This window comes from Barbatula barbatula (genome assembly GCF_947034865.1).
Source record: "Barbatula barbatula genome assembly, chromosome: 6".
In the NCBI taxonomy this organism is placed as follows: domain Eukaryota; kingdom Metazoa; phylum Chordata; class Actinopteri; order Cypriniformes; family Nemacheilidae; genus Barbatula; species Barbatula barbatula.
In genome coordinates this window covers 25,979,070-26,051,158 of record NC_136765.1, presented here as the reverse complement: position 1 = coordinate 26,051,158, position 72,089 = coordinate 25,979,070, and the positions used below count along the sequence as shown (strand labels likewise).

Sequence of the window (72,089 nt, the reverse complement as noted above, 5' to 3'; positions counted from 1 at the left end):
TTCATTATCATTACCTGTGAGACTTGATTTCTACATGGCAGTTCAATTAATATTGTCTTTTTAGACCATTGGTATTGACTGGTTTGAGTTCTTTTATTGGTATAGGCAAGGGACATGGACTAAAATGCACCAGAATGCAGGAAATCACATCTATGAAATTAAAAAATTTCTGGGGGAGGATCCCCCCAGATGCCCACACACACACACAAACAGCCCCACCTAAAATATTTTTCACCAGCCGCCACTGGTGACAGGTGTGCACGCGCAGCTCACTGCATCACAAGCCTTGCTGTCTTTGATCTCATGCGCCTATTTGACACTTAAGCATTCTTGTTGTATTGCCAACACTGCAAGTTTTTACTGCAACATTGCATGTAAACACGTTCGTGCAGAACACCTGTTTTGGCAGATATCCATAAATCAGGACAGGGAAACACCACTCCCACAATCCGACAATGTGTCTATTATTCTATTCTCTTGAGGCGTATTCTCCTCCCCTCGCAGTGACAAAGATTGTTGCATTATACACCAGGGAATGTTATTCTAACTGTCAACGTCTGTGACACCCAGACAGAAAGTAAGAGTCCCCGGCATGGAGGAGAGAGCGTGGCGGAGGTCCTGAAATTACAGGGTTTTATCTCCACCCAGCCAGCAATGACATGTGGGGCCCAGATGAGGGCTTCATGGGCGGCAAATGTGGGCCCCATTATGGGCTTGCACCCGGGATCCACATTGGGGCAAGCCGTGGAAGCCCAGATGTACTAAAAGTGGGACCTGTAAGGGTACTGCATGGGTCTTAATTGGGCAATTCATGTCAGACCCATTTGGGCCCCACCTGCCCAAAGGGGTTTGCACCAAGGATCCAGCCGTGGATGCCCAGATGGGCTTTAAAAGGGATCTATAAGGGTGTTATGTGGGGTCTTAACTGGGCAATTCATGACAGACCCATTTGGGCCCCACCTGCTCATAGGGCGTTTAAAATGGTCTTGCACCCAGGATCCAGCCGTGGATGCCCAGATGGGTTTTAAGTGGGACCTGTAATTTGGGGCCCACCTGCCTAAAGGGGTTTAAAGTGGGCTTGCACCAGGATTCAACCGTGAATGCCCCTATGGGCTTAAAGTGGGCTCTGTAAGGATCTTATGTGGGTCCTAACTGGGCAATTGATGCAAGGCCTATTTACATTTACCCTTATTCATTTATTCAAAGCGACTTACAAGTAGTTGTTTACAGTGACAGATTACTGCAGAGCAATCAGGGGTAAGGTGTCTTGCTCAAGGGCCCTTCAGTCATGACCTGCTGGCACTGAGATTTGAACCAGGAACCTTCTGATCACAAGCCCAACGCTCTAACCCCCAGGCCACAACTCACCCATGCATCCAAGAATGAATATAAGAACTGCAAGAAATTTAGTGTCAAATTGAACAACAAAAATGATCTTTAAAAAATAATTTAAATGTCACATGTAAACAAATCAAAACTATATTTTAAAAAAAATCTCTGAAAAAAAAACATCTCTCCAAAAAATACATTAATACAATAATACAAAATTGTTACATTAAACAACAAACATAATCTTTAAAAGTCATAAATGTACCATGCAGGACCGATATATGTGTTCCCAGTTCAAACCCATGGGCACTTGGCCTATAATAATTCTATGCAGGACCCATATATGTGTTCCCAGTTCAAACCCATGCCCACTCGGCCCAGAAATGTGCCATTCAAGACCCATATATGTGTTCCCAGGTCAAACCCATGCCCACTCGGCACATAAATATGTCATGCAAGACCCATATATGTGTTCCCAGTTCAAACCCATGCCCAATTGGCCCATGCCTGTCCCTTATGGGGCCCATGTAATTAGCTCATATGGGCTTCCTATGTGGGACTCATACTACAAAACCTACATGTGACCCGCTGATTTCACCCAGCCAAAGCCCATGCCCACACGGTAACCATGGAACCCGTACTTAACTCATCTGGGCCCCACATGTCATTGCTGGCTGGGTATGAGGAAAGTTGGTACCCTGGTAGGAAAATGACGGCCTACATTTTTGGAAATTGCTCAGTAAACTACTTGTTGCTAGGCAACAGTGCTCGCCGGCTGTCCTCCCCCGTCATGCGTGTATTTTGGCTACGAGAGTGTCATGGTGTTGTGTGGATGGATTGGTTTACTCTGAAAGTCTTCCTAACCGCTAGTTAAGATGTGGAACCCTCATTCTTTTAAATTGTCGAATAAACAAACTATATACTTACATTGGTGTGAACGTACACGGCTGGTTTGTGGCATGCACACAAAAAGCTTTTTTTTCATGTCATTCAATGAAATTTCAAACACGTCACTACATTTTTACCATGAAAGTTGTTTTAGTTTCATCAAGCATCAGATCCTATATTTCACAATCAAATAGATAAAAAATTGATTTTTAGTTTAAAGATTCATGTGATGTTTATCATTCTGTCCAGAAACATAAAAATAAATGTAAAACCTGAATGAAAGACAACCAGATCAAAGTCAATATTATGATTTACATGATTCCCACGAGCAGTTTAACTGAATCTATTCGACAGAAAGACATGAAACTTATTCAAATACATTCTCATCTCGTGATGTTCAGGAATCAACAGAGAAACAACAACAAAAACAGTTTGATTATATGTACCGTAAGATTATTTAGTGGAAAACAGGCACTTTATGAAGTTAAATCTGTTGAAATGATGTACATTCATTTCTTCTGCAAACATTCCTGCAGCTCTTGTGCTTTTATCAACATTAGTACAAATGACTTTAGGAAAATAACAAAAGTACAAATCGTTGAAACTCTTTGCGTTGTTTTGTGGTCTTTCAATGTAGCAAAATGTATTTGACGTCTCTTAAGGCAATGCATGCTAAACTTCAACCGTGTCAGTGTGTTTTCTAAGAGCTCTAAGTGAAAACATTGAGAAGTAGCTGTATATTACACCTAGAACTTTGAAGGCTAGGAAAAACCCTCATCCTACATTTTCAGATGCACAATCAATAAACGCTAAAATACTAAACAAATGTCATAGATCGAAGGTTAATATATTGCACAAATAAACACTTGGAATTTATTCTAAATCTCACATCTACTCAGTTTCACGACATAACACAGAATGGTATACAAACAATATAAATGATGAATGTACTTCTCAAAGATGTATTAGACTCTCAGATTTATGTAACTATTCCTTGTGGCACTATTAAAGGGACAGTTCACTCTAAAATTAAAGTATTTAATCTTTTACTCATCCTCATGTCATTTCCAAATCTGTACGAGTCATTCAGAACACAGGAACGTTCAAACGACCGGAAATTAGTCTGCCGACTCTGGTCGCAAAAGCTCACCGGCGCCATCTTGTGCAACTAGCCCATTAGACAACATTGAACCTCGTTCACTTGCATTGTACGAACACAAAACCACTGAGACATTTCTCAAAATAGCTTCTTTTGTGTTCCACCGAAGAAAGACTCACATATGGGGCTTTTCCACAGCACGGTACGGTACGGTACGGTACACTTTTGGGAGGTTTTCACTGGGTGCAGTATCTCGTACCTGATGCTCTTTTTAGTACCACCTCGGTTGAGGTTCCAAGCGTAATGTACCGATACCAAAATGTGACGTGTTTACACACCGATCACTGATTGGGCAGAGAGAATCATTACCAGCGTCACATGAATAATCATTTTAATACGTTATATTGGCATTTATGTTTATGCTATGTAAAACATGCTACTTTAGCTTACCCTCATGCGCCGTCGAGTAAACCAAATGATCCTTGTCTGCTCTTTTCTTTAAAATTTAGCTTTTAGCTGTATTATGTTTTGCTGCCATCCGCCATCGATATGCTGCATTACTCCTGTGTTGTGCGTGTGTTTGTCGCGTTCACTACAGCAGTAGAGGCGGCGCTACAATGACGATACGTTTATAATCCCCACCCACTTTGAAGCACTATTTAACTGATGTGGAAAAGCAAAGTGAGCCGAAGTGAAAAGAACTGAACTGAGCCCAGTCGTACTAAACCTGACGGTACCATGCAGTGGAAAAAGGCGCCAATACAGATTTTTGGGAATAAATGATGACAGAATTTGAGGTCTTAGGTTTTTGGGTCTCTTTAATAAGAAATGTCTATCAAGGTCTGAATCGATGCTCAGGTCTGAGGTGTGTACTGTGAACGCAAACATTTGAAATTCTCAAGGGTGCAAAACTAGTTGGCGGAAGATCTCTTGTCTCGTCTGTAAGAAGCGTCACCTCTTCAACCCCATTTAAATTATTGAATGAGATCTGCATCATGCGTAGAGAAACCGTGCTGATCTTGTGTGTGTTGGGGAATGAAGACGGACGTATGTTCAGTTGATCATGCATATGTACAGTTTATGAACATGCTCTGTGTTTCCGGTAGTGTCCGGATCGTTGAGTGAATGCACAGACGTCTCTGTGCCCTCCCGCGCATGGACCGGCTCGGTTTACCCATCCTGAAATCTCTCTGCCAGTCATGGTGAAGTTCAGAGTGTTTGTGTTGTGAATGTTACAGGGTTGTGTAGATGTACACAAAGATGATGACGATTAGATTGAGGATGGTGCCGATAATCCCCAGCATGGCTAGAATGGATTCCTCTTTACTTTCCCTGTCCTGATTTCTCTTTTCCTCCTCACTCACAGCAGTGTTTACCATTTTCCTTGAAGAAGTCTGCAGTTTTCCTTTCACACCAGTCTGGAAAAAGAGACACAAGCTGACCATCAGGGGCCGGTTGTTCGAACAGTTGAATCTGGATCAGGATGATCTGGATTTGTAAATCCCATGATGTGCTATGCAGGATCAGATAATCCATTTTACTTTTCTGCCAGTTTTTCAAAGCAAAACTGGATTGGATCACCCTGATCCAGAAACACACCAGATACAGACATTTTCAGATGAGCAGATCTGGATTACTAGTGATGTACAGAAGCCCTGAAGAGACATGGTGATGGGAAATATATATTGCATTGTGTTCACCCAAGAGACTTTGCGCTCACACACAAATAATGACTTGTGACTGGTTCATCACTAATGTTTACAAACATTGATAAATAACATTTTACATTCAAATTAGGATTATTTTATGCCATAATAGGAGGAAGCTAAAGCTAAAAGCTAAATAGGAGGAAACATTGTTTATTTAAAATTTTTACTTAACAGTCAAATTTATCAAGAGAAAAAATATAATGTCTGTGTATGTTACATGTTATAAATGTTTTATTTTTGTCCAGTTTATACGTTTTATTACATTTCTGTTCCTGAAATCTACCCTTCTGTTGGGATCTGTATGATCCTGTTTTTTAGATCAAAGGTTCTCGATCTTTCTGAAAAGTTTTGAACAACACAAACTGACAATTTGATCCAGATCAAAACCTAGATTGGATTTTGTGATCTAATCAAATTCTCAATCATTTTTTTTCTTTTGAACAAAATTTGTTTTGATTTGAGCCAATCTGATAGCCGAAATCCAATCAGATTACATTTAAAAAACCGGCCCCCGGCGATAGTTAAGACACATTGGGTTTGAATCAACATTTCTGTACGTTTTGCGTGTTTAAAATACCACGAATTAAGAAATACAAACAGCAACATCCCTTCCCACATAAGTGATCCAAACATGTTTTTCTAAGGGGGTATTTTCCTCTTTTGTGTATGATTCTATTTAATATATATGTATGGATATATATAATATATATCCATACACTCTTATAAATGTATTATTACCAGTGTACTGTGAGAAAAGAAGAAAATCGAGATCAGCAGTCGCGTACCCTTTAAACAAATGCCTCGTCTGTATCTTATTGCTCGCTCAGTTTTTCCTTCAGCTTTTACAGAGTTATGATTTATTAAGGGCCGTGAAAGAGATTTGTCATCGAAAAAACTAATCGTTCCTATAGATCCCTGAATAAAATATAGTAACCGCTAGAAAAACTTGAGAACTATTGAGTATATCATGTGTTTCAGGAGCAACAGAAGAAGAGATTTAGAGAAGTGTTTTCTCTAAATAAAATAGACAGCGCTGCCAGTACAAGCATCATGATAGTTTGGATCACAGTGATTTAACCACATGACAAGAGATTCACATGAGGGAGAGATTGAATATATTTCTTGATTATTTGCTATCAATCTTACTGTCATATTTTTTATTGTACATTTTTTATTCACAAAAAATTAAAACCCGCAAGGGACCACCCCAACCCCCCCCCTCATATTGAACCCAGGTTATAGGCCCTGGTCAAGAAATCTTGCTTTACAAATAAAGAAAAACCTTTAGTTTAAAATGTCTAAATGAATCCAGCATATCACCAGAAACAGTCATCCATGTTTCGAGGTCATGCAGAATAAATGACTGCATGAGGGAAAGTTCACGATAAATGAAGATCTCTCCATGCAAACATGTTCAGGTCATGACATTCAAGATGTGTCTCGTTCATGTGAGAATCCATTAATTCTCCATATTTAACTGGACTGTAGTACTTATAGCTGAAAGTTGTTATTTTAGAAACGGTAGATGTGGATTTAGTTTCAGGGTATGTTTACACTTGACAGGTTTGATTCGATTAAAACCTCTGATGCAATTGCTCTGTTTGTGCTGATGATTCTCATCTCACTTACAAATAAACTCTGATGCAGTTCAGCTCAAATATGACTGTAACACAGACCATATAACAAAGACATCAAAATCAACCAAGTGATGTCACAAGATGCAACCCGAAAATCACACCAATTTCTGCTTCAAACATGTTGGTGTCTTGGCGTTTATAAGGTCCTATCTGCGTTTTGAGAGAACAAGCATTCTATTTGACTGAGGAAACACTTTACTGTATGCATAATGCATTATAAGGGTTATTCAAGGGTATACTTGTTCATAATGTGAATTTTTAAACATTACATTTTGTTGAAAAATGCAAAGTATAACGACAAATTGATAGTTTCAATTACTCGTAAGAGATAACAATGACTTGTAATGTTTGTTTGGTTAAAAAAAGTCCCAAAATGTGCACAACGCAAAGAAAAACATCACGTAATGTAAATAAGTTGTCATAACTCAGTTTTGACAACAATCGCAGACAGAACCTTACAATTCCATGAAATGTTATGAGCTCTTCATCAGTTCGAAGTGAACCAAACCACAAGTGTGAAACTCTAAAATCATCTTTAGTTTTCTGCAGAATTGGGCTCCTTTTAAACTGCTGTCGAGTGTTGATTTATTCTGCAGGATCTTGTTCAATTCGTCGTTGTTTTAAGGTAAGAATACGACGTTATTTAAACAGATTGTGGTTATGATAAATGTTCTGTTCCGTTGTATGTAATGCATAATAACAGGGTCTATAAAATATGGATTGAAGTTATCGTAGCGCCATATCTGAGTTGTGGTATAAAAGATAGCTAGTTTTTGTCATCAACCCTTTTGAATAAACACAAATTCTCTCTCTCTCTCTCTCTCTCTCTCTCTCTCTCTCTCTCTCTCTCCATGAACACAGCTGTAGACGTTGGCATGACATTTTAAAACGAATGAAAATGGTTAATTTCTGTTTAAAAAAAGACATTGCATCGTTTTTGCATAAAACCTTGTTGTGTGTTCTGTGTCTGATGGTCCCGTGGAAGGTCATCTGTGTGAGTGTTATAAACAGGGCTTTACTCGAACTGAACCCTCTGTCATCCACTAGATGTGCACTCATGCGTGTGGACTACTGCTGGGCTCTGATAGAACACACGCTTTTCAGTGTCACACACCCCAGAACGAGATGTTGGAAGCGGCTTCACTGGAAACAGCAGCTGCTCTCAGATCAGACGGTGACTGGAGGATTTCCAGAAGCACTTTACCAGCAGGCCTGTTGGGACGAGTCCACCGTGAGCCGGCCAATCTCTGGGACATCCGTCTGTTCAACAACACTGAGCCGTGAGGAAGTCGAGCAAATCCCTCAAACAAGACTTCAGAATGAACAGTGTGGATATTAAAGGTGATGTGTGTTTTATTTAGTAGTTCAGATATCTGCCGCGGGTCTCAAAAGACTCAAATATGTGAGTAAAAAACAACCTGAAGCATGGGCACGTCTACTATTATTCTAAAAAATGAATAAAAATCGAGCAGTATGTACTGTATGTTAGTGACCTTAATCTTTTGAATGGTAGTGCAATGTAAAAAACTCTTTGTTTTTTGTCTGTACAAATTAAAAATGGAGTGCCTTATCATTTCAATTTCAAAACTAAATGAACTATGACTTGACTTTCTAAGTTGAATTAACTCAACCAGGTAACTTATTTTTTTAAGTTGAACCCACATTTTTACAGTGTAAATAAATAATAAAGTGAAAGTGAATAATTGCGTTAAATGTACAACACATTTTCTGAGTGTCGACCAATCAGAGTTATTTTTTCTAAAGGCGTCACCGTGGAAACGTCACACCTGACTTGAGCAATGGGCACAGGGAACATTGGTGAATGGTAAATCCTTGAATTATTCCAGGCACAGAACGTGTCTACAGATGTTAATGGACTCTGACAGCCGGTGTTGTTTTAAAATGGAGTTCAAATACACAAACAAACAGATCATTCTTGAGTAAACACATGTGAAATAAAACTAAATAAACCCACAGGTCCAGCGTCTCTGTGTTTGTTCATCCATATCAAACCATCATGACCATCTGTACTCTACATTTCTGACACAAATACTTTCTTCTCAGTCATTTTCTCTTTCTTTCCAATACAAATATATATTCTTCAATTCAGATGCAACATATATAACGGCATATGTTTATATTGTGAAGCGCATTGGCAGATCATTTTTCCTGTTTTAAGTGTAAACTTTTCACTTGATTTTGAGTCATGATTAGAAAACAACACTTAAAGTGACAGTTCCCCCAAAATACAAATTCTGTCATCATTTTCTCTCCCTCAACTTGTTCCAAATCTGTATAAATGTCTTTGCTTGATAAACACAGAGAAAGATGCTCGTAACCAAACAGTTCTTGGACCCCGTTGACTCCCATAGTAGGAAAAATGACAATGGTACACAGTAAAATCGCCAGTGTTAAAAGAGGTCACACTCTCAAAATGTGGATTATTTACACTGTGAGAGTTAATTTTACTGTCTGAACACTGGCGATTTGACTGTATAGTCAAAAGTGCCCCAAAACTGTTTGCTTTCCTTCATTCTCCAAAATATCTTCTTTTGTGTTTAACAGAAAAATGACGTTTATAAAGCGACTCAATGCTCAATGTTGCCCCAGAACTATTATATCCAAATAACTTTCTTTGTGTTTGTCAGAACAGAGACATTTATGCAGATTTGGAAGGACTTAAGGGTGAGTAAATGATGACCAATTTTTCATTTTGGGGTGAACTATCCCTTTAACATCTTAATGTCATTTTGCGTCTGAAATAATTGTATCTTGGTTTAAGAATGTTGAGATGCTTGTACTAGAGAACAAGACAAAAGACTGAGTAAGAATTCTTTTTTTTGCAGTGTAATGAAGAAATAATTTCTGCTGTTAATTTGATTAAAGTACAAACACAAATAGAGAGTGTTTAACGCTTTACAGAATAAAACATCTTCTATATTAAACTGAATCAGATTGAATAGATTTTTGTATTATACAGCAGCTATATGTTTTATCAATATTAACACGACTGAATAGACACAGAATATCTTGTGTGAATCTGTCAGAAGTTTTCTCTCCATGAAGTAGAAACGTAACTCATCACTTTTCAATGTTAATTTCTTGATTTTTCCATCTATTTGTCTATTTCTGTGCACTATATACAGTATTCTTCCGTGATTTAGTTTCTTCTGCAGACTGAAGTCCGGGTTCATCTGGTTCGGGGTTGTCAGATGGGATTCGTCTTACCTTGCACAGCATCAGGATGAGCCTAACATCGGACATGCTGAAGATGATGGTTTTTCTGAAGCAAGCAGACATCCCTGACAACTGAGAGAGAAGTCGTATCCCCACATCACAGCTTCAGCTCAGAGGGAATTCCAGAATCACGTTTTCCTCCCGCGTTCATCTCACTAGTGTGTGAGTTCAGCTGTCATAAGTTCCTTGTGCGAAACGCTCCGTCTCTCTTCTGCTCGCAAAAATGAACAGAACACGAGAGTAAAGGCAAGAGGGCGGGCGCGATCACGTGCCAAGTTTTATCTCCGTCTTTTTTTCTTTTAATTAGACTGATCTTTTTTCTTCAGGCTTTGTGTAGGTTCTCAAAGAGTTGCTGATCTTCTCTGTAGTTAAAAACCATGAAAACTAGCACATGATGTGCCCGAGAGTAAGACGAGGAGAAAAGTGAGAGATAATTCCTCTGTTGTTGATGTCGTGATGGCGTTTGTATTCTCTGGGTGGTTGTAAGGGGGAGTCATACCACCCGACGTGATGCTCCTGAGGCAGGCGGCATCCCCTGATTCCCTCTCTCTTGCATTTCAATGCAGACCAGGTTGCCTGGCAACCGTCTCAGGACCGCTACAGAACGCCTCGTGACAAAAAGCGTTTATGACAGCGGCACTTATGAGGGGGAGGGTCTCAGGCGGTCGCCAATCTCTCCACTTTTAATAATTCTACAGCGTTCAGAGAGATATAAGAATCTCTGGAGGGCACATGAGAACCTTAAACCCGGTCGTCACCCCAGAACGTCATCTAAAGTTGGACATCAATGAGATTAAATAGAAAGAAAATGGAAACTTTTGCTGAAGTCTCGTGTGAGTCTCAGATGTTTCTCTTGAGAAAAACAGTCAAGTCAAGTCAAGTCAAGTCAGCTTTATTTATATAGCGCTTTTTACAATTTTCATTGTTACAAAGCAGCTGTACAAGAAAAAATGACTATAAGTAAAACATAAAAGGTTATGGAATTCAAAACACAGGTCAAATATCAGACACACAATAAATTACTATATGCAGAGTTAATTAAATAAGACTATCAAATTCTAGCAGCCCCCCCGGCCAGGCAAAACAGTGCAAAACAGTATGCAAACGGTGGCGAGGAACCCAAAACTCCATTGGAGGAGAAAAAAAACCTCGGAGGGAAACCAGGCCTAACCAGGGGATTCCAGTTCCCCTCTGGCAAAAACTGCAGCCTCTGCACAAGCTCAACAGTGCTTGCACAACAAGGCGAAAATAAAAAAAAAATTAGATTTAAAATTATCATTAATAATCTAATAGTGGCTGAAGTTTTGTAGGGACGTCACTTCCTTCGTCCAGCATTTGTCAGGTCTGGGAATGGACTGCGTCCGCTCCGCTCTTGAAACCTTGGAACAATGAGACAAGACTGGCTGAGAGTAGAGTACTGTTCTGCACTCTTTGATGCAACAAATGCATCAGTTGTTATTGGAAGTGTCCCTGGTTCCGGTTGATCTAACTAGTGCAGCCTAGATCTTTGAAATACATATATTATGATAATCTAGTGTATGCAAGATTAAAAAGATGCGTCTTTAGTCTAGATTTAAACTGACAGAGTGTGTCCGCCTCCCGGACATTGCAGGGAAGACTGTTCCAAAGTTTAGGCGCTAGATAGGAAAAGGATCTGCCGCCTGCACTTGATTTTGAAATTCTAGGTATTACCAACTGACCTGACGCCTGAGAGCGTAGTGGACGTGATGGACTATAATACGTAAGAAGTTCTCTCAAGTAGTGAGGAGCTAAACCATGCAAGGCTTTATAGGTAATAAGCAAGATTTTAAAATTTATGCGATGCTTTATAGGTAACCAGTGCAAGGTTGACAGAACCGGGCTAATATGCTCATACTTTTTTGTACGTGTAAGAACTCGAGCTGCCGCATTTTGGACCAGTTGGAGTTTTTGTAATAGGCCTGCAGGGCAACCACCTAATAGTGCATTACAGTAATCTAGTCTTGATGTCATAAAGGCATGTATAAGCTTCTCCGCATCTGATGATGACAGCATATGACGTAATTTAGATATATTTTTAAGATGGAAAAACGCAATCTTACAGGTTTTGGCGACCTGGTTCTCAAATGACAGAGTACTATCGAATATAAAGCCAAGATTCTTAGCTGAAGATGAGGGTTTTATGGAACATCCGTCAATAGTTAAGCAGTATTCTTGGTTGTTACGTAGGGCGGTTTTCGGTCCGATAAGTAACACTTCAGTTTTGTCCGAGTTCAGTAATAAAAAATTGCTACTCATCCACTTTTTTATATCGACAATGCATTCCACTATTCGATGGAATTGCTGTGTTTCGTGAGGCTTCGAGGAAATATAAAGTTGCGTATCATCAGCATAGCAGTGAAAGCTTATTCCGTGTCGCTTTATTATATCTCCTAGGGGTAACATGTATAATGCGAAGAGCATAGGCCCTAGTACTGAGCCCTGTGGTACACCGTACTGGACTTGCGATTTGCGTGATACCTCATTGTTTATTTTTACATATTGGAAACGGTCGCATAAATAAGATCTAAGCCATTTCAAAGCTATTTCCTTAATACCGACATCATTTTCAAGTCTATGTAGGAGCATGCTGTGGTCAATGGTGTCGAATGCAGCACTAAGATCTAGCAGCACCAATAAGGAGATACAACCTCGGTCGGACGCCATAAACAGATCATTTGTAACTCTAATCAGAGCAGTCTCTGTACTGTAATGTGCTCTAAATCCAGACTGGAAATCTTCATTAATCTCATTCCTTTGGAGGAAGGAACATATTTGAGTTGAGACTACTTTTTCCAGAACAAAAACAGTCAGAAATCTAACAAATGAGCTTGAGAAGAGACGTCGACAGTGTGTCAAACTGAGCTCAGATTTGTCTCGTCTGCCATCAAAAGTCAATATAAGTGAAGATCTCAATATCAACTCAAACATTTCTCATCACATTTACACAAATCCAGATGATTTCACCTCTACGGTCTACAATCATTTATACCTCCAGACTCTTCATGTCTTTCAACTATTTCAATCTTATTTTAATTCTCATTTGCAGTTGTTGATACTCCAATGGAACACAACTGAGTACTCATCAGATCTTCTGAGGTACAGTATGATTTGAGCTCTCTGGAATCATATGGGTTTGGAAGGACCTTGTGCTGAATAAATGAAGACAGATTGCATGTACAGTTTCTTTAAGAGAACAGGATTGGATACAATGAACACAATGAATGACAGTCAGGTTTCTGCTTCATAAAGTTAATACAAATGAAGTAACTTCATAGGTCAAACTCGGTGATCCCTGATAGCATTAGATTTATGTACCTTCAGCGTTTTAAACGGACGTCATTTAATATGTAGGATGTTAATAGAAAGTTTAACATAAAAAATGAAACAAATGGGTTTTCCGTCCTGTCGCGTGTGCAATGGTGTGGAATAGACATCAATAAAAATGGAAATGCAAAGGAAACATTCGGCCGTCCAAAATCACGAGCACGCATCATTTTATTGCTTACTCCGTCTCATGTGAACTTACTTTCACATTTATAACGATTAATCAGACGGAACGTCAAGCCTCAAATGAACCTCACAGTGTTTTGCTTTTCTGATCACACCAACCATTGATCTTAAAAACGCAGGTCAGCTAGATTTCATGCCGTAATTTAAATCCCATGATTCTCAGCCGTGGGACTCACCTGCCCGAGCGCGCGTCGACCCACGCAGCAGAAAGAAGTTTGCATGTGTTTGCAGAATAAAGACAACAGGACCTTGAAGCGGCCCGGAGCGATGCGATTACACCTTTCATCCCGAGTGTTTCTGACCCACTTGAAAAGGGCATCGCCGACATTAAACATTAGCTCAGGGTCGGGCGGGGGGACGGGGGGCTACGGTTCTACCACATGCAGCAGAATTTTCACTTGGCCAAAGATTAAAACACTGACCTTGCTGTAACAGTGAAAAGCAACTAGAGACGGCTGTTTCTTTACAGCTGTCGTTCTGTAGGTTTAACATCAAAACACACATTTCGGTTCTGTTTATTAACACTGTTATATTAATAATGATGATTATTGTTATCGGGTTTACACGACATGTCACCTTTGGATAGTAGATGGTTGTTTTACACCCAATTATCATTTGTCTTAAGAGTCACAAATGTTCAAAATGGTCTCCCTACACTTGTGATTTATTGACCAACAATGACAAATATTAAAAAAAAGTATCATCATCATTTGATTTCTTTATTTGACATGTGAACTTGCACAAAAGAAAAAAACACAAAGTTTGCCTGTAGGATGTTTCCTTCTCCCTTAAAGTCGAAATGAAATTGAAGCAGTGATTGTCTTTTTATCCGTATCGTGACGTTAACCCGAGTGAAACGACTTTTAAAATGATACAAAAATGTAGGGCGGGACTTGATTTCATCCACCGACAACTGATTGGATCTTTGAAAGGTGAAAGATTCGAATGCCAGTTTGCAATCTGTCCTCATTCCACATGACCAGAAGTGAAGCGAGGTCGTTTCCAGAGGGGAGGAGCTTAACGATTTTAATCAAAGATTACAAGTGCAAATTTATTTACAAATATTAATGATGTGCACGATTAAATAATGTATTATAAATATTTCACCGCTGTGTAAAACAATTAGAATGATCATTTTTCATTTCATGCCGACTTTAACAAAAAGTTGATAAGCCTGTTTAACTACAGAATTGTTATGAACATAATAATTCACAAAACAATATCATCTCAGTATTTATTATATATTGAAGTCATATAAATAATTCTTTAAGTTAAATTCATCTTTCATTTAGTTTATTTTGTGTTTTCTCTTTTTGTGGCCATTCTCTGCTGTGTTTATTGGCAAACATGTTTAAAGTTGTAACGCTGGATCTGCGTCTTTTCTTGTTCTGTAATGAACGTGTCATGTAGGAACATCTTCATCTCAGCGCATCTGTTCTGGAGAATAACATGAGGTGAAGAGCAACAGATGTGATGTCATCACTTGAGTGATTTATCTGAAATGAAGACTTGTTTATGGATTTATAGATGTGTTATGGTGAAGTCGTCTGTCATTTGGTGTCATTCATACTCTAGTTACATGATGGGCATCAGTCGGGATGTCAGGAGCGAGAGAGTGATTTGCACTGCCATGTTTTCACATCAATCACTCAAATGAGAAAATGATGATTTAATGAGGAACACAGTGATTTTAGACATATGGCTTTTAACTTTGATTTTCGATTCCCTTTCATTTTCAGTCAAACTGTTCACTTGATTAAACGTGTAAAGGAATATAAAAAAACAAATAATACACTTTAAATATATTTCTACACATTTTTCAAAGCTGGATATTGTTTTTAAAGTGAATTGGCTGATGTTGAATGTGTGTGGTCTGAAGAGCAGATATATAACATATAAAACATGTATCTGTCAGCCGGCTTAGTGAATCACAAACCCACATACAGCTGAAGATTCTGGGTATTAAAAGACAAAAAATAAGAAATGTCATGCCCGTCGAGAGGATTTTATCCACGCAAGATCAGGCACAGTCTCTCTCGCTCAGAGATGAGAGGATCTGGCAACGCTTCACTCTTATCCTCTGAGTCTTCAGCGCGTCAATATCTCTGTATGTGAAGTATTGACAACCGTCTGTGTTTATCCACAGCATCCTCGACAGTGATAAAGATTTTTCTAAATCCCAAACACTGCCAGAAATACACTTTACAAAGGTTCACGCTTACTGTATATGTGTATACATACGTGTTATTTATTTTCTTTTAATTCTGATATTTCAGCACAGAGTCGAACCACATTTAACCCAAAGATGATCAGAGGCTCGGACAACACATCAGCTTTGTTCTAAAACCTGGTCAATTTTGAGCTCCGTGTTTTCATTTAATCTTTGATAGAGTAAAATATTTTGGAGTGACGCAAATCTGACACGGAACTGAAATAAGAATGACAGACGACTCGATTCAAAGACGATTCCTTTTTTCACAAACCAATGACTTTGTTATTCGTTCAATTTCTGCATTTTAATATTTGCTCTTTAAGAGAAATTAATCACACAATGAAACTAGTGCATACTTACAGAAATAAATAGAAAGTACATTTTGTTGATAATAGTCAGTATGCTAATATGAACTTAAATTAGACCACTTTTAAGTATTCTTTTGAAGTATTTTGAAGTAAGTATAAGAGATGAGAAGTTTACAACTATATGTTTCATTTGTACTGCAACTATAATACAAGTGAACTTTCTATACTAATAAATAATTGAATAACATGTTTAGGTTTAGTTGAAGAAAGTACACTTCTTAGTATAGAGATGCACGGATATATATATATATATATATATATATATATATATATATATATCAGTCAATTAAAGCAAGATTATGATCAGAGTTAGTTAGCTGCGCACCTTGAGCACAGATCAGTTGTTTTTAATGTTATATACATATACTCTTATTGTGCTCCAAACTTGAATTACTTTCTCCCAGTCCAACATAAAAGGAGATGTTTTCAAGATTTTCACTTTTCAAGTTTTAGTTGGAATTAATTAGTTATTAAATGTTTTTGATCATTTAACCTTCTTGGTCATTTCACGAAATCCTCTGAGGTTGTTCAAGTATACAAACGTTGCGGGCAGGTCTAACATCCTCAGGGGTCACGATCAATGGGAAAGAAATTTGAAAGGCTGATGGTTTTTATTTTTTATTTAACTAATATTTATAAAATATGCTATTTCTAAACATTTAAACAAATCCATTTCTGGAAATCATCTCCCCGGGGGGGTCGGGACCCTTACTTTGGATCCCCCTAAATTATCAAAGTATTGTTTATAACACAAGATGAGATGTTAAACTATGTGAAAACTTATTTTGGCTAATATCGCTCTTTATTTATGTTCGGGTTGAGTGATATTACTGTAATATTACTGTGAGATTACTGTGATATTACTATGAGTTTACTGTAATATTACTGTGGGATTACTGTGAGATTATGGTGATATTACTGTGATATTACGGTGATGTTACGGTGTGATTTTAATAATGCATCTCACTCATATACAGTGAAATTAAAACATCTTTATCATCTTTAAAACAGTTGTGAGGATATATCTATAGTGTCATTTCTCTTTCAGTGTGGACAGAGCTCAGGCACAGGTTTATGTCTTCAGAATGAGTGCTGGGACTTTTATTCTGTTCAACAGCTGTAATGAAACAGCTCGTGCTGACACAGATGTGTGATCAGCACCCGATTCTTCACAATGTAATTACAGGAGCGTTTCAAGTAAAAGTGTGGATTTACATTTAATGTGCTCAGCAGAGCCATAAACCTTCAGACAGACGGACTTCTGCGTCTCTATAAAACTTCCGCATGAGACCAGGATAAAGCCTCCTGTGTGAAAGACTAATCACTTTCCTGACAAAAAGATTTGAACAATGTCTGAAACTGTGCTGAGACATGTGAATGAAATGAAATGACCACACACTTCTGCTCTGTTTTTCCTTCAGACCTGGATTTTTCACTTGGGTTGTGCATTTCTCAGCATGCGTGCGTGTGTGATGATGTCATATGACAGCAGATTCTCATGAGTTGCAGTTTTGAATATATCTGGCTGTAACTGCAGGTCTGTATTTAATCTTATTTATAATTTGAGTTTTTATTCATAATTTATCAAGAGTTTGCATCAGCAATAACCGCTCACATCCTTCATTAATATTCATCTGAGATTTTAACACCACATTATTTGTCCGCCATAAATCATTCAAAACATTTGGTGTCTGTCTTCAAATGAACAACAATGTTACGTGTAAGCCAATAAGAACTCATTGAGTTATATGACGAAAGTCTTAAGTGAATTAAACACGCTGGTGGTAAAGAGATCAATGTTCATGAAACATCTCATCCAGGATGGAGACTCTGAATATTCTTTATTAACTGTACGTGTGATTAGAAGCTTGAGTTTACATTCTCGGCACGTCTCGCCTCTTTTCCATAACGATGAAGCTTTTGAAACTCGGGAATCTATGAATCTGCTTTCATCGGCACATTTTTAAGAATTCATTAACTGTTCGTGGGTCACATTGACTGTCATTTTCCTCCTTTTTACAATTTTCAGGAATCTCATTAAAGAGTTTATCTGTTTATCTGAGATTCTGTGTCCCTGTATAAAACAGATTTGAGATTTATTTTAGTATTTTATTATAAAATAACTTTTAATTGTTTTATTTTATAACAATTGTAGTATTTTATTATTATATTTTATTAGATAACTATCCTTTATGCTATAATAATTTTATTTATTTTATTTTTATTCTATTATTTGACTAAATATTTTCTAAAATAAATCGATATTTACAGGTCAGCACAGACTAACAGCAAGGCTCTTCAACCCATCCTGGATAAATTGAAGTGTGACAGACATTATCTTGGACGTTCCTCATTGAATCTCTCGTCTGTCTAATGAAGAGACTCAGATGGGAAGTTCATGTAGAGTCGGAGTCAAATCGACGGCAGACGGGCACACCAGTCAATAAGACTAAGCCAATTAAAATCCCTCTTCATTTAGGCTATGATCTCTATCGATCTGTCTCTCAATTCTCATCCATCAGATAAAACTCACTCCAGAGCTTCTGCCATTCCACCTGAAAGAGTTCACCGGCCCGTTTGGATTCTGTGTTTGGGTGAAAAAGGTACGTGATGCTTTCCTGTAGCTCAGTGGTTGGAGCGTGCACGCTAGCAACGCCAAGGTCATGGGTTCCATCGCAGGGATTGCACATACTTAGAAAAAATAATGTATAGTACAATGTAACATAGACCGTGGAACTGGGGGGGGCCAGGGGGTCCACGGCCCGGGCAACTTTTGTACTCTGACAAACTATCTTATATGAATAAAAGCCTAAGTTGTATCTGTGTTTTTAACCACTGGCAGCATTAACAGGCTGCGACAATGAAGAGACAGAAGTCAATATCAGATTTTTCACAAATAAACTGGCAAAACAAAATGAGCAAACTATTCCAGCTTCCACTGTGGCCTCAACAACAGACCCGGAGCGTCCATCTCCATCACGGACTCTGACGAGCTCTAAATAGCTCAGAATAAAATAAAGTGCTCCGCAACGTTATTTAATATATCAGTAATATTGTCTGTTTCAATGCATATGCGCCCCCACACCCCGCGTGACTTGAAATTATGGCCCCCCTTTGTTCAGATGCGTTCCGCGGTCCATGCAATGTAATGTAAGCCGCTTTGGATAAAAGCATCTGCCAAATGCATAAATGTCTACGATCCATTTAGCTTCATTTAATTTGCCTGGTTGAGTTTGTTTTGTTGTCACCCTTCAGAACTGCCTGCGTCCAGAGTGTGTAGAAGTCACATGACTTGTTCGGCTTGAGTGATTGGTCAACATGATCTCACGGGAAAACTTAAACACTTTCAAGGAGCGTGTTGATATTAGAAAAGGTGAAATTATAAACCGATTGTCACTATTGGGCAAAAACACGATATAAGCATGAAAAATCAACGTATAGTATGCTATTGTTTTTACTATGGTAAACTCTCATGCATTGTAGAGTACTCTACTATATTTACATTTAGTCATTTAGCAGACACTTTTATCTAAAGCCACTTACAAATGAGATGTACAATAGAAGCAATTGGAACGACATAAGGACAAGTGCAATCGATCTGGTCTCATACAGCCCACCACAGTCATAACTGAGTAATAGTATAAATGAATCACTATATATAATAGTATCCTGTATTAAAACTAAACTGTTGTAAGTACACTAGCTATAGCAAATACTGTAGTATGTTTTATCATGTGCGTCTGAATGTGTCACTATGTTAAACACTTCGGAAACACATCGTCACGTGCCGATCAAGAATGTTGTATTAATTCAGTTAGTTTGGATATAAACACACCTGCAGTTGAAATAACTCTTTAAACCCATAATGCACCTGTAGAGTTTGTAAGGCAGTGAAACATTCACAGGTATTAACATTCAGAACCGCTGTCTCTGATATTAAAGATTATCAGCGAGTGTCCTGGGAAATTATTCAGACTGTGTCTTCAGAGAGTTTAAATCTGGTTAACGCATCCGTCCTTTTCTTTCTGCTTACAGTTTGTAAAACTTCACACCTTAATGTTAAGAATCTTGTTTTGCCAGCTGAAGGTCTCAGACTGTCTGTGTCTTTCCCTTTAGGCTCAGAAGTAAAGTTCTGCTTCAGCAGGTCTGATAATAATCTGATCTCATCTGCTTGGGTTAGCTGAAGCCGCGGAGGACATCTAATGAATTCTGTGCTGTTTTAAAAAAGATTTCACATGAACTGTGTGAACCGCTTCCATCTGCTTACGTTCACATATCAGAATTCATTTTGATCCTTATTTCATGCAAACTAGAAAATGTGTCCAGATGTTTGAAGTCACATGACTTGTTTGGCTCGAGTGATTGGTCAACCTGATCTCACGGGAAAACCTAAACACTTTCAAGGTATTTGAATTTGTGTCAAAAGAAAGCGTGTTGTTATTAGAAGAAATCTATTCGATTTATCGTCTGCATTAACCACTGAATCGGTCTTGTCATCATTCTCCTACACATCTGGTAACAAATGAACAAGTCATAAACGACATTTGTTGGAATGGGATAGCTATGAAGGAACAATGCTGTGAATACGCAGATTTGACATTTAGATTTTTTATTTTGCTTTTAGATTTGTTATTAATTTGTTGTTTTGTTTGGCTCTTCCTGGCCACCGTAACAGCTTTTCAAGCAGCTTTTTATCATCTTAGGAAATGTATAATTGTTGTTTGGCATTTGCAGACAGATGTTGTAAACGCATCAGTAATGTTTTTCTCATCTCCTGTGCGTTATTATTCTGTGATGGAGAGAACTCGGGAAACATTAAAACAATAGACTGAAAGGTCAAAGCGACGTGCTTAACAGAGAACAGGCCACATTTAGTGTGTCAGTCTTCATTTGTGAAAGGTTTTTGAAATGCCCACAGACATGGTGACATTACATCACTCATTTACTGAAGTCATTGTCCATTTGCTGCAAAGATCCTCATCATGTGGAAATCTGACCTTTTGTAAAAAGTTCACCCAAGAATAATTTCATCATCCTCATGTCATGTCCTGTATGAGTTTCTTTCTTCAGCAGAACACAAAAGAAGATATTTTGAAGAATGTTGATTATCAAACAACACTGAACTCCATTGACTTCCATTGTAGAACCGCTGAGACATTTCTTGAAATATCTTTGTTTGTGTTCCACTAAAGAAACACTCACATACAGGTTTACAACCACAGATGACAGAAGTTTTATTTTGAAATGAACTATCCCTCGAACATAGTTTCTGTAAGTCAACATGTTCTTAAAACTTAACAAAAATTTAACACAAAATCTTGTTTATAAATAGATCAATATTATAAAATATAATTATAAAAGTTACCAATTTGGGTTTTTGGACGCAGATTTCGGACTCAAAGTGCAATAACCTTTAATAATCACACATCATTATAGACACTGTTTCGAAGCTAAAAATACAGCGCCCTGTGAAATAATCTGTGTGATGACTTCTGTACTGTAATGTATAAAAATGAAGCGGTGATGGCGGTTATAGGTGAGAGAGCGGTGGCCGTGCCAGATCTGTGCGTTTATTCCGGCGCTGCTGGAAGTCTGCGGATGAATCTCAGCCGGGCCGTTGTCTTAGACGGATGATTAATTATATTCCTGATGAATTGTGATGTGTGCCTAGGTGTCAGTGAGGTGACAGTGTTCTTCAGATCAACATTCCTCTCAGCCTCCGCACCCGTCTGCACAAAGCTCTCCACATCACGCCAGCATCCTATTTCTGGATCTCCTGCAGGAGCAGCTGGTCACCCATCAACATGACCGATGTAAAACTGCTTAACTTACTCAATTAACTCAATATTGAGATTTGTTAGGCATGCCACTCTTACACGATATGCTAGACAGCTGTCATGTTTAGTAAGGATTCACAATGAATTTCAAGTCATTAAACAAACACATGATTATTAACAGATGTGAATATATATGTGAAGCATTATGAATGTTGTTTTCTGATAACTATCATTTAATTGTGTTTCCATGTTTTTGCCGAAAGCGATTAGCTAGTTGCAAAATGTCTGTAAACCCTTTAACCCAAACATGAGGAAGTAATTGAATATTTCGCGTGATGTTAAACACAGACAGCGCCGGGGATTTCCCAGCTGAATTGTTGTGTTTACAGAAAGAGGTTGTGAGGAAACACAGAGAAAGTCCAGCTGTGAGTCACAGGATTCATCCAACAGAGAGATTTCACACAGACGGGTCTGAGCCGCAGGTGATCATCTCTACTCTTTGGGAAAAAAACATCTTTAAACAGCAAATAAACTCAAGTAAGACGTGACACTGTGAATCCTCACAAATCACCAAACATCTAAAGAAAATGAAGAATATATTCTTAGTGCAGAATGCTAATTTTGACATCTCACTGCAATACAATTCATATAACACTATTATTTATTATAGAATATCACTGTAATATAATTAATACAACACTATAATATCTTATCTGTTTTACGTTGTGTTTTCTGTACAGCTGCTTTAGCAGAATTGTGAAAAGGTCTATAGAAATGAAGTTGAATTCATACAAAATAGAATATTACAGTTTAACATACAGTTAAACACATATGTTAATATAAATACACACTTTTCATTGTGGAATTGGTTGGACTCAATTTATTTTACATTTAAAGAGAATAAGAAGAAAAAGAAAAATTTGGATCATTGTCATGAACCTGAAGTCATAATGCAGAAGCATCTCATGCCTATACAATTATTTCTCTTTGTTTTGCGTTTTTAGTTCCTTCCGTGTTTGTGCTGATGTTTGTGAGAGTTCATTAATAATCACTGATTGTGTTTGTGATGGTTGTAAGCTGAACAGCAGGAGACCAATATGGAGATGTTTGTGTGTGTGTGTGTGTGTGTGTGTGTTTGTGTGCGTGTGTGTGTGTGTGTGTGTGTGTGTGTGTGTGTGTGTGTGCGTGTGTGTGTGTGTGTGTGTGTGTGTGTGTGTGTGTGTGTGTGTGTGTGTGTGTGTGTGTGTGTGTGCGTGCGTGCGCGTGTGTCCAGCGAGTGATAAATGAAGAAGTTTATTTGTCGTCAGATCTGGAGACCTTTTTGTTTTATGCACACAGATGCATTATTTCTGCTGCGGTTGTATATGATTGTGTGCTTGTGTATTTCATCTGAAGTGAAGACGGTCATTGTGAACTGTGGTTTTGTTTTGTTTATGTTTGCAGTGTACCATTGATTTCCTCTTTTTGGACTCTGCAATATTGATGCAGAAATAGTGTCTGGAGAAAGAAGGCGGCTGCCCACAGGCCCATCCTCTGATCTGAGATCAGACTCAGGCTCAATAGCAGTTTATCGAGCCGTTATGTATGAAATCTGGGACACATGTGGACGTTCTCAACATTCTCGGGGATTCGCATCATATTCATCACCACTTCAACGTTCAAAGTGATGCATTTGATCAGATAATGTTAGACCTGTATATGGAACCAATGATTTCTTTCTAATGTTAAACATGGTGAAGAAGGCAGCGCAGACCTTCATTGGCACAGCTGAATGTGCTACAGAAGTTTAGTGACAGCACCACCTGCTGCTCAATAATGACATGACATCTCAATTAAACTTGATTCTCTCTAAACTTATCTGTGTGTGCGTGTGCACGCGTGAGTGTTTGTAGGTATTTGACGGGATGTTGTTTAATTCATTTGTAAGTCTCTTTGGATAAAAGTGTCTGCTAAATGACTAAATTTAAATGCAAATGTAATGTGTTTGTTTGCAGGTTTATCAGGTCAGGACTGTTAAACTCAGGCTGATGAGACGTAGCTGCTGGTTCGTGCTTTAGCTTGAGATCAATTTTCATTAATCTTGTGTGAAATCTGCAGGATCGCTGACATCTGACCCAGCACAACATCTGCACAACACACTACAGCACATTACACACACACACACACACACACACACACACACACACGTCTGGCTTTTTATCTCTCTGGGGACCGTCCATAGGCGTAATGTTTCTTTATACTGTACAAACTCTATATTTTATCTCCTCTGATATCACACACAGGTTATCTTCTTATACGCTGATAGACAAAAAAACACACTACCAATATTGCACGCCAGCCGTTATAAAGGTGTTGTAATAAATCAATAAGGGAGAAAAAATCTAACGTTTTTGCTCCTTCAAATTACGGCCTAGATTTTGAAAGCGTCTGCTGAGAGGAGATACAAACCTCTCTGTGTTTATTTTGACACAAAACAGAAGAAATCAGATTTTTTTTGGAAAAGTCACAGTCTCTTTCAGAACAGCAGCTGAAATACAAAACAGGAATCTGATGTTTATAATGTATATAAAGCATCATGCAATGTTTTCTTTCTATATTGTTCTTTATAGTGCACCTATTGTTGTGAAGGATGTTTGTTTATCTCAACAAGACTCATCAAGGTTTCAACCAGAAGTCAAAATGATTGAAGATCTCAATATGAACACTTCATATATGTAAACAATTGTTTTTATTTATGTCTGTTTTTGTTTCTCTTTCATCTCCAGCAATCTTCAGATATAAATGTTCTGAAGAAGAGAGAAAGTCGTACAGGTTTGAATTTGAAATGACATGAAGGTGAGTAAACAACACAATATAACAAGTTGTGTTTCTTTATGAATTTTATCATGCTGAATACTAAAATACATTTTTTAACCATCGACGGAACTCAACAGACTGAAAAATCTAACATTTCTACATTTGGGTCCCTGATAGCGCACGTACATCTGGCAGACATGGATTTGATATCTGCACGACATGTGGCAGATGTCATATAGACCTCTATAAGATGTGTATGATTTAGAATGGATGTACAACAGCTCTTTCTAAGATGTTTAGATGATGTTTTTACACAGCTGATGTTCTCCAGATCTCCAGTGCTATCTGGGGTATTAATACTAGTACGCAGAAATGACAAGGTACTGATCTCAAAACAGTTTAACACCACAGTTACTAAAAATGAGTCTTTAGAAGTATACATTTCATTGTTTTTGTGTTTTATGGCTAATGCCCTCATGAACCAATTTCCAGACGTAGTCACCCGTCTTTGCTTCATCTCACCTTCCCTGTGCTTCAGACATTTCTAGAATTTTCTTACAGTGGAAAATATAAACCAAAAAAGATGTTTATTTGCAATATACCCATATATCGTAATGAATTGATACAAGCTCAAAATTGACTTGAGCTAAAAATACACTAACATATTGATGCTACATGAAAATGAATATCACCACAATAATTATCACAACAGAATTGTACAAGAACTATAAAAAGGTCGGGCGAAACAACAATGAATAGTTCTGTGTAATGAGTATACTGTCACTTTAAAGAGTTTGATGGATCGACTCTCTCTAGTGGCGTCTTGCTGCTTCCATCAAATACAACCTGAAGATAATGAGGTCACAATCACCTTTAACCAATTAAATCCAGTGTTATTATCTTTCATCTCATTTCATCATTATGGGATGTCTAACAGTGTGATTTTGGTGTGTGGAGGACTCTGGAGGTGAGCGGATTCTGATGAACTGGTGAAATTCCACGGGAAACAGTATTATACAGTTTCACTAAAGGACTCCTGGAGGAGAATAACGATGACGAAATTACCATGTCATATGTAAACAAGCTCTGGTTGTTACTGGGGCAACTTCCGTCTCCATGGCAACAGCAGCATCTTGATGTTTGTTGCATCAATTTGTGGAAAGCTTTTGACAAGGTTTAACAAGCATACAGATACTGCGTAGGTTCATTTTCCCTTTCATCCGTCTACATGGGGAAATATTGTAGAATACTTTACTGTAGTGAACCTTACTATAGTAAATAATGAAGTAGTCGTTTCTACAGCTTATCAACCCGCTGGTTAATAGGCCTACTACAGAATTGACAGTTTAATATGGTAAATACTATAGTGCACTGCAGTACATTTTCATGCGAGTAAAGGAATAAAGTCATTAACATGCTGGACAGTAAACAAGATGTGTTTAAAATCAACTTTTAAAGAAAACAATCAAATCTACGAGTGTCTTCCTGTTAAGACTTTAAGAACAAACACACAAAATCTGTTTTGAATTGGGAGCATTGACATTCGCCTGCACATTATTTTGCTCTATTTTAATCAATTTTCGTGAAGTGAAAAAAAATTATGTGACAAAATAATGTAAATGTTAAATAAATGTAGGAATTAGTTCATACCTCATGCTGTTTAAAACTGTTTTACAAACCCATTTCATATTTGATGTCACGCAGGATACCAAAGATCGAATTCTAACAACAGCATTTCACATATTCATAACACACATACATCAGTGGTGTGCGGTGGACGTAAAAAATGAGGAGGCAGATTTCTATCCATGTCATTTTTGTTCATCTCTGCACTATTAACAAGTGCGTTTGTCAGAAAACCAGTGTCATTTCAGTGTTTATGTGTGAAAAATTCCTTTTAATTACTACAAGTTCATTACAGTATGTACTAGTTTTTTATTTTCTCTGCTTTGGGAAAAGGTACATCAACACCACCTTCATCTTCTTCTGGAACATTTGGGATTTCCTATGTAAGAATAACATCATTACCAATACCATCAATTTAATAATTAGCAGTCCCAGAAATACTCAAAGCATTTTAGAGATCAAATCAAATAGATGTGACTTACTTTAGCCTTGCTGCTATCCTGAGCAAACCTGATCACAAGCAAACGTTTTTGAACAAATCTGAACCACGTAATATTCTGTCAACAATCGATAACTCCTCTGCCTCCGCCATCTCCGACACGAATCCTAAACTCTGATTAATACAACTAATACAACAATTTAATAACGTTCAATCTAATTTAGCGCCCGCAGTTTAAAATGAATGACGAAGACGAGCAGGAAGGCGGGATCTCGCTGATGAGTTAATCCAATCATAGCCCGTTGGAGGCATTGCCTCCTCTCACGTGACTTTTCTCCATTCTTTTCAATTACCTGTATCACACTGTTGTATACGCTGATTTATCTCATATTTAGCTAAATACGTTATATCCGCTGTCCTATTTTATTTCTGAACTGTTAATAATATTCTCATTCGATTATTTTCGAGGGGGAGGGGAGGCACTGTCTCCCTTGTCTCCTCGGAGGAAACGCCCCTGACATACATGATATAAAACATATGAACATCATGTGTCCAAATTCTAGAGAGAAATGGTCGCTCCAGTTTGTCTCTACTACTAATAATAAAAAGAGATAAGTGACCTACATACTCCAGAGAACAGAGAACACGTAAAGCTGAAATAATTAAAGAGGTCAAGCTGTAATTCTGTCACAATGTTCATTATAAATGATGAATAATTCTCAAAAAAACTGAAATCACACACGAGGTCTATACTGTATGTGCACATGTGTGTTTGTGGATCAGAATAATGGTCCTCCTAAAGCGTATAAATCCATTTTTAGATTTTTGAATTGTGTGTGTTATTGTCATGGTTCTGTCCTCTTTTGTCTTGATTTTCTAGTCTAGTGGCCGAATCGTGACAGAGCCATGTGTTTTGTGTTGAGTGAAACATATTATTGTCGTTCAGGTTCTCTCTAGTCTCGTCATTGGCCCACCCCTCTTGTTCCTAGTATTGCTTTCCTCCTGTGTCTCATTCCCCACACCTGCTCATTGTTATCTCCTTTGTTAGTTGTTAGTCTCCCTATTTAATGCTCTTGTCTATTGTCTTGGGCTTGTTTGCCTTGTTGCTCAATCGTGTCTTGTTTCGCTGTGGATTACCTTGCCCCTTGTTTCGATGTTTTTGTAGTGATTCGTGTCCTGTATTTATAGCTTTATAGCTTGTCTTTTGTCCCCTTGTGGGACTTCTTTGTTTTTGTACCTTGCCTTAGTTCAGTTTTCCCCCCATTGTGGGTGCATTTGTCTTTTTATTAAAGTCTGTTTTTGTTCCCTGTACCGCTGCCTGCGCTTGGGTTCTTCCTCATTGACCTCTCCTGACAGTTATAGCCTTTATCCCAACAGTAGTCATGTAGCCACAATGCTGATGTTTTGCTTGTTGTTGTCAGTGTTGTGTGATGATGAATATCAGATTCGGTCTGTCTTCTTGTATGTGTTTGCGCACAGCGCCACCTGCTGACCACCTGCTGCTGATCCTGTTTCTAATCATTTGTTCTCCATGTAAACTCTTTTTCAGTAAAGGACAGCTTTCTGAATACAACACTTTCTCAACACCCCCAACATGAACATTTAAGTAACACTTTACATTAAGGTTCCCTTTATAAAGCATTTATAAATGTGTTCATTGATGATTAATAAGTAGTTTACAAATGCATTATGAAGCAGTTATAACTGCATGAATAAAAAGATTCTAACGAAATACCTGCCAAATAGGGAGCCATGTTTAACTCACATGTTATAAATGCTTAATAAATGTATTTATTCATTATTTATTTGACTGTAAAGCAGATTAATTATTATCTTGATGTTGTTTGCTATATAGTCTGTCAGACTGGACACTGTAGGGTGTTGTGTTGTTTTTAAACCTGCTCACTATTTGGCAGGTATTTCATTAGAATCCCTCTTTTTAGTTATAACTGCTTTATAATGCATTTGTAAATGACTTATAAATCATTAATGAAGAAATGTATAAATGCTTCATAAAGGGTACCTTCATTTAAAGTGTTATCTTCATTTATCCTACCGTGTGTGTGTATTCGTGTTTGTGGTGAAATTTGCGTTCTGTTTCAGTTCATTCTCATCTGTTGTCACATACAGACAGTGAAATTGTTCATTGTTGAACTTTGTGTCGTTTTTATCTGAGTGTGACTTTTCATATCTATCATCGCTTTTGCTCTTGTTTTATTTTTATAAGGTAAAGGCACATCCTGTGACGTCAAAAGTCTTTGGTCATTCTTTGACTTACATTGTGTTCCATGCAAATATTGACCAAACAAACCTGAGGCTTCGTCTCCCCTGAATGAGACCGATGGGTGGAGCTTTAAACCTTCAGCTCTGTCCTGTCACGTCGTCTTCTGTGATTCTGTGGTCTGCTTTACTGTAGGACACAAGACTCCACAGACACTCAGACAACAGGTACAGTAACTCTTACTCAGCTCTTTTGTCTCACACGCAAATAGACATGCTATTTATTTCTCAAATTTCCTAAATGACAAATACAGCACACTGTAAAGAATGTCTGTATTCAGCAGTTTGCCATTTACTTACTGTAGATTTACAATTATGTCATTTACTGGCGACAGTTTGTTTAAAGATCATTAAACACTAAGAGGTTCTGTAAAGATAAAAACCTGTTAATGTTTATTTATCTTTGAACAAACTGTCGCCAGTAAATGACATAAATGTAAATCTACAGTAAGTTACTGGCAACGAGCTGCATAACTACAGCAAACATGTTTACAGCTTTACTTTACCATAGTAAATATACTACAGAATTGTGAGCAGTTTATAATTTCACTCATACTACAGTATACTGTGGTTAACATTAACATGTGTGTAAAATGACTACAGTATGCAGCTTACTAAAGTGATAGATTTCCTCTAGGGGGTTCGACTAACATAAACCAGAAGAACAAGTTAATGCATGATGCTCAGAATATTATATATCACCATAATATATGTGTTGTACTGTGTTAACTCCTCATTGAATTCCACAGATCTCAGGTCAGAATGCCTCCTCCTGGTGTGTGCTTAAACATCGAGTATGAGAGGAATCTCAGGGATGGACAGGGGTCTCCCACAAGTCCAGACAGGTTCCTGGGTCAAGATTTCAGTGAGCTGAAGCGTAACTGTCTGAGAGAGAGACTGAGGTTTGTGGATAACTCCTTCCCTCCGGACATCCGATCCATCGGTGTGGGACTCCTGAAGCCTGAGGAAGAGAGCAGAGTCGTGTGGAGGAGACCTGCGGTACGAGACCTTCTTTCATTTATTTATTAGTCACTCAACTATATGTGAAAATACATTGTGAGGACAGAAATGCATTACATTGTGATGCTCTGTTCGTGTGAGTATACCTTTTACATTTTGTAAAAGCCCTTGGTTCATTTATGAATTATATCTAGTAATATATAATAACATCAAAAGGGAATTTTCTGGCAGATATAAAATAACAGTGTCCCTGTAAAATTTTCTGACCGTATTTAAAAAACTACATGAAAAATATGTATTGTAGAGTTATGTTAAATTATAGTTTTTTATATTACACATGGAAAAATATTTTTTCCTAAAAATAAGTCATTACAGTGTATAATTTATGTAGTAAGTGCTTGTAAGTGTACCATTTCAACATTTTGTGGGATAAACTGCCACACGTGCCGCTAACCAGGTGTAGTTCGGTTTGAGTACACAAAGTTTACAACATCAGGTGAAAACAAGTTAATCACCTAAAAGAGATTTCACTAATACATACTAAAAAATGAGTTTTAGATAAACTTAAGAAGAAGTGTACTCTATTTTGAGACACCATGAATAGAAGTAAAAAAACTATAATTTTAGTCCATAAAGTAATAAATCAATGTGTAACAATACTCCACTTTAAGTACATTCTGGAAGTATTATTTAGTATTTGCACAGCAACTAAACTTCAAGTGATCTCATAGAGTAGGTATACTAATGGTGTACTACTGCTTAATTCTTCTTGCACATTTATGGTTGATGAAAGTAGTTCTTTCTTATATTACATCTTATATTATATACAAGCAGGTTGATGATTTATGTTTAATCGACAGTGAAGTGTACACTACTAGATGTTTGATGTTGTATTCATTTGTTTTAGTGTTTGCTTTCTTCAGGAACTGGTGCACTGTAAAAAAAAAACGTTATTTTACAGGTAATATTCTGTATTTTTTTACAGAATTTCCCCATTTTTTCATTAAACAGTAAAATGCTGTTGTTTAACAGATATTTGCTGTAATTAAAAGTTTTACCATTAAAATGACAGTGTTTCATTGTAAATAACAATTACATAAAAATTATGTTTTTTAAAGGCATTTCATACTATTTTTACAGATTAAAAATTTATTTTTACAGAAAATTACAGTTAATTTTTACAGATTTAAAAGATGTATTTTTACAGACAATTATTGTAAATGTTTTATTGATTATTTTCCTGTTCCGGACAAAAATGTATGTAAAATTACATAAATCAGTGAATTGAAAGTGTTTTAAATGTATCCCCCTTGAGAATGTTCCCCAGGAATAACTTTCTCCAGGGTGCAATGTCTGTTAATATAATAATAGCACATTATAGCAAACTCCAAATGAACTATATTATTTTTATAAATTATCAACAATGTAAAATGTGGTTTATTTAGGGTTTCACCATGCCCTGGCAAGCAATGCCTATGTCTCCTGGATCAAAGTTCAGAGCTTAACTTTTTGTTGTCCATGGTTCCTTCAATGATTTATTATAAAATTTACAATTTCAAATTTCAGAACTTAGACAACTCCATATTTCTGAAGCATTTTATTCATACAAAACATTGTATTACGCCAGCATCAATCATAATTTGACAGATCATCTCTTGTTTACTGTGCCATCTACCAGGGCTGAGTTCATGCAAGACAGTAATGCATGGGGCAAAGCATCCCTAACACACTTAATTATCCTACCCACAGTTCTCAGAGATTTTAATTTATCCAGTGCAGCAAGTGATAACAAAGTTCGTAATCATAATCATAAACACACGATAATCATAAAGCACAAGTAATTTTTTACTACACTCTTGTTTTTTTCAGGCTGTTAACCTAGTGACTAATGAAACCGAAGTCTCATACATTAAATTATCTCGTATGAAATTGCTTTGTCCATGTTGAAAATAGGGTGGATGTAGTGAAGTATGGGGCCAACAGTCATACGGGAGCACCAACAGAATCTTTCCCTGTGGAATTTTCCAGATAGCCTATGTTTTACACGTGCACAGAAAAACACCAACAAATCCTAATGGTTAAACTATATATAACTATATAACTATATATATAAAACATATTGCTACTACGTATTTGCACATATATATAAAAATTGTTATTGTAACTTTTGTTGAAAAATATTTCCACAGAATAATGAAAATAATATTATTCTACTTTCAACTCCATACAACTATTTAACATTCACACGTTTATTCAGATGCATCTTGTTGTTTGTGTGCGACACAGATTCAAATTTGCCGCCAATTCCCGCCCACAACGTCGAATGTGTCATAGGTCATAACAGCCGAAAGAGCAATGATTTGGTCACATGTTTTAGACATTTGAATTGACAAACGGTTGTCAGAGACGTCTTCTCAACGGGTTTGCGCGGGTGTTTTCAATTCAATGCTTTTAGGTGAGCCATCCTCGGATATCATCGAGCTGCATTGGCATTTTGGAATAAGGAATGTAATGTTTTCTCCTGCGTTTCGAACGAAGGTAAGAGTGTTTTCAGCGCGATATAAAAAGTATACATTTGTAACTGGTGTGAAATATTTGAATAGTTTTCCCCCTATATTGTATAATTTTCTTGAATTTACTTGTTATACTACTTTTGTTTTCTGTTTTATAATTCAAATGGATTAATGAATCTCACACAATTTTGTTCATATTACTGTTCACAAGTAAGAGAATATAACGTTAAATTAAAGGAACTTTTCTTCGAGTCTTCGTTTAGAGTGGGAGCGTCATCGGTGAAACATCGCGGGGTTTCTCCATACGACGTGCGATCGCATGCACGTTGTTTTTCTCGAGGACGTTTCTCTGGTAAGATGAGTTTTATTGTCCAAATGCAAGTTTTTGCTCCAGTGTGATTTAAGTGATAACAGCATTTGATCGTGTGGATTGTGATGAAGTGTTTAATTGTAATAAGATTATGAAATTCATAATGTGCTTATAATTATACTATTACGCCCAGTGTCTACAGGAGAGCGTGAGAGAGAAGCCATTGCCCCGTTGATCCACTGATGATGTGGTCTGTTAACAGGTATGTTGTTTGATTAGTTAAATTTTATGAAAGAAAATAGATCTGGTTGACTGTTAATAAACATGTATTGTACATAGTGTTTTAAGAATCCATTTGAATGATTCGTGCTGTGCATGACGCACGTGGTGAGGCCTGCACATGGTGTAGGTTCTAAATGTAGTGAATGTTTCATTTGGATGATAGGTATGGCATTGTAATTGTTTCATTAGCATAATAAATCATTTGCATATTCTAGTCTTAAAGCGATAGTTCACCCTGAAATTAAAATTAGCCCATGATTTACTCACATTCTAAGTGTATATAACCTTTCAGACGAATACATTCATATTAACAAATGCCCTGGCTCTTCCCAGCTTTATAATGGAAGTGAATGGGTGTAAAAGTGCATCTATCCGTGATAAAAGTGAAACTCTGGATGTTTTCGTTCACTTAGATCTGTTACACACGAAAGCTATGAAAGGTAATTTTCAAAATTCTATAATGGGGCACTTTAATATAACTCAGATTGTATTTGTCTGAAAGATGAATGTCATATACACCTAGGATTGCTTGAGGGTGAGTAAATCACAGGCTAAATGTCATTTTTGGGTGAACTACCAATGCCATACAAAATATCCATGTCTTTCGTTTCTCAGTGGAAGAAAAATAACGTTTTTTTTTTAGGAAAACATTTCTGGACTTTTCTTCACAGAATGTAGTTTAATGGCACCCAATGTTTCTCAGTTCATATCCATGCAGTTTCAAAGGTCTTTGAAGTGCTTCAACGGGCTCAGCACGATACCAGCTGAGGACGAGGGGGTTTTCTAGCGAAACGATCGATTATTTTTATTATAAAAAAATTATATACTTTATATACAATAGTTTAAATTGAGCTCAAGACTGAAGAAGCCGGGAACTACATCCTCATGCTTGGATGGCACCGGCATTGTACCCATATATATAAGTTCAGTTTGTAAACAGTGGTGCGGTACTTCCGCACGTGCATGCGCCGTTGAGCATGATGTCGTAGTTCCCGGCTTATTCAGTCTTGAGCTCAATCCGAACTATTGTATATAAAGTATATAATTGTTTTATAATAAAAATAATTGATCGTTTCGCTAGAAAACCCCCTCGTCCTCAGCTGGTATCGTGCTGAGCCCGTTGAAGCACTTCAAAGACCTTTGAAACTGCATGGATATGAACTGAGAAACATTGGGTCCCATTAAACTACATTCTGTGAAGAAAAGTCCAGAAATGTTTTCCTAAAAAAAACGTTATTTCTCTTCCACTGAGGACAGAAAGACATGGATATCTTGGATGGCATTGGGGTGAGTAAACTTAAGAAATTCATTTTGAGGTGAACTAATCCTTTAATATCAATCATAACAGGTTGTTTCATACCCCTTTTCCACCAACAAGAACCGGGTGCTGGTTCAGACCAGCTCTGCCTTGGTGGAAAAGGGGTATCAGTGTTTACTCCATAATGAGTTTGTACATTTAAAAGAAGCTTAAACTAATCCATTACACCTTAAAGGTGCACTATGTAAGAGTCATTCATGGATAGGGGAAGTCCTAACCCTAAATTTAAATAGTATTTTAAAATATGTCCTCCTTTTGTGATTTCAGGTTATAGATAAACCTGTGCTTGTGGATCTACATCAGATGACCATGACAACCCAGGTGTGGAAATAGGGGACTGTTTTTAATCTGAAATCTGTGTAATCTATGATGAACGATTCTTCTGACACCATATGAATGCATACAGTCGTCTGGCAGAAGCTAGATAATTTTGATTATAAAGTTATAAATATGGATGCTTTTCTTACACAAACGCATCTCTTTGCTTCAGAAGGCCTTTATTAAAGGATTAGTCTACCTCAAAATGAATTTCTTGAGTTTACTCACCCCAATGCCATCCAAGATGTCCATGTCTTTCTTTCTTCAGTGGAAGAGAAATTAAGTTTGAGGAAAACATTTCAGCATTTTTATCAACACAATGGACATCAATCGCAATGCAGTTTCAAATGGCTGTGGACGTCAGGAATAGGGTCTTATTTAGCGAAACGATTGGTAATTTAAAAAAAAAACAGACACACAACATGTATATACTTTTTAACCACAATTATTCGACTTGTGCTTGTGTTGCACCTCGCTGGGCATTACGTCATCACGTTGGAATCGTCACCCGTCATGTCATTTATCGGTGTACTCCGGTTTAAAAAGGCAGGGAAGTGCGACAAATACCATCTCATTTTGTCCTCCAATTTCAAAATTCGTCCGACATCTTTTTTTATTTATTTAAAAGAAATTGCGACGTTTCCAACATGATGACATAATGCCTGGCGCGTTGCAGACCAGCACAAGACAAACATTTATATACTTTTTAACCACAATTGTTCATTTAAAAATGAAAAAAACTGTTTCGCTAGATACTTTATGACCCTATTTCTCAGGTGCGATCGTGCACATCCCTTGAAACTGCATTGATTTGGATTTCAACATTTTGGTTGCGTTTGAAGTCCGTTGAGTGGAGAAAAGTCCTGAAATGTTTTCCTCAAACTTAATTTCTTTTACACTTAAGAAAGGCATGGATATCTTGGATGGCATTGGGGTGAGTAAATTATCAGGAAATTAATTTTGAGGTGAACTAAATCTTTAACCCCCCCAGAGCCCTGTGATTGTTTTTATGATGGATAGATGCACTTTTATGGACTTCAAAACAGAAGCACCTGTTCACTTTAGCTAACCCTTTAAAAAGTATTTTTAACTCTGGACCAAGAAAATGTTTCAGTAATTGCTTTAAAAAAACAGAAGTTCACTAATATCTGTCTGGAAATACAGGAAGGCCTTTCCTACTCTATGGGTATGCTTTTCTTTGAGAACCATGATAAAAGTAGCTTTGGTATGATTTAACTGTGAGCATCACCTTACAGTGTCAGTAAATTTGTAAAATAAATTTAGCAGATATTCATTCATTGATTCTTCTGGCTGAAATGTTAGTGTCTTAAAAAAAGTTACCATCAAAATAGCAAAAAACACTCACTCACTCTCACTCACTCATACGGATAGTGAAAACACGTTATTTAGACCCATGCATAGTTCAAAATATTGTGTATTTTAATTCCTTTAAATGTTTTTATTTATCCATTAAAACATTTTATTTGACAATCACTTAATTATCATAATGTAGCTATTTTTTCATGCTCTGCTTGTATTTCTACTGTCCAATTAACATTAAACGTTTGTTTGCAATTCACTAAAATGACTGTTCTGTTTTATTGGAGGTACCCATTACATTTTTATAGATTTTGTTTTACTGGTAGAAACAACATTTCTTAGTTACTATACATTAGATTGGCTATATTTTAACACAAAATATTGTTTCATATAACGACAACTAAATACCTTAATTTACAGATTATGTATGTAGCTAATTTTAAGGTATTTTTAACGTACTATGATTATTTTTGCAATGGCCAATAATTTTAAATATATTTATGTAATATTTTTGTCTTTGATTTTATGTACTTATTGGGGTTTTATCGATTGTTCTTAGTTCTTTTACAAAGATAAACTGTATTTTGAAATTAACAAATAAAAGCCATATATTCACAGAGATTAACCTAAAAGGTAGTTGTTTTTTAATGTATTTTCACATAATAATTACGTTTTCTTACATGTCTTTTTACTTATTTTACAAAGATAAACTGTATTTTGAAAGAATATTACTGTATAAATACAGAGAAACTTGATAAAGTAACAAATAAAAGCCATATATTTACAGAGATTAACCTGAAAGGTAGTTGTTTTTAATGTATTTTCACATAATTATTACGTTTTCTTACATGTCTTTTTACTTATTTTACAAAGATAAACATTATTTTGAAAGAAAATTCCTGTATAAATACAGAGAAACTTGATAAAGTAACAAATAAAAGCCATATATTTACAGAGATTAACCTGAAAGTTAGTTGTTTTTATTGTATTTTCACATAATTATTACGTTTTCTTACATGTCTTTTTACTTATTTTACAAAGATAAACTGTATTTTGAAAGAATATTACTGTATAAATACAGAGAAACTTGATAAAGTAACAAATAAAAGCCATATATTTACAGAGATTAACCTGAAAGGTAGTTGTTTTTAATGTATTTTCACATAATTTATCTGTTTTTCTACAGTTAAATAACAATTATTTACAGTAATACACTGTAATTAAATGAATTATGACTGTAAAATATTCTCTGTATTTTTACGGTTTTTGCATGTAATTTTGAAAAACATTCTTTTACTGTAATTTGACGGAATACGTCTGGCAACTTTGCTGCCAGAGATTTACCGTTTTTTTACGGGTTTTTTTTTTACAGTGTGTCAAAGCCTCTGTACATAGTTGATGAGACGTCAAGGTTTGATTTTCTTCAGGGTGAAGTAGGTGTGTAATTCAGTTTTTCATGTGTACACAGTAAACACTCATGTATGTCTCGAGTCATGCTGCACGTGACTGACCTCATCATTTCAACCGAAAGTGCAACACGGAAATCATGAGTCCGGGTTTGTTTTTATCACCTCTGGGTGAAGCAGTAAAGATAAGATTCAGAAGAACAGACGGCAAACTTCTTTACATGAGATGCTTTTTAAACAGTTTACACGCTTATTCTGAACTCTGATTCACTTCTTTTATTCAGTCAAAAACATTTTTACATTTCAGTTTGTAGTATTTTAGCACAACATTTAAGACTTTTTCAATCATAAGATACATGAACCTCATTCATGAGAATGTTTTATTCACACCTCAGTTCATTACATTTAACTTTACACTGTTCTACCTGTGTGTGTGTGTGCGTGCGTGCGTGCGTGTGTGCGTGTGCGTGCGTGTGGTGTGTGTGTGTGGTGTGTGTGCGTGTGTGTGTGCGTGCGTGTGTGCGTGCGTGTGGTGTGTGCGTGTGTGTGTGCGTGTGTGTGTGCGCGTGTGTGCGCGTGTGTGTGCTTGTGTGTGTGCGTGCGTGTGTGCGTGTGCGTGTGGTGTGTGTGTGCGTGTGTGTGTGCGTGCGTGTGGTGTGTGTGTGCGTGTGTGTGTGCGCGTGTGTGCGTGTGTGTGTGCTTGTGTGTGTGCGTGCGTGTGTGCGTGTGCGTGCGTGTGGTGTGTGTGTGTGTGTGCGTGCGTGCGTGCGTGTGCGTGTGGTGTGTGTGTGTGGTGTGTGTGTTTGCGCGTGTGTGTGCGTTGTGTCAGGTAACTGCTGGTTTCTGGCGTCTGTTGGAGCTCTGACATTTCAGAAAAAAATCATGATGCAGATCATACAGTCTGATCAACGCTTCTCTGTGGATTACGCAGGAATATTTCACTTCAGAGTAAAAACACTTCACTACTTTTATTTCAAACCAATATGAGTCCTTTACGAGTTCATGTCTGAACACATCACTCCATCTTTTGTCCAGTTCTGGAGATTTGGTAAATGGGTTGATGTTGTGATTGATGACAAACTACCAACTATTAATGGAGAGCTCATCTTTGTTCGGTCCAAAACACCGGATGAATTCTGGCCTGCTCTGCTAGAGAAAGCCTATGCCAAGTATGTTTCATTGCTCGTGACATGAAGTTTCTAGAAAGAAAGAAATTGTGTTAATTCTCTTAGTCTGTGTCTGTGATATAGAGTCTGTGGCTCTTACATGGATATGAACTCGGGAAACATCTCAGAGGCTTTGAAGGACTTCACCGGTGGACCACACGTCACCTTCAATCTGAGCGAAGCGCCGGAAAAACTCTGGGAAGTCATGAGACGAGCCGGCCAATCAGAATCTTTGATGGGGTGCAGCACTCCTGGAGGGGTGAACAGTCAAATATTATACACGAATGTCATGTTTGATCGACAGTAAATACAAAACAACAGAAGTAATCACAGTGGTTTCAAACACCTAGAGACACAGAGTGTATGACATTTTTACCAAACAACAAAAGATATGATATGAGATGTAAGGGATAATCTACAACTAGCTGTGCATTAAATTATTTTAATGCACGATGTGGAGGCAAAGAACCACCCGACGTCTCTGTGAAGTGCAATAAAATCCTTGAATGTACGGCTAGCCGTGGAGTATCCTGCGTATACCGCGGTCATTTGCCAAGTTTAAGCTGTATAAAGTGTCATTTTTGATCAGACGAGTAAAAATGACCGTCAGTTAATTTCAAACATTGATCAAACTGACTGGAACTACCCGTGCATTTTAATGCACACCTTCCAGCCAATCAGAATCCAGGATTCAAACAGACCATGGTTTACTATATGATATGAACTGATATGACATGTGTGTTTACATCCATATGATGTTTTCAATTTACGTTCTTTTCAGAAAGTGATAAACAATATTGTGTTGCCTAACGGTCTGGTGAACATGCACGCTTACACGGTCACAGGCATCACAGAGGTGAGAACATATACAGTATATTAAACAATGATGTCGTACATACAAGGGTTTAACATGTCGTTTAAACTGTACTGATACTGTAAATATCTTTTTATTAAACAACACGCAGGTGACTGACCGGATCTAATGTTTTATGTAAACATGTAACTTTGTTTCAAAACATCAAAGCCTTTAACAAAGGAAAATAATAATTGCAATTCCTAAAAACGAACATCATTATTGCTCAACCGTTCATAAAAAGTGTTAAACTGTGATCTCTTTTCTGAATAAGTGATAAAACATTTAGAGAAGATTATTGGTCAGAATCGATTTTCACTTTACGAATAAAGTCAGTCGGGAATGTTGAATGACTCAAAAACTGAAAGCTTTTTATGCGTTTTGGCTGTTTAATAAAACGCTGTTTTGGGGGACTGAAAACACAAACTTTTGAAAACGGGTCTCAAAGTGCAGGTTTTTGAAAACGACAGCATTATCTGTTCCGTTCGCATGTGTAGTACACGTTTAGTTTAAAGGCATGCATGCTGCGTGACATACTTATTATCATTTCTCCAACAAAAAGTATATTTACTGAATTTTCTCACTCCTACACTATTCCCTATATAGCCAATGCTAAACTATATGGGGAAGAAGTGAATGAAAATGAGTGAACGACTTCAGACACTGACGTAATATATTCTGCGTCTGACAGTACTGTCGCGGACATTCGTCATAACGCTTTTATTACACCTTAACACTTAAATTAAAGACATCGGATGCATTGTGGGTAAAACGTAGTGGAACAATTTAGGGAATGAGTTGTTTACTCAGAATTCAGACAACAGTACAAAACACGTGATATAGTGTACTGTGTATAGATAGGGAGCAAATTCAGCCACAGCTATAGTGTTTATATGCACACTACTATAAACACACATAAACGCTGACAAAGTGAATTAAAAGCACTTTTTAGATTAAAACAGTGTATTCAGATGCACGCAAGCATGTGGGGTTGCTTTAACAGCGCCATCCACTGGCCAGGCATGCATAACACATCGTTTTTATTTGTTTCCTGGATCCAGGCAAATGCTAATCGTTTTGAAAATGTGTATGTCAAAGGAACGACTTTTCCATTTTTTTATGTTGTAAACGTACTCTGAGAGATGATCAGATGATCTTTCACAGGTTGTGTGTCGAGGTCGCCCGGTGAAGTTGGTGAGAATCTTTAACCCCTGGGGTCGTGGAGAGTGGAATGGAGACTGGAGCGACAGGTTCAGACTCTTTCTCAATTCAATCACAATAGATCCTCAGTATCTCTACACTCCAGAAATAAAGGTTCTTCTGTTTGGCTGTTAACTTCCATGGAGAATCTTTCACATCCAAAGTGTCTTCAGAGAATCATTTGACTCCATCTTTATTTTGAAGTGTGTGTATGAAAGGGTTTGACATTATATCTTGCGTTTTCATCTGATCCTGTTAGATCCCCCTTGTGGAATTTCGTACGTCCTGAAGATCAAAATTACAACATTGTGGGTGATAACGGTGAATTCTGGTCAGTCAACAACTCAATTTAAGTTACTTTAATGGTCGTTCTTCAGCCCTTCATTTTCTTGATGTTTACTGCATCACGTCTCTGTTTGATTTGTCTCTGCAGGATGTCTATGGAAGATTTCTGCAGGAATTATTCAGAAGTGGATATATGTTGTTTGGATATGAATGTGCTCGCTGGATCTCATTCATCTTCATGGAGAACTGAAGTAGACAGCGGCCAGTGGGTGATGGAAACGACGGCTGGAGGTTGTTCAAATTTCCCAGGTGTGTGTGTACACATTACCATCCCAAAACAAAAGACAGAATAATGACCTGTAGATCACAACAAATACAACTTTCGCCTTCTTTGCGTTCGTAGACACTTTCCCAAAAAATCCTCAGTATCGTGTGACACTTCCGAAGACTTCAGAAGATCCCAGAGACACAAACACACCAAACCTCCTCGTGTCTCTTCTGCAGAAACCTCTGCGGGCGCACAGACACTTGGCAGATCATTTACATATTGGCTTTAACATTTATGAGGTTTGTCAAACTCAGTCCGAGCATCACTTGTTTGTTTTTATTGAGTTTGAACTGATCAGCTGTGTGTGTTCTCTCTCTCTCTTTCAGGTGCCAGCTCATGTATGTATACGCTTTCAATACGTTTAGTTGAATGCTGGGCTTGTTTTGGCGTGCAGGGACAGAATCATTCACATTTTTCATTATTAAACAGTTAAAGGACCTAAGGGAAAAACTTCCCGCCTCATTCTTCAAGACTTCCCGTCCCGTTGGACAAGTCAAAAATTTCCTCAACTCTCGTGAGATCACAGAGTTTTTCAGACTGAAAGAAGGCGATTATGTCATCGTCCCCTCAACGTTTCAGCCGAACGAAGCTTCATCCTTCATCCTGTCAATCTACTCGAAGACAGAAGCACAGATCAAGTAAGCGCTGCATCAGCATTATTATTCTTATAAACCGAGTATATGAAAGTCTACTTTTAGTCTACTTTTCATTTGTGTTTGTATTGTTTAATTTAGAAATGATAAACTTATCATTAATAAAGAATGAAAATTATTAAACACTTTATAGACATGCTTATGAATCAAGAATAAAGCTGATGTACGTTAATGTAGGGACAATGCTTTATAAATGATGAATTAACTGTTTACTAATGCTTATATAATGATTAATAACAGAGTTATTATAAAGTGTTACCTACTTTTTTCTATTTCTTGGAAATACACATAAGTCACAAAAGTCAAAGTATTTGCTCCTTACTTGTACTCAATGTTTTGATGGGGATTAACGCTATAAAATATAATGAAGTATTTCAAGTATATTTGGCTTGTAGTTGTTTTATCTCTTTTGATCTATTAAAAACGTTTTACATAGTTTGACATACTGTTTTATTAGCATACGGATTCAAGTTTGTCTACAATCAAATATATCATATAATACTTTGATGTTACGTCTACATAAAGATAACCCGTACTATAAACGATTAAACAAGTAGTATTCTTCAAAGTGTATTGAACAAGTAAACTATTAGTATACCTAGAAGTTCACTACAAATTAGTTAACTACTATTACACTTGAAGAAATCATATAAAATAAGAATGGGCCAATTTCGTCCCAGGCACTGTTGAACTAGTACACTTACAAGTATACTACTAGTGCTGTACATTGATATTGGTATACTTACTGCATTAAGTATACTTCACACATATTCTAGTAGTTGACAAATAAACCGTAGCATGTGTCCTATGGTGTGACAGCAAAAATGTATACAACAAACAGATCATATGTTATTTTATATTATTAATATTTATGTTTAGAATATAAAATAAATAAAATAAGAGAGATTTATCTTCATTGTTAATGTTGAGATAACTATGTCACACCACAGGACAAATGTGTGGTTCATTTGTCAACTACCCAATAAAACTTTATAAGTACACTTAATGAAATGAGGTTTTTTATTTTTATATTTGATGTAATATAGTATTGAAGTGTATTATTTGTTTTTTCTGTGTGTATTCAGAGACATGTCTGGATATGGCTTGACAAGAACAAAGGTACAGTACAACATCACAGTAGTTTTGCTTTATTATTTGTATTTTATGACTATTAATTCAAACTCTTTTTAGTTACAGATCGATTCTAAAAATATTGGTGAATCCTTTCAACTCTTTCAACATTATGCAGATAAGGTACAACAGTTTTACATTATGAGGAATTTGTTTATACATGTTTTATACATTACAATCAAAAATGTAAGATGTTAATTTCTGCCCTGGTTTATGTTTTGTGTACGTTGTGTATCTATTATGGTAAGTGTATTATTTAATACTTAAAAAAACAAAAAATGTCATAATTGTTTGTTTATTAAAGTACAGAGAGGTGGATTCAGAGCAACTTCAACGTCTTCTGAATGAAAACCTTCACACAAGTAAATACATTGTCATCATGTGGGCAACACAAATCTCTTTCCGTTTTATTTCCTTCAATTATACGTGTTTTTGTCTTTTTTCTTCCAACAATTAAAAATGACAGATTTCAGCATGGATTTGTGTAAGAGTGTGGTCGCTCTGATGGATGTATCCTTTACCATGCATGTGATGTGAAAAATGTCACAGTTATGAAGAGTTTGTGATATTCTTTAACACAATAATGCAGCTCTCTGTTACTGGACGACTCAATGAATCTGAATTCCTTCGCCTTTGGAAACGGGTTGTTATGTTGAAGGTAAAGGTCTTGTGACTTTTCATCTGAAAATGTGAACGTTTATCATAAACACTGCCGTCATGACCTCTGCATTTTCTGATCTGTTTCTCAGGACATTTTTAATAACATGGATGACACAAACACTGGGAGTTTGTCAATGAATAAACTACAGGATGCTCTTCAAGCGGCAGGTGAGTGCTGATGGTCAAACGTGTGATGACGTGAAAAGGTGATTGTTGTTTTTCATATAAATCATATTTGTGTTGATTGAAGGGTTTGGATTGAGTGACAGCATGCTCAATCTGATGGCTATGCGATACGGTTACGCCGATGGACAGATCACACTGGAGAACTATATTTTCCTTGTTCTGCGCATGGAGAGCATGTCCAGTGAGTGTCAAGTTCTTCGTCATTGTGTATAATACAATCCTACTTAAAGCACATGAGATATTATATTACAGAAATGCTTCACGTTATGAATCAACTAATGTGATATTTAACCTCAAGTTAGTAACCAGATGAGATTCAGTTCTAATATTTGTGCATTATATTGGTGAAATATTAATATGAAATATTAATATTTCACTTGTATGTGATCACAACAGAAACGTTCAAACGACTTGCTGCTGGTGGGACGGGCCTAATGCTGCAAGAAAATGAAGTAATACATTTATGCAAGACTTTTTCAAAATCATCAGCATCGCCAATAATCATTTAAAAATGAATATACATTATCACTTCAGTTACAGTTTACATTAAGGTACCCTTTATGAAGCATTTATAAATGTGTTCATTAATGATTAATAAGTCATTTACAAATGCATAATGAAGCAGTTATAACTAAAAAGAGGGTTTCTAATGAAATAGCTGCCAAACAGTGAGCAGGTATAAAAAACAGTCTGTCCAGTCTGACGGACTATATTACAAATAACATCAAGATAATAATCGATCTGCTTTACAGTCAAATAAATACATTTATTAAGGATTTATTACATGTGAGTTAAACACGGCTCACTGTTTGTGTATATTTAGAATCCCTCTTTTTATCCATGCAGTTATAACTGCTTCATAATGTATTTGTAAACTACTTATTAATCATCAATGAACACATTTATAAATGCCTTATAAAGGGAACCTTAATGTAAAGTGTTACTGTAACTTCTAACCATTGATTGCTTTGTTTTTGCAGTGGATGCATCTCACCATGTACTCGTGAGTCCATCATCCATCAAACTACAGACGGCTGACATCTCATTTGGGTTTCTCAGATATCATGTTTGCTTTACTGTCATACTTGAAACATTTAGCTTTTAAAGTCTAATTGAAGTAGATTTCTATCTATTGTTGTGGAGGTAAGGGTTTTGTTCCAGATGAAACACAACACTCTAGTTTAGGTTAACTGAAGCTCTACAATCTTGACAAATCGTCACCTCAGAATTAAAAGGTTCTATCTGACATTTTTGTCATAATTTAGTTATTCACGTATTCTTATTCGGTGAAAATTTATTTACATTATGCCATGCTTGTTTTTTTAAATGTGTACATTTGGGACTTTTTAAGAAGAAAAAAACGGTTCTATCTACTAAATTTTATTATAACTTACTTCTATAAGGTTCGATCTACGAGCCAACTGGTGATGGGAATATATGAGGAAACAACAATGTTTAAAAGAAACCTCAAGGTTGACTGTTTTATTGATTCTCTTGTCAACGAGAGCAGCTCATGCGACATGACTTTTTCTGTTTTGTTTTAGGTTTTGTTGAGAAGTTAATTTCTATATTCATAGACGCACGCTAGCCAGCAGCGCTAACTGTTAGCTTCCGAATTCCTATGTTTAAATGAACCCTCATAATGCGATTAATACCTTACATTGTACAATAAAAAGACCAAATATTCCACAATGTCAACAGTCTTAATTACAACAATACAATTTTTTTTATTAATATAATAAATAAATAAAAATATTTTTCAGCCATACTCATCTCTAGAATGTCATTTGAAGAGTCCCACCTTCTGTGCGATAAAGTCTAGTTCAGTTAACTTACAGGAGCTGCTGTCTGTCTTAACCAACTAATACTTAATGATGCCTACAATAATGTCTTGAAATACCCATCATATACCTCAATAAATGAACATCTTTGCTATAGATCAAACCTTTCGTACTGCCTTGTATGCTTAACTTACAAAAAGACAAAGAGTAATGCGTCCTAAAATATGAAATACACGTCATACAAGCATATAAATGTAAACTTTTTGTATACATGCAAACACATTATTACAACATTCATTTCATGTTTTGGGGGGGGGCACTGTCGTTTGATAAATATTTTTTGACGCATTGGCAACATCATAGCATGGAAATCCAGACCTAAATGTAAAAGATCCATATAGAATGACAATGAACGATTTAGACTTTGGTTTTTATCTAAAAGAGGGCCAGAAGACAGCGCTGAAATTTGATGTTTTGCCGACCGGATACGGCAAGAGTCAGTTAGCTCCAAGAATGACATTCTACCCTAGAATTAGCTCCAATGATCTATCTATATAGAATGTCATTATATATATATTTTTTCCTGTCTTGATTCCTAATACACAACAGATGACGATTGTTAGGTTAAACGTACTGTAACAACAATAATGAGCCACTCACACAAGGTATAAGGTTTAACAGATTTTTTTGTTTTTGGTTTGCGTAGAATGCAAATTTTGTAGAACTTGAGAAATAAATTAAGAAAACAGGAAATGGAAAAAGTTAAATTCAAAGTGTGCTTCAACAAATAAAATTAATTCTTTAAACACCGTTTTTTTCTCAGGGTTTCAAGGACTTTAAATACTCTAAAAGACTCATTTTCTAAACAAAATAATTAAAGGACAAAATTAAATGTATATTCTGCTATAACTTTATGCTAATACTTGTTTTTAACCTGGGTTACACACCTCCCAGCAGTTTATGCACGCACCAAGCAGAAATGACATAAGCCCATATATCTTTACAGACAGCCAAGTATAAAACACAAATGCAGTTAGAACCCACAAACATTCATCAACAATTCACCTGTTTAGTAGGCCAGTGAAAGCCAGGGCTGGCTTCAATAAGTGAATTAAAGGAGTTTCCCTCAGAATAGTTGCAGGCGACGAGTGTTGCTACTGAATCGTTTAAGTACTGTGTGTCCTTCCATTCGCTTGTGCATTTGCGTGTCAAGTCTTTCTCGAATGCAAGCTGCAGTAAACCTGATCTTTCTCTCGTGTAGTATTGTGCGTCTGTGCTTCAACTTAAAAAAACTGTTCTTCAACTTGAAATGGATTTTGCGCGCGCGCTGCAAATCAAATGTAACGAAGCCTAGTAACGTGCCATGAACAACCAAAATTATGCATTTAGCCCCATTCTTTTTATTTCATTTAATTTAAGTTACAGTTTGAACATTTAATATTAAAATAATAACTAAAAGGGATATTTTTTTGGGCCACGCCATGGCCTGTAGGAGGGCCGCTAGGGGGGCCCTCGAATGCCCCACCATAGCGCCTGCGCTGTATCTTCTCTTGTGTTCAACAGAACCAATAAATGCTCATGTATTTCCTACTATGGCAATTGTCATTTTTGGGTGGAGTATGCCTTTAAGGTGACGCTGAGCCGACAAAGCAAGCCCCGCCCCTTCAGCTCCATTGGAGTGCGGCCGGCCAACAGGACTCCGCCCTAAACATTAAAATCCATTTACAGTTCAAACAAATCGACAAATGAGCTGCACACTACTAAATTAAAGTCGAACGTTAATGAATATTAATTACGTAACATGACGTTACAGAACTTCACGTTATAATTATTCACGAGCCAATTGCTCGTCTAGCGTTTGCGTCACGTGGACGCTTTAGGTGATTAGGCTACAGGCTTATCTCGCCTCCATAAAGCCAACACAATAAACACTAAACTATTGACGGTAAACAAACATCAAACAGCAAACAAGTGTGTATGTAAGTGCAGGGAGCTGACAAAGTTGTGTAACTTTAATTAAAATAATGTAATCAAAACGACGATTGTTGTTATGTTTTTGTTGCTTGAATACAAAAGAGAAATATATGAAGAGTTTGGTTCCAAAATGAGTTAACTCATATTTGTTATTATGTTATCATGTTTTATTGTGTTTTATTGTATTTTTTGTTATTATGTCTTAAATCAAAACAAACCAACTGCAGTTTGATTGATATGCACAATAAATAACACGATAGTCATCTCATCTTTTTTTTTTAAATTAGTTATTATGGCTTAAATCTAAACAAACAATTACAGTTTGATTGAAAGTAATTGGAATGCAAAATAGAAAAACACAATTTAAAGAAAAAAGTAGTTATCTCATCTTGGAACCAAACTCTTCATATGAACAGTGTGGTGATGTCCAAACAGCTGGTTTTACTATGATCCCTTGTCCCCAAATCACTGTAATACTGTGGTAACCTTTTAATAAGCAGTAAAACATCTTTCTGGTGAATTTGAAAGGATGTTTTGAACATTTTCAGTCATCAATCGGATTATTTGAGTTCTTAGGCACTGTCATGGGAGGTTAAAGTAAAAGAAAGAGGAACTAATGATGATGATCTGCTGTTTTGTTTTGCGCCTCACCCCTCACCACATGACCTCTGACCCTGAGTGCAGGTATCTGTGAGCAAACACATATATTTACCAAAGGTGAGCCTGATAACAATAACATCATTTGAATTTATCTTCTTTCATTGTCAATCAATTGTTCAAAACACCGGAAAGCATTCGGACTGAGTATGAAACCACACAAAAGATGACATTTTCACTAAACCGATATGTGTACACTTTACAAACAAAAGATTTAAAAACATCTATAACATTTCCATTGCTTCAGTCTTTCTCTGTAGAGTCATCCAGCAACCAGTTATTCCTGCTGTTTTTTCTTTAATTAAACACAAAACCCTGTCAGGGAAACATACATGTACTATCCAAACATACTGTATATGGGTGTTTATGCAACTATGGGCACTTTTGACTGTCAAAAAGAAAAAGAAAATAAACCCCTGTGAAATTTCTACACAATTGCATGGAGTCATTAAGTATTGAACAAGTTTATACATATACATAAATAATTGCGTAAAGCAATATTAGCAAAAATGTCATTTCCGTAACATTAGTTACATTAGTTAGACAATTAGCATCTTTATATACACGAGTTAGTGTATGGTGGTAGTATGGTAAAGCCTTTTCATTGTTGCGGAAAATAAATGTCAAGTTTGAAGCTCTGCTGCTGTCTAGCGGTGTGTTTGTGTTAATGCGCTTTCAACAGCAACGTCTCCATACATCCTGGTGTGATGATGATGATGATGATTATACTCCAGAATACGAGTCAAGATTCTTATGGAAGCCCATTATTGTGACTTAGTATCTGAAAATAATGAGAAACTAATGACTTATAAAATATACAAATTTATCCAACCCTGGCGGAAACTGGCTTCCATAAGTTTATACTTTAGTTTGTTTCAGATATTTAGCAAGTTAATATAATTTAATGACACGTCCCAAAACAAATTTATTGTAATAACAAACACAGATGAATTGTGTGCATGAATTGAGTTCCTTTTATCTTGTTTCCAGGCTTGTGTGCTTGAAGGACCATCTTCCATCTCAACACAAATGACATCTGTATGAACCCACACGCAGTTTATTTGGTGAGTTTACATCTGTTTATTGTAACATGTCTGGTTTAATGTGTGCTACATAAAGGCGTTCGTGATTTGATACACATTATAAAAGTGAAAGGACGCAACGTTGAAAAATACATTCGCAACCTTCAGACGTCACAGGCAACAGACCACAGATATACAGGCCTACGCTGAACTATACTGACAAGATTAAAAAAATGTCTTTGCAATGCTCAAGATCTGTACGTCTCTAAAGCATTTTATCAGTAAGGATGAAGCTATCAGAAAGTATTCTGCACCTTTGAAATGAGCGATACAGATGATCTAGAGCTGCATAATGTCCATGTTATTGACATAAAGCTGTTATGACTTTTCATCTCATTGACCCGGGCAAGAATCTTGCACCTCTATAGACCGTTTCATCAGGTGTTACCTCAAGTTAACTTACGTTAATATTATTTTATTGTATAATAATTGTATTAAATAAACGATTTGTTGAACTTTGTTGTATGTTCATTTGATTAAATGAACAATCTGTCCTGTAGTTCGGTCGCATTTAAAGAAACCGTACGGTCCACTGTCATCTAGAGGTTGAACTTGGTATCACAGTCTAAAGTCATAATATTGGAGAGACAAGTTTAGCCAAGTAACGCTTCATCTGGGTTTCTTTTGATTTTTATCAGAATAATCTACAGGCGCTCTATTGTTTGTGAAGGTGTAGCGGAAGTTCAGTCTGGGTCACAAAAGTGTGCATGCGCTGTAACGGTTAATTATGTTGTTCAGATGAAACCGTCTATAGAATCGGCATTCATGGTATTGAAAGAGCTCATAGGTGATTAGCCACTTATCCCTAGAACATTCACTAAATATCAGTTCCTTCATGAAAACGCATAAATCATTCAGTTCATCATTAAATAGTTTGTACATTAGATACACAGAAGAAAGCTTTAACAGTCAATGACAGGCTATATACTGTACGTACATTTTAAAGGCATAACATGCCAGAGATTCATAGTTGCATAGCCTGAAATGTGTAATATGTTGTTGTTTTATACATGGTTTGAGATATTTGTTGTTGACATCGCCATTATAGACATAATACCGTTTAACAGTGTACAGTTCTGCCTGATGATAAATCACCCATAATACTTTTCTTTCATACATTCTGTTTATGAAATCCACAGATATACATATTCACTGAGGTAAGCTCAAGTGCAACAGTTACTCATAAACAGAAAAATGTCTGAACAGTCATGTTTTTGCTTTGTTGTTGATGTTTTGAGTTCTCGGCTTTCCTGATGAAAATGATGACTTGTTGCAACGCTTCGTGTCCTTAATGCTTATTGCGTTGGATGTGTTTGTGAATCGTTCCATCCGTTGAAGGAGGCATACGGACATATGCTTCCTGAGTAACGTAACGTGTCTTGTATTTCAGGAGGTGTGTAGTGTTGCAGAGAGGTTTACGGGGCCCCGGTCAGCCCGTCATAAAGACGTCTCCACGCACGAACTATTCCTGTGGAAGGAGCGATGGTTTGGGCAGCTCTCGCTACAGTGCACGATGAGCACTGGGAAGTAAAGGGCATCCTGGTACGGCGGAGGGTCGTCCTCCTCGGCCGCGATTCGTCCGGACAGGCAGCGGGTGTTCTCGCCGGGGCTCTCGGGGTCTTCAAGGCTCCCGCTCCTCCAGAAGCAGCTGCGGCGCGAGCCGTACAAACGGCTCAGAGAGAAGCGGCTGGCGCTGAAGGGGACGCGAGGACTGCCGTTGCAGATGCTCAGGGCGCTGCGGGAGAAGACGGACGAGCTGCTAATGGCACGGTGGCAGCGCTCGCAGTTCTGCCGGTGCCCTCCCGAGCGCTGGGCCAGGTCCATCAGACCCGCCTCGGAGTAACTGGGCACCAGCTGCTGGTTGGAGCGAATGTGCCACTCCAGTTCGGTGCTGTCTATGGTGTTGACCCTGGGGATGCGTCTGCAGTAGGGTCGCTCGTCGCATGGCGTCACCGGGACGTAGTCGGCGCCAAAGAGCTTCTCCACGCGGAAGTGGACGTAGGCGGTGCGGTACTCCGTCAGCACCCGCAACGGCCACGACAGGGTGAGGAAGGCGGCCGCCCAGAAGACATAATTGGAGACGTACCAGGGCTGGCGGTCTGGGTCGGAAAAGGCGATTGTGTACTCTCTGAAGTCCACGCTTTTCAGATGCATCCCCTCCCGGGCCTCCATGTAGTCGTCCAGCCCTTCGTTGTCGGTGAAGAACCTGGCCCGCTGGGTCAGGTAGGAGTTTTCCGACTCCACATTGCCAAAGCTAAAGCACTTGGTGAACCTCAGTTTGGTGATGGTGGACTTCTCCAGATCCGCCAGCTGCTTGGAGACGTCCTTGACGCCGCAGTGGCCGTAGTCGAATTCGGCCTCGGCCACGTGCGTGTTCACTCTCTCGTGGTACACCTGCGTGGTGTTGTAGGCATCTCCGTTGCGGTAGCGCGTTACCTGCCGCGTCCGCCGCACGTAGTGGTAGCTGATGGCCTTCCACCAGATGCAGGGCTTGGCCCGCTGCATTCTCTGGACCCGTTCGTAAATCCCCTCCACGTGCACTTTGTACTGGAGTTCGTTTCTGGCGTGGCAGTGCCAGCACTCCACCAGGTACACGATGTAAAGCATGACCAGGAAGGCCAGCGGGATGTAGATGTAGCCGTCCGAGCAGGGGCTGTCGTAGTAGGTCACGGGCGTCATGATGGTGGAGCGTGTGACCCGGGTGACGTGGCACCAGACCATGGCCCCGACGCAGCCGTACATGAGCATGGAGAGCAGCAGGCATTTCCAGAACACCTCTCTGCACATGGACTTACTCAGCGACTGCTTCACCGGCCTCTGCTGCTCACATGAGAGAGAGAAAGGAAGAAAAGGTAACGGCGCACATGAGATTTGTTTTTAAATGGTGAAAAATGTGTTAAAAACAAAGAAGCTTAGAAGATAACAGCATCAGCACGCATTGCATTTGTAACAAAACTTGAATATGCATAAACGCTGAAGCACTCTGATTGGTTAAAACTTGGGCAGGAACAAATTTTGCAATTTCAATATGGGGACTCTTTTTGCAAAAACGTAAAACAGCAAATAAGAGACAGAAATCCAGGCTAAAGTTTCAATCAATTATAATGTGTTTACGATTGATTTCCACCATTTATTTCAGCACAATTTAAATTTTTGACATGGCCTTACTCAAAGATATCTCATTGATATTTTTCCAGAATGTAGAATTATTTATGTGGAAAAAATGTTTTTTAGCTTGGTTTGCACAGGCCTGGTCACAAATGTCTTGAACACATCTTGTTTTAAAATGTACTGTATGTTTTATCCATTTTTACATCTCTTTGCATATTTTGAAACTCCCGTTGTTTGGTGGGTGACATGGAAATATTTGACATTTGTGGTTTTTTTCACATTTAAATTCAAATTTTTACAAAATGCAGGTATGGTTATGTAGTGCAAACAAAGCATTTATTTGCAGAAACTAAAAAAACATGTTGGCGTTGTTGAAGTTATCTTACAAATTATCTCTTCAAATATTATCCCTCTAGTGTAATTTAACATATAAAAGGTTATTTGGCTCCTTAAGGTTGAATTTTAGAAGCCAGCGCATCCCTGAATATTGAAACACTGCCCATGGTTGGGTAACATATTTACTAACATTATAGTAACATTATCCAGGTTCATTTAAACCAGTGATCCATATTTTACAGAGTACAGTCATTTAAAGTCCAGAGCATATTGTGAATTTTTTTATTACTTAGGTTATTATTGAACCTTATTGAACCCCAAAAGGTTTGCTTTACTGTGGAAGTGGCCTGTTCTGTGATCATAAGGCCAATCTCTGCATTTACTGCACTGATGCTTCAGCGTTGCACACATCCACAGATCATGTCTACTCACAGTGACATCTCTGCTCTAGCATGAGAGAAAACGCAAACATAAGCAGGTATGAGTATATATAGAATATATCTACCTCTTCTCTGGGACTGTCGGTGTCCTCCTCACAGACTGTGGTGGTGGTGCTGGATTCAGCTGATGCTGGAGGAGACATGACGGGTGTGGACCACAGCAATGCACTCACGGCAAATTCACATCACTGTCCTTTCTCCACATGCGTTCGGAAATTACATCGCGCAATCCTCTTTGCAACGACACCTGCGCATGCATTAGGCAATCCGCACACCATGCGCGCAAACGCGTCTCGAGGACGAATGTTAAACGATCAGCAGTGATACGATAGGCTCTTAACACAATACCAAACGACCATCGGCTCTGAACACAAGAACACAAACGCGTGCATTGAAAACCTGAGCGGTGTGACGTTTATTCACAAAGCCTCTGATTAGCTGCCATACCTCGCGCTGGAGTTAAGACGCCATTAAAGAAAGAACAATGCGCTTCACGTCACTTGGATGAGGGCCTTTGTGTCCTCGATGGAGATATGTGAGTGATGGATGTTTCGATTCCCGCAGGGGAGGCTGAGGGTGTGGATGATGCTGCGGTAACCCCCTGCTGAATGATGCTCTCTGAGCCGACAGCAGATGTCGACAACGGAACACATGATCATTCACACACGCGGCTATTTACACATTTCAGCTAAGAAATCGTGTTTTAAATGATTATCCACTAAATCCGTTAAATGTCCTCCTGAGTTTATTAAAATAATAATAAAAACATATTATTGATGCAGAAGTACAGTGCGGATGAAATTATGACAGGGATTGTATTATGACATGAAAATGTATTATCGATCATTATTATTAATTTCATCCATTAGTGTATATAGTATATTGCAATGTATGTCGTCTGCAAATTTAAATGTAAATGCAGAACGTTCTACTCACACATGTTTATTTTATTTTATTATGCCAATTTTGGGGGGAAGAGTAGTAGAAATATTTGTGTTGGTATTGAATTGGAGTTGTGCTTGGATCAGGTGACGTTACAGTCAGTTTTTTGCTACATAAGATCTTTGTTTACTTTGATATAAGTGATATGGAACTATTACCCCATGTAGCTTTTACATCCTTTGGTTGGTGTTTTTTGTTATTTATGTACCAGCTGAAAATGATTGACAGCTCTCAGTCCAACCCACTTTCAGCTTCAGTACCATGGAGAGCGACACACAGGAGAACACGCGCGCGTGCAACTACATGTTAGTCAATTAAACTTCACATTTAATGCCCTTCTATAAACTTTACACCATAAAACACATTATCACAGTTTTATGATCCACAATGTGAAGCCTAACGGTTAAAGATCTGGGAAGTTAATGGGGTTTGTTAAAACCCAAGAGTTGTTTGTAGCTGTTGCCTCTACTTTCAAGAACATTAAAGTCTATAAAATAACGCGGATTTACACGTTGGAATGACGAAGTGACTCTAAAATGTTGAAAAAGTATTATATTTGATAATCACCATTCAGATTCACATGACAGCTCTGCATACAACCAACTTCGTGAGCAGAAAGAATGCTGGAAAGATTTATGAAACATGCTTTTCTGGACACCTGGATAATTTACCCATAGATAAGTTTAGTAGAGAAACCATTTAGTTGTTTTTTTTAAATTATTTTAGTTGTCCACCAGAGAGCGCTATAGTCTTTATCTTTTCATCCATGTCTGACTCTCTTCACACATTGGGTCTCATTACGAGCAGGACACATTTTATGTGTTAATCCTTCGTTAAGTCATTCAAATATACATTTTAGGATTCTTGAAAATGTTCGTATTCTCATAATGTTAGTTGGTACGAAAGAAGTGTACTCCTGCTCCATACCACGTGTAAAACCTCACGTGACGTTCTGTATTCATTTAGACAAACTGATGACATTGCATTTTGATGCTCAACGTATAATGATATTTCAATAGTTCTTTTGTCATGTCGTTTATCATTTTTTACTTTTTAACATTGTTAAACGCAGTTCACGGTCCTTTTTTGCACAGCCGTCCAATCACAGCGAAGAAGAGGCGGGACAAACACTTCATTGACCAATCATCATACACAACAACAATAGATAATATTGTTATCTTAATATGAAGGGTTACAGCATTTTGATATTTTGTAATATTCTTCAAAATACGATTCTAGTAACAAGTAGACTAAATCACATCTCCGGAATAACGCGCAGTGCCACCAAAGGCGCCACCAGCTGGCCGTTTTCAGAAGAGCACCAGGTGTTATTATTTCAGCTGCCTAAAAACGGTTAAATTGCATGTATACAGCATAATGTGGACAAACAGTGAATGCAGTCCAGAGGATTACAGCAATCCTAGATACGCCATTTGCATAGCTGTAATTCATAGGCGGGGATTTTGCTGATTGTGAATGCGCGTGCATGCTCGCCCTGTTTATGAATGTTTGTAATTCATGAACAAACTATAATAATAATAATAATAATAATAAATTGAATTTATATAGCGCTTTTTAAGAACTCAAAGTCGCTTTACAACAACAACAAAAAAAGGGACATGGGGCAATGGGTAGGCAGAGGTAAAGAGATGGGTCTTAAGGCGGGACTGGAAGATGGCAAGTGTCTCAGAAGTGCGTATGTCAGGGGGGAGGGAGTTCCAGAGCCTGGGAGCTGCCCTAGAGAATGCTCTGTCCCCAAAACTGCAGAGTTTTGACTTTTGAATGGAGAGGAGACCAGCTGAGGTGGATCTGAGGGACCGTGAGGGTTGGTACAAGGAGAGGAGGTCAGTGAGATATGTGGGGGCCAGATGGTGAAGGGCTTTGTAGGTGAGGACCAGGATTTTGTAGGTGATCCGGTGGGAGATGGGAAGCCAGTGCAGTTGTTTAAGAACTGGAGTGATGTGATGCCAAGATTTGGAGCGGGTGATGAGTCGGGCGGCTGAATTCTGGACCAGTTGGAGTCGGTTGAGGTGGGTGGAGCTGATGCTGAGGAGAAGTGAGTTGCAGTAGTCCAGTCGGGAGGAGATAAAGGCATGAATGAGTCTTTCGGCAGCTGGGAGTGTGAGAGAGGGTCTGATTTTGGCGATGTTGCGGAGGTGAAAGAAGGAGGTTTTAACGACTTGGCGGATGTGAGGCTGAAGGGAGAGGGTGGAGTCAAAAATCACGCCAAGGTTGCGGGCCTGTGGAGATGGAAAGACAAGGTGCCGTCGATGGTGAGAGTGGGGTTATTGGTTTTACCTATTTTGGTTTAAACTATCAAATCTGAAGTTTATGAAGTATTTGTGAATCCAGAGGAAAGTTTCTGTTTTATGCGCAAATTACGCGGAATCTACTCACGTATTTACTAATGTTTCCTGAATGAGGCCCCTTTAGTCTGTGACGTCATTTGATTTCTTATTGATAGACGTTCACATCACATTCAGTGATTCTTTCTTTCCAGATTTCAGCAGATATGCACTGAGGTGTCAGAAATGACCAGGAGCGCCTTTAAGTTCCAAACCTTGAAATAAATCTCGTTCTCTAAGAATAGACTGCATGTAATCTGTGCAAATGTGATTTCTTGATCAGTATATCAGGTGAAGGATTGTTTATGGCTTTTCTGTGTTATTGTTGACATGTTGTGTGTCTTCTCCAGTCATCAGGATCTGTCATAATACAATCCCCTTCACATTATTCCCATTGAATTCATGCATTAACATAGAAATTAAATAATGTTTTATTGACAGTGACTCTGTGCCAAGGATCTTATTGAAGTTTTCTTCAGGAACTCCTCATCTGACAGCGAGACGATGATGATGATGATGATCTGAGCATCAGGTGAAACAGTGGCTGTGAATGTGATAAGCGGGTGAATATGAAGGAAACATTTACTACTTTACGAAAGAACTGATCACTATGAACGATCACTGTTTACAGTCATTAAGAAAACAACAAAACGAAACAGCAGGTGAATGTAAAGAAACGTCTGTCAGCCCAAAATGTACATTTAATGAAAATTATGTTTGTTTTGTCACACATTTGGTTAAAGTACACTTTGAAGTACTCTCAGTAAACTAGTTTAACCGTTTTAATTCTTGAAGTATAATTTGGAAGTAGGCTTTCACCTGCAAGTAACCGTAGTTAATATTATTTGTGTTATATTGTTACTATATTGACGTGTGAGTTTAGGACAGTATGAAATACTGTGTGAAAACATTTTTAATAGACTTCTCAATCAAGAGTTAACACAGTATACTCAAAATACTTCAGTATTCTTTTATGACTGATTACGAGTACATACCAAATATACTGTATTCTTTTCTATCACTATATTTTTAAGTCAAGTATACTTCATGTTAAGTATATTATTAATGTAAAGTAGTATGTAGGGCAGATTATAAGTAAACTTCATTTTTTTGATGTGTAATAACAGCACACATAGATTTCTGTAAGCATACTGGACTACACATGAAGAGTTTATTTCCAAAAAGATACATTTTTATGATTTAAAAAATCATGTTTTTATTTTGCGTTCCAGTTAATATCAGTCAAACTACAGTTGTTGTTATTTTCTTTAAGCCATGACCACTCAAAAATACAGCTAACTAACACAATAAAACATGATAACAACAAAACTCATTTCTCATTTTGGAAACAAAGTCTTCATATGTCATCACATTTTTTTTCTTTAGGTTTTGGGGTGAAGTATAATATTGTGTGGATGACGGACACCGCAGGTTTACTACGGTTCACACTCAGAGAGAGAAGGAGACGAGCTAGCCTGCTTTCAATCCGATATAATAATATTCACAGTATGACAGAAGGTGTATCAGTGTGTGATGTGAGGTTTTGTGTTTCGAGGAGTCATGAGGTTTAAGGTCTGCAGACTCTGTTGCTGCTCTGCGATCTCATGGATGTCAGGTGAGCAACCTCATCTCGATTGCTTTGCGGTTCCCATGGAAACTGGGCACTACACGCTTTTTAGGAGATGCTATAAATTCCAGCTTTCTAAACTTCACAGTTCCTTTGGTGAAGCCTTTAACTGAACAATAAACGAACGAGTCTCTGTTTTTGAGATATCAGGTATTTTTGGATTCTACTGAGATGTTTGAGACTAGATGTCATGGGAACACGTGCAGCTCACGCTTCACGCCAAAGATCAAAAAGAAAGTATTTGCACGATATGATGCATTGTAGCACCATGTTGAAAAAAACATCATATGTGGTTATCTAGCATGCGTCAAAACATAACAGCATGCAGTTTTTTCAACAGGGCATTTTTATAGCATTCCCCCACAATGCTTATGATCAAAATAGGATCAATGTTTAAAGAGAAAATATTACAATGACCGTAAAATGACATTTCATGCAGTGTGTATTGTTGATGTGTGTGAGCAGTCAAGTTGTAAAGTGAATGAATAAAACTGTTAGGTCGACTCTGAATCACGCAAACATGCCGTCTGTCGTTCTGATTTCAGTTCTGTGTTTGATTAGCGACACTCAATGTAAAGGTCTTTGCACTATGAAGGTAACTCAATAGCAAAACTTTAGCACATGTAGATTTTTCATTTGTGAACTTGTGAACAGAAAGGAGGAGATTAGAAGGATGAATCGCCGAACGAATCATTTGAGCGTCAGTCAAGAAGTGTGGTAACAATAACTGACTGTTTTTCACCGTGTATGAGCATAAACTTGTTATTTCACATAATATTGACTCTTTAAGTTTTAATATATTCCCACTGGTGATCCTTCTCACTATTTTCACTTTATTCATTTATTTCTGGCAATTAACAGCAACACAAATTCTCCCCTGATGTAATGAAAACTTGTTCATTTTGTTTTTGGTGAGGTGAAGTGTTAACAGAAATCCAATTTATTACGGCTCAGCCACACAATGTAAGTTATGTTCCGTCAGGTGTTTGGACGTGATCTTTCAGTGTTTGTGTTCAGAATGGAGCTGGTTTCACCCGTCTTACGTAAGCTTGTGCTTTCACAGTCGTATCGACAGAGATTCAGCTCTTCTCTCATGGAGCAACAAGCTGAAATACAGGCAGATTTACATAACATGACGTATATGTGATTATTACTTTTATCCGAAGCGACTTACATTGCATTATACTCATTAGTTTTCATAGTTTATGCAATCCCCAGGATCGAACCCACACTGTGGCGTTGCTAGCGCCATGCTCTGACCACTGAGCTTCAGGAAAGACAACTTTAAGATAAACACATTTACACTGAAATGAAGCACGTCACAGACATTGGACACGTTTCAGAATGTGAGTTGAAAATGCTGTGAGTTTCTTCAGCACAGAGAGCAGGTCACGTCACGTCGCCTCACGCTTTTCAGAGCCAAGCTTCAGCAGGTCAAACAATTGGGCCCATGAGAGGCGAACACAACTGGACAGTAAGCAGAAGAGATCCAGTGAAGTGCTTCAAGAGAATCGAAAGTGGAACGGGAACATGTCGGCCTGCCGGTGCAGATAAAACACACGTCCACTGACAGAATACAAATCACAATCTCACTCTTCTGTTTCAGAAACACTGATCATAACTAAATGAAAAACCCTCCCACCATGTTTGGGATATTGAAAAAATACTTTTAAAGAAGTCCTGGAAGAAAAGGATATCGCTCAGATGTGTCTCTCTCATAGCTCAGCGAGATTTGATGGAGTTCTCAGTTGTGCTTTAATATCAAATTAGTCTCTGATGTTTCTCTCATGAGAAGTAAAACAGAAACACATGGAGAGTCTGGAGGTGTAAATGAATGTAGATTGCAGAGGTCAGATAATCTGGATTTGAGTAAATGTGATGGAATGGTTTGGGAGGAAATGTTTGATATCGAGATCTTCACTAATATTGACTTTTGATCGCAGACGAGACGAATCTGAGCTCAGTTTGCATTTATTTGCATTTATTCATTTGGCAGTTTGATATGTGTTGACACATTTCTGACTCTTTTTCTCAGGAGAAATATCTGAGACGCAGATGAGATTTCCATTTGATCTCATTTTCTTTAGAGATCACATTAGAATGATGCTTGAGAATAGAATATAGGATAACCTGCTGTTCTTGATTATTTTTATGAGGTTTGTCCCTGTGAACTGTGATCTTGGGACGAGCGTCTGTGTTGGAGCGCTGCATGATTCAGGTTTCTGTAATGATAATCAGGATTAAAGTGAAGCTTTGATGGAAATTACTCAACAAGGCGGGACTCTTTTCCAGCACATTTAATGGGTGTTTCATTCCGTTCCATCCTTTCCTCCCTCGGTCTATTCAGCGCTGTCAGAGTTTTACGTGTGAACTGCCGTCGTGTTCTGAAATCCCTCTCAGCTTCAAACCGGTGGATACTTTGGCGTGGCGCTGGACGGCAACGCTTCATGATCAATGCATACATTAGAGATGTTTACTCAAAGATAACCGACACGATCATGAAATTATTCTGAAGAAACTACATTGTTGGTCTCTAACACAAAGCTTTTGAACAGCTTCACATAAAATGTAAGTTCTGTATGATTTTGTTCATACTTTTAAGTGTGCAGTCTTACAAATAAAGGTGCTTAAAACGTTCTTCACAGCGATGTCGCACAAGAACCATTTATGGTTCCACAAACAACAATTCAGTCAATGGTTTATTGAAGAACCATCACCTTCTTACGCTTATCTTCCGAAGAACCTTTTTTAAACAGAAAGGCTCTTCAGATGTTAAAGGTTCTTCTATCAATCTTTTTTAAAGAGTGTATGACAGTGTTTGTTTTATATCTTTGTCATTGCATGCCAGAGAAATGTGATGGGATTCTGCAAAACAAGAAGAATAGTGTTCACTAGAGGAACTCTGTAAGATCACACAAGGACAGGTATCATCATCATCATCATCATCATCATCATCAGGTAAGATTCTGTTTAATTCTGACAGTTGTGAATAAAGCCTGAGGATGAGATTTACTCCCGTAGTTCAGTTTACACTTCAGGTTACTTGTGTTTTCATATAACAGATGTTGTTCTACTTTTCATTTCAACAAACATTTCCACTTTTCATGTCTCAGTAATACAAATACACTAAAAGCCTTTATTATATAAAAATGGAGTTGTTTTTTTATTCATTTGTTTGCAATGGGACAAATTTCCTTATTCATCTTTTTGCTTTTTGCTACAATATCAACCTAGATTTCACCATTTTAATACAATATGTGTGTACATACGTGTCTGTGTTTGCTTCTGGTTTTGCTTTTTTCCCTTACCTTCGCTATTTCATACTTTTAAGGTTCAATTTATCTTGTTTTGGTTTTCTTGAACAGCTGCTTTGATGCAATGCAAATTGTAAAAGCGCTATAAAAATAACATTGAGTTGAAATATCAGTTAGCAATGACCTCGCTTCTGTGCATAGAGAATACAGTGTACATGGTTTTGTGCATTGTGTATATAGAAAAACATCTAAATGCTGACGTCAGGAGGGTAAAGATATTGTGAGTTATATAATCTCACTTTATTCGGGTAGATATCTAGAATCATAAAGCTTGAATGATCTTATGAAAATGTATTACACATACAATCTCTCTCTCTGTCCTTTTCAATGTAAGTGTGCTTTATTAGCATGACAAAATGTACATTGTTATTGTCAAAGCTTTTGCAGCTGGGCTCAGTACAAATAGTGCAATATGTAAACAAATGAAAATAAAAATAGTTATAGTAATAATCTATATGTGATGTATGTAGTGCAACTTATAGTTTATAAAATATGTACATTTATACGAACAGAAATTGTGTATAGTTTAAACAAAGATTTACAAAAGTAAAATATACATTTAAATAAAGGGATATAATAATATGTTGATAATATGTTATGTTGATATATTGGAAACTCTCACATACAATCTCTCTCTCTCTCTCTCTCTCTCTGTCTCAATTTCTCAATTTTCATTTTCAATATCAAGGTACTTTATTTACATGATTGCATGTTCTTCCAGTACAAACATGAGAGTAAAATTTAAATAATGTAAGATAAAATATAGAATACAGTATATATATCATATGTCAGGCAGAATCATCTCTCTCTCTCTGCACACGTTTGACATGTCATTAGCGTGTGCTGTCACTCATGGCTTCATTAGAAGGTGTCAGACAGGCTGTGGTGAGATGTGTGGGGTTACAGCAGTAAGTTGTATTGGAGTGAAATGTGGGCTAATTGCAGAGGAACGAGACTAATGTTGATGTTATATGGGTCACAGCGGGGCGCTGGCTTTCATCTCACAGCTACATGACTTTACTAACAATAGAAATACAGCACCTGAACGTCTCCGCGGCTTCTGCATTGACACGCTTCATTCCCATCTGCAGAATTATGTTCCTGTTAACTATTGGACATTTGACTTGTGTCAGATCACATCGCACGTTTAACGGATGTCGAACACAGCCTCTGTTTGTCTAAAGCTAGGCTTTATTTATGAAACAAAAGTTTCAGAATCAGACTTTCAGAATCCATTGGAAAATGCTTTTATGCATAAAATACAGCAGTTCTGCTTATCTTCCATGAATCAGGCCCAATCGTTTGACTGTTTCTGGTGATCTGAAACTTCTGCTTGAATTGCATTATATTTTATTTGTATGTACACAAATTTGTGAATTTCTAACTAAACTATTTTTTAAGGATGTTTTGGAGCGAGAGTGAAGAAAAATCTTCCAGAAAATGTCCTGCTTTAAATCATGTTTTTTATGAAGTTGGTCGAGAGAATGAACAGAACAGCTGTAAGAACTGATAATAAGAACTCGTGTTCAGTTTACTTCGGCTCTGTATACACAGCTGGTGATATGGTAGCAGTAATTTATCAATAAATGATGAATGTAGAGGACTGTGACTGGGTGTAAATCTAGATTCAGGTGTCTGTGGTGCAGTGGTGATGATGTTGTGTACAGACCCGGTCTCAAGGCAATTTGTGACATTTGCAATCTATTGATTCGTGTTCACAGACTGGAGTCTGTTTGCTTCTCAGGCCAAAAGTGGCTCTCACACGGACATAGACAGTTACACCTCTTCTGTATTGGACTACATAAATTCCACCATTGATAGTGTCACAACCCAGAAGCAGATCACCACGTACCCTAATCAGAAGCCATGGATGAACAAGGAAGTGCGCCTCCTGTTGAAAGCACGCAACACTGCCTTCCGATCTGATGATGCACAGGCCTATAGTTCTTCCAGGGCAAATCTGAAGAGGGGTATCAAAAAGGCCAAGCACTGCTACAAGCTGAAGCTAGAGGAGCATTTTTCTAATTCTGACCCTCGACGCATGTGGCAGGGCATCCAGGCCATCAGTGACTACAAACCCAAACACTCCACCCCCATAGCCCCAGATGCCGTCTTCCTGAAAGAGCTTAATGACTTTTATGCTCGCTTTGAGAGAGACAATAAGGAAACAGCTACCAAGCTCACACCCTCTGCCGACCACCCAATCATCACACTTAACGCCACTAATGTTCACACTGCACTAAGCCGGATCAACGTGCGCAAGGCTGCTGGCCCAGACGGCATCACTGGTCGTGTACTCCGGGCATGTTCAGAGCAGCTCGCTGGGGTCTTCACGGACATCTTCAACCTGTCCCTGGCCCAAGCAGTGGTTCCAGCATGTTTTAAATCCACCTCCATTGTGCCCATTCCAAAACATTCGAACCCGACGTGCCTGAACGACTACCGCCCTGTAGCACTCACACCCATTGTTATGAAGTGCTTTGAGCGGCTGGTCCTGGCACACCTAAAGGTCTCCCTACCACCCACACTGGACCCATACCAATTTGCCTATCGCAACAATAGGAGCAGTGATGATGCAGTGTCCATGGCGCTGCACTCTGTGCTCACACATCTGGACAATAAGGACACTTACGCACGCAGGTCCACCACCACCACCCTCAACACTGGTGTACCACAGGGCTGCGTACTGAGCCCCTTTCTCTACTCCCTTTTCACACTCGACTGCAGGCCTGTGAACGGATCTAACTCCTTCATCAAGTTTGCAGACGATACAACAGTGATTGGTCTCATCAGCAACAACGATGAGACTGCATACAGGGATGAGGTCCGGCACCTGGCCACATGGTGCTCAGACAACAACCTGCTCCTTAACACCTCCAAGACAAAGGAGATCATCGTGGACTTCAGGAAGGCGAAAGGAGGCACACACGACCCCATCCACATTAATGGGATGGCTGTTGAACGTGTTTCCAGTTTTAAGTTCCTGGGGACTCACATTTCGGAGGACCTGTCCTGGACCACCAACACCTCATGCCTGGTCAAGAAGGCTCACCAGCGTCTCTTCTTTCTGAGGACACTGAAGAAGAACCAACTGTCTTCAACTATCGTGGTGAACTTCTATCGCTGCACGATAGAGAGCATCCTGACCAACTGTGTCACAGTCTGGTACGGGAACTGTTCTGTTGCTGAGCGCAAGGCATTGCAGCGGGTGGTGAAAACAGCCCAGCGCATCACAGGGACTACACTTTCTGCCATTGAGGACATCCAGAAGAAACGCTGTCTGCGTCGAGCTCGCAGCATTCTCAAGGACTCCTCTCACCCCGCTCATAGACTGTTTACTCTCCTGCCTTCCCGTCGGCGCTTCCGGTGCCTCCGGACAAGAACCAGCAGACTAAGAAACAGCTTTTTTCCCAGAGCTGTTTCATTATTGAACTCTGTCCCCTCACTGATTCCAGTACCTCTCATACCCTTAACTCCAATGCTGCTACAACATTGTTTACATTGCACTACAGGGCTGCATGCATGACTGAACTGTACACACCAGTACTTCATGTATCTGCTCTACTGGACTGTTTACACACACACAGCATCATTTGCACTCTATACTGCTCACTTGCACACCAGGAATATTTAACTGAATGCTCATTTGCACTAATGGACCACTTCCATAACTGCACTAATCTATCTACTGCACTGTAATTCTATTAACTGCATCTACTCATCTATTGCACTGTAACTTCAATAACTGCATTAACTAATCTACTGCACGGTAACTATTAACTGCATCTACTCATCAGTTGCACTATAACTTCAATAACTGCATTAACTAATCAACTGCACTGTAACTATTAACTGCATCTACTCATCAGTTGCACTATAACTTCAATAACTGCATTAACTAATCAACTGCACGGTAACTATTAACTGCATCTACTCATCAGTTGCACTATAACTTCAATAACTGCATTAACTAATCAACTGCACTGTAACTATTAACTGCATCTACTCATTTATTGCACTGTAACTTCAATAACTGCATTAACTAATCTACTGCACGGTAACTATTAACTGCATCTACTCATCAGTTGCACTATAACTTCAATAACTGCATTAACTAATCAACTGCACTGTAACTATTAACTGCATCTACTCATCTTTTGCACTGTAACTTCAATAACTGCATTAACTAATCTACTGCACGGTAACTATTAACTGCATCTACTCATTTATTGCACGGTAACTCTATTAACTGCATCTACTCATCTATTGCACTGTAATTCTATTAACTGCATCTACTCATCTATTGCACTGTAACTTCAATAACTGCATTAACTAATCTACTGCACGGTAACTATTAACTGCATCTACTCATTTATTGCACGGTAACTCTATTAACTGCATCTACTCATCTATTGCACTGTAATTCTATTAACTGCATCTACTCATTTATTGCACGGTAACTCTATTAACTGCATCTACTCATCTATTGCACTGTAATTCTATTAACTGCATCTACTCATCTATTGCACTGTAACTTCAATAACTGCATTAACTAATCTACTGCTCTGTAACCTATAAACTTGCATTAACTCATCTTCTGGACTGCAACCTATTAACTGCATTAACTCGTATGCTCCACCGTAACTTTAATAACTGCATTAACTCACCTATTGCACTGCAACTTTAATAGCCAATGTCAATAATTGATGCATACCTAAGTCACTTGCACTATTTTAGTCTAAATTATTATCTGTTCATATCCACCTGTACATTAATGTTCATAGTATATAGTCATCTGTATATATTGTTCATAGTATATACTTACTGTCATATTTTCATAGAACATTCCTACTGCAGATATTTTTGTAATCAATTCCCACTGTATTATATTCGCTCATATTGTATTCTGTATTTATTCTAACTGTATATCCTGCACTTGCTAACTGCACTTCTGGTTAGACCTAAACTACATTTCGTTACACTGTACTTGCATATGTGTAATGACAATAAAGTTGAATCTAATCTAATGTAATCATGTACGCGACTTTGCCCCTATTTTTTATGTCAGTCAGCACGACATTTAATACACAGATCGCGTTTGAATGTACATTTATACATTTACACCGGCACTTTTCCATCCACACTCAAACAGGCCCAGGTCACGACCCTACTTAAGAAACCCACCTACTACCAACAGTTACAGACCAGTCTCTCTCCTTTTTTGTGTCTTCCTACCTATCCCAGAATAAACTACAGACGACAAGCCGTCCGGCTTCAAAATAAACCACTCCGCTGAGACTACACCGCTATTGGTCACAGAAGCACTGCGAATAGCCAACGTGGAATCTAAATCCTCTGTCCTGATTCTGCAAGACCTATCTGCCAGATACTGCTAGAAACCTTGTGTATCTCCAGGAATCTCAGGCACTCCTCTCCGCTGGTTCAAATCCTACCTCTCCGGCAGATCCTTCAGGGTCTCATGGAGGGGCTCGCTGTCCACTGCTCACCACATGATCACTGGGGTCTCTCAGGGACCGGTGCTTTTGTCCATCTACACGACATCCTTGGCTACAGCTTCCCCTATCAATGTTGTGCTGACGACACCCAGATTAACATCTCATTTCACCCGGACGATTCCACTGATAACCCTCTTTCTCTCAACAGGTAGTGGTCTGGCTTTTGTTGAAACTAGCAACTTGGTATTAGCAACTATTGTACTATTGCTCCTTTATGAAATATCGCTTATTGCTTCCTAGATAAAAGCGTCTGCTGTTACTTAATGTAAATCTTCAGTCGCGCTCAAATGTACATTGCATGCACTTACACTAGGGTGTATGGATGTGTAAATGTATTTGCTTTTTCAGATATTTCTTAAGAAATCAGGACAGAAGGGGTCAAAAGTGGACTAAATAGACGGATTTCAGCAGCAGGTTTAAACGGGTATGTGCCTATTTCGTTCACTTGTGATCCGATCGACCAAAATGCATCTTAATCCCAGGCATGAGGAGAACCTTATAAAGACAGTAGGGAGCCGCAGCAGGGGGGCAGAAGACACACATGCGGCTCGAGAGCCACGAGTTGCCGACCCCTGCTGTAGATGAATGAGACGACAATACATATGACACATTACATGACACTGTACATAGATTGTGTCAACAAAAACAAACAACATGATCCAGACGACATTAAACATGTATTAAATATGTTTTGTGTTGACCACAATGTATTTGTGCCATTAGTATGGTGCCAGCACTGCAATACCGGGGTAGACCCTATTGGGTTGTTAAGTGGTGACGTAAGGAATACCGTTTCTGGGTCCAAGCATCTATTCATTTCAAGCAGGGCTACTGCTTAAACAGCTGTTAATGAGCACTGTTTACTCACATCGTATATTTAAGCGGGGCATTTATTAATTCACACTATACACTACATTCTCCATAGAATTATGGAATCTCAGACATCAATATTTGAATAAATGATGAAATATGAATCACTGACTGGCCATGTGGGATTTCATTACGGAGAAAAAGGTTAGGACTGTGGTTTTCCGATAGTTTTACAGCTCGCCCTGAGCTTACATATGGTGCAGTTTCATATACCGTGAGTGAATCGCACATGTACTTTGGTGCTTTTGGCGGGGATGTGATAATGAGATATTCTTTTTCATTCATATTAAATGTTGATTTGAATATTATTATAGTTCATAATAAAGAGTTATAAAAACCAGGAAAACCACAATGTTTCAGAGCCTGTCTGTTATTCCTCTTTCATTTGGACCACTGTTAGATTAAATCTAAATGAGCTCAGGTGTGAGTAATCTTCAGCCCGTCCCTGTTTTGGACAAAAACACAAGGTGTCTCTGAAAATACGGCTATTTTGAGTCATTTGGAAGCACTTGGGTTTTTATATCATGCAGTGTCAGGGACGACCCATCACACGAAGGTCCTAAAAAGCAGATGGGTGTTAAAATGTGTTAGACTAGGGTGTGGACACGACCCCTCGAGTGACATTACATACAGATGAAAGGAATGATCAAAAATAAAAAGTATCATTTTTGAATATTGTTTTTAAGCTCTCATTTATGTCGAGCTTTCATTCAAGGACACGTGGCTTCAAAAGAAAATCAGGACATTTGGTGTTTAACAGATGGAGGGTTTGGCCGTCTAATGCACCATGCTTTTAAATTACTTTAGTTGTTCTTCATACATAATAAATCACAGCAGATCACAAAACCTTTCAAGACTTTTCAGACTTTTCTCACCACAGCAATGTACGGAGTCATCTAGACATACTTCTTAGTTCATTTATGAGAAAAATGAGTCTTAATCACAGAATAAACCTAACAAAAGACTTCTCTACACATTCACTGGACTTTTTACTGTTGAGTTTTTTTGAGAAATAATGACGTTTCTTCCTCTGGTATCACGCTGTTTTACAGTATGAGATTTCTGTATCTCATTTTACTTCAGCCTGGCTTGTAAATTGCATTTACAACGGCAGAACTTTATGCATATTTTTAAAACCCAAAGTGTGATAACAGAATTATTTTGCATGCTGTTTACTAAAGTCTGAATTATGTGACATGACTTTACCAACGATTCAAATGACAAAAACACAGTCATCGCAAGAATTACAGTGGGCCAATTCCAGCGTTATGGACGTGACAAAAATGCTCAGAGAATGTAGTCCTTCTGAGTATATTGAACCATCTGTTTGTATTTGACTGAACCCCTGTTGATAGTCTAAACATCAGAAAAATATGCGTCTGTGAACAAATTTTCTAATCTAAAACGAGATAAATATGCGTTATGATGTATCAAAAAAGGACATCATTTTGTTAGACGACAAACTCTGTAGGATTTCTGTGAATTAAATTGCACAAACCTGAAGCAATAATATCCGACAAATGAAGAAGAGACGACTCTTCATAGAAGGTTCATAGAACATAAAATACTTTTTATAATCATTTTCATGTGCCCATTTATGAGGAATATGGACCGTTATATACAATCCTGAAAATGGCTCTTGGCAATGAGATATTACTGTAAAACAAATGCTTTAAAATCTTGAAGAGAGACCTCACATGGGTATTTGAACCACCAAATGTTGATTTCTGTGCTGTTAGTATAGTTACCGTTGGTAAAAACTTTATTTTGTCATGGTAAGGTTGACATTTTCACAGAATTGTCAGCTAGCCTGAAACCAGGAGTGACCACATTTTATTTTATTTATACAGTGCACAGGGTCAATTTTGATTGAACAATGACTGTACGATCCACAGATGATTCATGATGCAGGTGTTTCATGTATAATGACCTTCATGAGCTGTTTATATTTGGAAGTGATCGGTGTTTTCTCACGGGACTCCTGCATTGAAACTATCAAGATGTTTTGTAAAACGAGACTGAGGATCAACCAGCTCTGTTAATGTTTTCTGTATAAACTTTGCCCGTAATCCCTTAAGCCTCTAAAAGTCTCCATTCACCTCCCGCTGTCAACACAATGCAGACTGTACTGGAAATTTATATTCAATGCTCGCTGTGTGACTGAACATTTCATATCGAAGAGAAACTAGACTTTGATGTGTTGGTGCGGTTGGAGCTGACGGCGGAACGCGTCAATGAGAGCGATTGTGCAGACGTTATGAGCCGGTCGTGGTGATGGTGATGATGTTGAGGATGGGGCCGCTGGGGCCCGTGACGTCACATGATGATGGAGACCATCCAGAAAACACAAAGACAGATTTAAAATGTGGAATGTTAGAGGTAAACAAGTGAGGCATTTTCTTGAAATAAGCTTTTAAATATGGCTTGAGTGAAGTATTGTGGTCAATGAAAAGTCTTGTGAATTAAGATGTAAACTATCACATCACCATTAATCCGAACAATGAGAATGATTATTGAGTCTTTAATGTTATTCATGAGGATGCAGGTGAGATCTGCTCTGAGGAGAAACACACAATAATGCTTTAGAAATCATTCACCTGTGTTTTATTGTGTTTCTCTTTGAGGAGACCCTTGCTGTTTGCCCGATGACCTGCTGGCGGTCTTTGTCTTTGCTTGTTCTTATTGATATCTGTCTGTGATCCAATACCATTTATCTTCATTTCAATCCGCCAATCCTGACATCTGTGCATTTAATCACAGCTCATTTCAAAGTCTGTGGTGAAGGTAAATGAGGACTGAGACTGAAAGAATGAAGAACATAAGGGAAAATGTTTTCATTTTTGGACGAACTGTCCCTTTAAAAAAAACACTTATGTCGCATGTGTGAATATAAAACATGATTAGAAGTTGAACTGCAGTATATTCTCTTGAGTTTGCTGATGCTTTTTCTCTCTTGTGACTGTTTGATCTCTGGCTTTGAATCATCCAGTGATATTTGACATGAATTCTGATGAGATCGTTCACACCGGGGTCATGCGCTTGGGATTCGGACATGTCATGCATCTTGTGAAAACCCAACATGTTCAGGTTCAGTTTTCTGCTCAAATACGATCTGTCTTATGGTTGTTTCTCTGATCTATGAAATAAGTCCTGTAACAGACACTGCTATCAGATCAAACTGCTGTCTGGTGTTTTTTATTAGCCCACTAAATATGTAATAGTATAAAACTAGTATATAAATATATCCTTCTGATGTTTCTTGTCTGTATGTTTACACACCTCGTGTACTGTTTGTTCATTTATAACAAGGCTGTGTAAATTTGCATATCAGCAGTGAGGCGTCTGTTTACCTCCAACAGTCCTGTGAGTTATGAAAGAAATCAAACAATAGAACGATCCACCGTTTCACTAAACCGCCTGCGTGTTCTGTTCTATTTGTCTCAATTGTTTCATATCAGTGAGAAGAGTCACAGGAATATCAAATATATAATAAAGACTCGAGATAAAACTGTCTCTTAGAAAACCCTCAGAGTGAAGCACTGTGGACATGAGCGTCTTTGACCAAAGAGCGATAGATTTTTCTGCACATGAGCAGGAGTTTTTATTTTTACCTTTTAAACATGTGCGTGTGGATCAATGTGCCGTGAAACTCAGAGTAAATCAGGCATAAGAGAGTCAAAGCTTTATTGAAGAAAACAGTATTGATTTTGAGAAAAGCACAATCTAAAGGTTTCTCGCTTTGAGAATGTTTAGCATTTAACCATACTGCTGTTATATATGCAGTACATACACTAAATAAACCGCAGTTACATAACAAACAATTTTTATTTGTGCGTGCGTGCTTGTGTGTCTGTGTGCCTGTGTGTATTTATGAGTGTGTGTGTGTCTGTGTGTGTGTTTATGAGTGTGTGTTTCTGCGGGTGTGCATGTATTTGTGTGTGTCTGTGTGTGTGCGTGTGTTTGTGTGTGTCTGTGTGTGTGTGATTCTGTGTGTGTGTTTCTGCTCGTGTGTGTGTGTCTGTGTGTGTGTTTATGAGTGTGTGTTTCTGCGGGTGTGCATGTGTTTGTGTGTGTCTGTGTGTGTGTGTGCGTGTGTTTGTGTGTGTCTGTGTGTGTGTGATTCTGTGTGTGTGTTTATGAGTGTGTGTTTCTGCGGGTGTGCATGTGTTTGTGTGTGTCTGTGTGTGTGCGTGTGTTTTTCGTGTCTGTGTCTGTGTGTGTGTGTGTGTGTGTTTCTGCTCGTGTCTGTGTGCGTGTGTGTATTTATGAGTGTGTGT

The 72,089-nt window shown here is 37.9% G+C and overlaps 3 protein-coding genes and 1 long non-coding RNA gene across 5 annotated transcripts; 2 read left to right on the top strand and 2 right to left on the bottom strand.

Moving 5' to 3' along the window:
* Positions 1-4,548: 4,548 nt before the first annotated feature.
* tunar (TCL1 upstream neural differentiation-associated RNA) lies at positions 4,549-4,728 on the bottom strand (the record flags this gene model as incomplete). Its single annotated transcript, XM_079457878.1, has 1 exon — positions 4,549-4,728. Exon 1 carries the CDS (start codon positions 4,693-4,695, stop codon positions 4,549-4,551), a length of 147 nt encoding a protein of 48 aa, XP_079314004.1. The 5' UTR covers positions 4,696-4,728.
* Positions 4,729-32,228: 27,500 nt separating this feature from the next.
* LOC306895676 lies at positions 32,229-36,123 on the top strand. 2 transcript variants are annotated; one of them, XR_013786810.1, is made up of 4 exons: positions 32,229-32,426; positions 32,665-32,753; positions 32,905-32,973; positions 34,579-36,123. It is a non-coding gene; the product is annotated as an uncharacterized lncRNA (long non-coding RNA). The 2 variants fall into 2 exon arrangements; XR_013786811.1 differs by having other exon boundaries at positions 32,246-32,426; positions 32,639-32,753.
* Positions 36,124-37,328: 1,205 nt separating this feature from the next.
* Positions 37,329-45,758, top strand: LOC306895674 (calpain-14). Its single transcript, XM_079459098.1, has 20 exons — positions 37,329-37,386; positions 38,185-38,303; positions 38,391-38,524; positions 38,606-38,780; positions 39,303-39,377; positions 40,539-40,624; positions 40,834-40,905; positions 41,008-41,168; positions 41,263-41,426; positions 41,514-41,525; positions 41,617-41,825; positions 42,926-42,959; positions 43,032-43,094; positions 43,276-43,333; positions 43,438-43,481; positions 43,561-43,629; positions 43,721-43,799; positions 43,882-43,998; positions 44,214-44,269; positions 44,798-45,758. The coding sequence occupies exons 2-20, from the start codon at positions 38,238-38,240 to the stop codon at positions 44,822-44,824; spliced, it is 1,701 nt and encodes a 566-aa protein (XP_079315224.1). The 5' UTR covers positions 37,329-37,386; positions 38,185-38,237; the 3' UTR covers positions 44,825-45,758.
* Positions 45,759-50,423: 4,665 nt separating this feature from the next.
* Positions 50,424-53,824, bottom strand: tmem151bb (transmembrane protein 151Bb). Its single transcript, XM_079457814.1, has 2 exons — positions 53,264-53,824; positions 50,424-52,131 (listed from the first exon to the last, which is right to left on the bottom strand). The coding sequence occupies exons 1-2, from the start codon at positions 53,339-53,341 to the stop codon at positions 50,749-50,751; spliced, it is 1,461 nt and encodes a 486-aa protein (XP_079313940.1). The 5' UTR covers positions 53,342-53,824; the 3' UTR covers positions 50,424-50,748.
* Positions 53,825-72,089: the final 18,265 nt, after the last annotated feature.

Coding starts and splice junctions, on each gene's coding strand:
- LOC306895674 (XM_079459098.1), top strand. CDS start 38,238: ATGATGCAGATCATACAGTCTGATCAACGCTTCTCTGTGGATTACGCA. Junction 40,906..41,007: donor GGTGATAACGGTGAATTCTG/GTCAGTCAACAA, acceptor TTGTCTCTGCAG/GATGTCTATGGAAGATTTCT. Junction 43,999..44,213: donor GCGCATGGAGAGCATGTCCA/GTGAGTGTCAAG, acceptor TGATCACAACAG/AAACGTTCAAACGACTTGCT.
- tmem151bb (XM_079457814.1), bottom strand. CDS start 53,341: ATGTCTCCTCCAGCATCAGCTGAATCCAGCACCACCACCACAGTCTGT. Junction 52,132..53,263: donor CCGACAGTCCCAGAGAAGAG/GTAGATATATTC, acceptor TCATGTGAGCAG/CAGAGGCCGGTGAAGCAGTC.